This window comes from Spinacia oleracea, chromosome 2, assembly GCF_020520425.1.
Source record: "Spinacia oleracea cultivar Varoflay chromosome 2, BTI_SOV_V1, whole genome shotgun sequence".
NCBI lineage: Eukaryota > Viridiplantae > Streptophyta > Magnoliopsida > Caryophyllales > Amaranthaceae > Spinacia > Spinacia oleracea.
This window is the reverse complement of record NC_079488.1, coordinates 26,603,345-26,675,433: the sequence shown is the minus strand read 5'-3', so window position 1 is coordinate 26,675,433 and position 72,089 is coordinate 26,603,345. Positions and strand designations below refer to the sequence as shown.

At 38.7% G+C, this 72,089-nt stretch overlaps 3 protein-coding genes and 1 long non-coding RNA gene across 14 annotated transcripts in view; 1 reads left to right on the top strand and 3 right to left on the bottom strand.

Moving 5' to 3' along the window:
• Positions 1-1,471, bottom strand: part of LOC110790666 (uncharacterized) — a 1,788-nt gene extending 317 nt beyond the window's left edge. The window contains exons 1-2 of one of the 2 annotated variants that reach the window (XR_002533858.2): positions 934-1,471; positions 1-225 (exon numbers count right to left, since the gene is read on the bottom strand). The exon at positions 1-225 is cut by the window's left edge and continues 317 nt beyond it. This is a non-coding gene — a long non-coding RNA (uncharacterized lncRNA). The remainder of the gene's footprint in view (positions 226-933) is intronic. The other variant, XR_002533857.2, reaches the window with a different exon arrangement.
• A 28,877-nt stretch (positions 1,472-30,348) lies between these two features.
• Positions 30,349-35,746, bottom strand: LOC110790672 (uncharacterized). Of its 10 annotated transcripts, none has more exons than XR_008927606.1 (4): positions 35,552-35,738; positions 35,292-35,451; positions 33,253-33,319; positions 30,349-31,073 (listed from the first exon to the last, which is right to left on the bottom strand). XR_008927606.1 is itself a non-coding variant. In XM_021995444.2 (4 exons), the coding sequence occupies exons 1-4, from the start codon at positions 35,552-35,554 to the stop codon at positions 30,981-30,983; spliced, it is 324 nt and encodes a 107-aa protein (XP_021851136.1). In that variant the 5' UTR covers positions 35,555-35,746; the 3' UTR covers positions 30,349-30,980. The 10 variants fall into 10 exon arrangements, 2 of the variants coding, with proteins under 2 accessions (XP_021851136.1, XP_056692584.1); XR_008927607.1 differs by having other exon boundaries at positions 35,355-35,451; XM_021995444.2 differs by having other exon boundaries at positions 30,349-31,078; positions 35,292-35,447; positions 35,552-35,746.
• An 831-nt stretch (positions 35,747-36,577) lies between these two features.
• LOC110790671 (serine carboxypeptidase II-2) lies at positions 36,578-45,311 on the top strand. The gene is made up of 10 exons (XM_021995442.2): positions 36,578-37,071; positions 37,686-37,793; positions 38,783-38,878; positions 38,988-39,080; positions 40,699-40,784; positions 40,881-41,141; positions 41,839-41,972; positions 42,950-43,045; positions 43,728-43,833; positions 44,826-45,311. Exons 1-10 carry the CDS (start codon positions 36,786-36,788, stop codon positions 44,985-44,987), a joined length of 1,428 nt encoding a protein of 475 aa, XP_021851134.1. The 5' UTR covers positions 36,578-36,785; the 3' UTR covers positions 44,988-45,311.
• On the bottom strand, positions 45,246-48,857 carry LOC110790670 (subtilisin-like protease SBT3). The gene is made up of 3 exons (XM_056836605.1): positions 48,060-48,857; positions 46,713-47,457; positions 45,246-46,210 (listed from the first exon to the last, which is right to left on the bottom strand). The coding sequence occupies exons 1-3, from the start codon at positions 48,823-48,825 to the stop codon at positions 45,382-45,384; spliced, it is 2,340 nt and encodes a 779-aa protein (XP_056692583.1). The 5' UTR covers positions 48,826-48,857; the 3' UTR covers positions 45,246-45,381.
• Positions 48,858-72,089: the final 23,232 nt, after the last annotated feature.

The window sequence follows — 72,089 nt, the reverse complement described above, 5'->3', positions numbered from 1 at the left end:
GCTGTGAAAGGAACTCGTTTTCCTCTGCTGAATAAATTTCATCCTTCTTGTTGCAGACAATAACTAATTTGTCCAAGACGGCTGCACTATTGAGCACAAATTTTATCAGTTGAAGTAGAGCTTTACAAGGTTTCTCATATTCACGAATAGTGACACTTTGAGTCGCCGCATCACACTTGGAGAAAAAATCTCATCCAGAAGCATAATGCAGTCACAGAAAATATCCTGAGAGTATACACTACTCAGAACAACAAACCTCAAATAACAAACAAATTTACAACTTAATTCCATTAACTTTGCATTCAACCTATCATCAAAGTGCACATTGTAACATGAAACACACTAAAATGTACTACCCCCTCCATTCTCAGTTGAAAACGGTAAAATAAACATTATTTGCACAACTTTCTAAAAAACAACAGAACGATACATTTTAACCCTAGCCTTAGCTTATAGGTATGGAACCATTATTGATGTCGTTTTGGAACAGAAAAACACATGTTCATAATTTATTGTGGCATCTGGTATATAAGCTATTAATGGGGACTCATAACCACTACCAACTGGGGTAAAAAAAATCTTTCAATCAACCAATTTCATATTTATAGTCTTACAAGGAGTATCTAACAAAGAGTTTAATATATCTTCAGATCAACTAGTTTCAGAGTAGACTCTGAAAGTATTTGCTCATCCATAAATGAGAAAACAATTGAGGAGAGAAAATGATTATAACTGAGCAAACATTTAAGGAGCTTCCATTTAATCAATTAACCAATTTAATTAAACAACACTGTAATTATCCACATAAATCACAGGAAAAATCTATCAACAATCTACTCATTTGCAGCAAATTTCCCCAGGAACTACAATCAGACATAAGTGAAACTCATTATCTAACCCTAAAATTTTAATGAAACACTAAAAATAACTCACCAAAGAAGAGGGCGCATATATGGTGGCGGTCGGCAGAGTGGCAGTAGTCGAAGTGGTGGAGGTCGGCGGGGTGGTGGTGGAGTGGTGGCGGAGCGGTGGATTTTGCGAAAACCATTTCACAATTTCTTCAAATCCTCCCTAATCACATATAACAAGTGAATAATTGATTGTTGCAGTAATTTTCGCATGTAAACATCAAAATCGAAGCTAAAAATTACAAAGAGCATTAGGAATCACTCAACAATTGCCTAACCCTACAATTTACAGAAATCAACAAAAAATCATTCACAAATTGAAGCAGAAGAGACGACGCATAGATGATGGAAGTGTGGAGATGGTGGCGATGCAGTGGTTGCAGCAGGTGAGGAGCGGTAGCGCTGAGGAGAGAGAATCACGAAGGAGAGCAAAAATGGAGGAGAGTAAATAAGGAGTTCCTGAGGAGAGTGTAGCACGAGGAGAGAGAAAAGGGAATGTTTCTGGAAGTCGGGATGATAAATAATTTTTGCAATATTTACGACTTTGCCATTACTAACGCGCTATGGAGATGCTTACGTCCGTTAGATCCGATCACAACGAATGCACGAGATCGCTTCTCATTCTTCTCATTTTAAGCTCCTTTCTCATTTGAGTGTAAATCTATATATATATATAACGTATATATAATATATAAATATAAAGGAGGCATATTTGCTGAAATATTAGAGCACCATGTAGGAATACTAATGATTTCGACCAATGAAAAATAAGATTTTTAATTTTGAATTAAAAAAATGAAGTGCCACATAGATAATTAATTAGATGCCATGTGGATATATTTAAATGCAAACAAATTTTATATTTATAAAATATATATTTACAAAAAAGATAAATATATCATATATATAGTAACAAATACGTTTACAAATTTTGGCAAATATTAACAAATACGTTTAAAAGTTTTAGCAAACAAATTTTATATTTATAAAATATAATTTACAAAAAGATAAATATAAAATATATATTAACAAATATTTTTCTTAAAGATATATAAAAAGATAATCAACTACTATTTCTTAGAATAAATTTAAGTTTATTTACATGATGTCACATAAGTAAACATTAACTACTTATATTGTAGATTTTTTAAATAATATGAAATACAAAATAATATAATTCGTGCATCGCACGGGCTAAAATCTAGTAATAATATATACAAAAGGCTAAGCCGTTTTCTCCTAATCTACTATGAGTTTTAACATGGTATCACAGGCTCTCTAAGAGTAGAGATTTATTTTTCGATTCTTTGTCTAAACACAACCTGTGAGGGGGTCGAAAAAGCACGAGGCTAATGCGTGACCTCGTCCCTCGTGGGTGTGACGATTCTTTTATTCAATCAAGTGTAATTGGATTTCCTGTGAGTATACACCCAATTGACTAGTAATATAGGAGTCGCCATTCAGTTTTTAAAGGGAGTGCAATTATGTTTGACCACGACGGCCGTAGGTTCCCTTGTGATCCCTGGTGTGGGGATCTCTCAACATACACCCGCAAGGTAGAGATTGAGGGTTCGGGGGACTGTAACTACCGAGAGGAGTACTTCGCTCGTCGATAACTCCAGAGGCAGGATATCCTTACTAGCTCAGCATAAATAATTGAAGGGACATGCGTTAACTATTAAACTAATCTGAGTTGATTTTAGCAATATGCAACATATAATACTAGATCGATCGCGATTATCTGATTTAGATAGCATTAAGGGACCTAGCATGATAATCCAATTTCCCAAAAATATTATATTTGTTAGGCGTGATAGGACAATCAGATTTAGTTAGTTTAACAGTTCATAAAAAGGGCGAGGAAAGCAATTAAATCATCGAAAAGGGACACATTACGACGCACCCTTGAGAGGTGCGTCACGGTTCTCAGAAAACTAACCACTTTGACTTTGCTATTTCTCCTTTTTATTTAACGAATCTCAAATTATGGGACAGGATACGTTCTGTTCGATTTATGGATCGATTGCGACAGGACGCGTGGACAATTTCGCAGCGTGAGGCTTAGGCTAAGGGTTGGAGTCAATACTCAGAATATGAATTGTGTATGTGTTATTGTTGTGTGTTTCACGTCGAATTTAGGGCTGTATTTATAGGGAAGAGTTCGTGGAAAGATAGAATTGCAGAGTTCTAATCCACAAAGAATTAGGAAAAAATATGTACCCAGGTATTTTCAGCGCCCAGCTCTGGGCGTTGAAAATAGGATCCAGGCAATTTCAGCGCCCAGGGTTGGGCGTTGAAATTGCTGTTTGGGCCGTTTCTTTGTCAGATTCGGATTCCTAGAATCCGGAGTGTTTGAGATTTAATAGAGTCTTTCATTGCGTATCAATTTTATGACGGAATGCGTCTGGGCCCGTTACGAACTCTAGGCTCGTTAGGATTTTAATTAATACGTAACTCTTATTTCCGAATCATATTAGGAATAGGATTCTCGTAGTTTTCTATCTCATTTAGGATTTATGTTGGAGTGCAACACCTAATTCTGACAGGTTTCTATCTTTTATGACTTGCCACTTTTAGAAGCTACCCTTTACGGCAGTTACTATTTTTAGCAGGTTTCCATAAATAGCAGGTTTCGGGTGAAATGAAAAGGGGAATTGAGATTCGTTATCTTATAGGAGATGCGTTGTCAAGTGGAGATTTACGCTTTCATCATCGAACCTTCCCTTTCGGGAATGGGGACAAAAGTAGGTGTCTACAGTTAGCCCCCACTTTGACTGAGTCTTGGAATAAGACGATGGTCAAAGTACTAGACGGAGTGCGTCGCACAAGTCATGGTGACCTGCTTTTGCGAGGGTCTCACGAGCCCCCGAGTGATAACATTTGACTTAAGGGTCATCAACTGAAGTGTCGACATATCCCTCACGTGTCATTGGGATTTATCAACGGATAGTATAGAATACTCCCTCACTTTGTCATTCGAAGTATCTAAAGAGGCGTAGAAACTCCCTCACTTTGTCATTGGGAGTAGCTACAGATGTTTTCGAAATCAAAGCTATAAAGTGTAATTGGGCCTGGCCAAGCCCAACCACGTGGTAAAAATGTTTTTTAAAATTCTCATTTTCAGGGCTAGTTAAACGAGAAAACCCCCTTGTTTTTATGGGACGTAAAACGAAGGAAAATCCAGCACATCGCTCTTTTTTTGGAAAAACGGAAAACCAATCCTTTTAATTTTTGGAAAAGGGAAAACCAGAAAAAGTTATCGCTGCAGCGACTAAGGACCTACGCGACTTGTGACGTAGACCCCGCCGGCTAAAGATGGCGAGCCTGTCCGCTAAGGGTGGACGCCCCGTCCGAAAAAGTGGACGAATCTTGTTTTTGAAATTTGAAAATAAGGACCTACGCGACTTGTGACGTAGACCCCGCCGGCTAAAGATGGCGAGCCTGTCCGCTAAGGGTGCACGCCCCGTCCGAAAAAGTGGACGAATCTTGTTTTTTGAAATTTGAAGATAAGGACCTACGCGGCTTGTGACGTAGACCCCGCCGGCTAAAGACGGCGAGCCTGTCCGCTAAGGGTGGATGCCCCGTCCGAAAAAGTGGACGAATCTTGTTTTTGAAATTTCTTTTGCTTTTTTTTGAAAATAAGGACCTACGTGGTTTGTGACGTAGACCCCGCCGGCTAAAGATGGCGAGCCTGTTTCATTTTGCTTTTGAAGATTCTATTTTTCGAAAACTGAGGATCCGCGCGGCTAGTGACGCAGACCCCGCCCGCTGAAGGTGGGCGAGCCCTGTCCGCTAAGGGTGGACATCCCTGAATTCGTTTTTCTATTTGGAACTCGCGCGGTTCGTGGCGCAATCTTGCCCGATTGAGGTGGGCAAGTCGTGATTTCTTTTGAGAATTTCTTTTATTCATTCTTGCAAGAGCGAATTCTTTCGAGGGATGCTCGGATTTAGTTACAACCTGAATGTGGGTTGACAACGTGTTTAAACGGACCATTGTCTTGTGGTCATCTTCTTTCATGGTTTTGAACTAGTCTTTATGGCTCAATTTTGCCACTACATGGGTCCTTGATTGGGGACCATGTATAAGTATCAACGGCGACCTTTGTCTTGAGGTCGTAAACCAGTTCTTTTTCTTTTGAGATTATCCAAACACGGGACTTTGTACAGCGTAGTCTGGGAATATTGTTTTAACTTTGCATACCCCTTTTTTTGAGATATATTTTTTCCTTTCGAGCCACCAAGTACTCGTGCTTGGCGGTCAGTTCTTGTCAAAGAGGTTCTTTGGGGATACGCATTTTGTAATGTCCTTGATTGTGTTTGGGATCGTGCTCGTAAGTGCGAGCTATCTTCGTAGTGGTGTGCTACTCTTGACAAAGTCGTGAGGTGCAACTTTCAGTAAGGAAATTGGCAATTTTCGAGTCAAATGGATGCGGCAGGGCCCAATAGAAGTTAGGGCCTTTTTTGAGCCTGGATTCATTTTCGGCGCCCAGGCCTGGGTGTTGAAATAATTCACGCCCAGGTGGGGCGTTGAAAGTGTTGTTTGGGCTGGTCTTTTGATGACACAGTTGGCCTCTTGTTCGTTCGTTTATTTCACTTGGAAGTTTTATGTATTCTCTTTTCTTTTGTTTTTTCTTTGTTTTTAGAACGTGATGATTTTCTCGAGAAGCCGTAGCCGATTGGTGGACTACGGTGCCTGTCGCTTTGGGGCGATTATTTTAAGGAACTGTTGCTCTTAAGGCGTACAGTTATCTCGATAGTTGGGCGAGTCTATATGGCCCGAGGAACATACCTTGAGGCGTAAGGCTTTGATCGCTCTTGTATATATTTTTTTCTTTTGAATGCGTTCGTGAATGTTCGATATTTAGAATGATGATATGCATGTGCGAACGAGCGTTCATAGAATGGCCGTGGTGTACGGTCCATTAATCAGTTTGCTTGAATAATTTTTTTTTAACAATGACTGATTTTGAATAGTTTGCTTTAGAAGCTTGATAGGGGTCAGGCCCATTCATGAAGTGGGCTCAAACATCGTGCCCTTTCGTTTGTCCAAACATTTTCTTCGAGATTTTTTTATTTTTCTATGGTTGTTTCGTAGCTTGGAGCCCCCAAGTATGCACATTGGGATGCTTCCTTTTGGCGTACGATTTTCGTAGGTTCTTTTGAGAAAGATGCCTTGGGGTTCCGCTCGTGTAGGTGCGAGCTATCCCTTCCGTGGTAGGTAATGTTTTGCTACCTTTAATCCTTAACGTAGAAGTCGTGTGGCTTGCATTTTGAATTTGGGCGATAAGTAGTCTTTGCCTCTTTTACACATACTCTTTGGTCGTGCCCGCATTAGTGCAGTATGCCTTACTCTCTTTTTTTAGACTTGTACTGTGGGATGGTTAAACTTTATGGTGCGACGTAGGCTTGTGTGGCCTAACGGCGTGTCTTAAAACATTCCTCCAGGTGTTGGGATATAACATTATTATTTTTTGCATTGGAGTACTTCATCACGCCTCGTTCAGGTGTTCGAACAAGTGTAGCACCTTCTGCGTGGGTTTGTACGGCTTATTACTTCGTTCGATGCGAGGAGTAATAGGTGTTTCTTTCTTATTTTTATATCTGGGCAAAACTTGGCCAGCAGAAAGATTCAGCGCCCAGGCTGGGGCGTTAAAGATATTGGCGCCCAGCTTTGGGCGTTGAAAATGATTTCTGGGCAGAATTTTGACAGTTTTTTTTTATTTGATTTTTTTTCTTTCGCTTTTGCTTTGGAACGATGTAGACTGTGTAACGGGCGCTTTATAGGGCGAGCGTTATGTGCAGTGGTTTGATCGGAGTTTTGGTGACTCTCGATTTTCAGTTACCCTTGTTAGTGGGGCGACTTTATATACTCTAAGTAGTGCTTAGAATTTGGGAGGGGTTGTAGCCATTCTAAGGTTCGTTTTACACGATTAAAGCTTAGGATTGAGCCCCTATGACATATGTATAGCATTAACGTCGAGAATTTGCAATGAAATCGTCATTTCGCGCATTTTTAGAGTGTTTTTCTCAAGCCTCCAACTGTAGCTACGGGATTGGCTTGGTGCTATAATGCCTTGCATACGTTTTTGTGCATTCATGGTGACATGGATCATGAATAGTTTGAACGAGACCCGTTTAGTGCGAGGTACGTTCGAGTAGTGATCTGCTACTTCTCTTGTAAATGTCGTATTGTGCGACATTGCCATGGTCAAGGTAGTCACATGTTGAAGTGTGCCCTGACCGAAAGCTAGGTGCCTTTCTTTACCCAAAATCATATTTAGAAATCTTTTTGACTCACTTGCAACATTGAGATAAACGCATACTTAGCTTAAACCAACGACACTTTATTATGTTCGAAGAAGTCTTTGAAAACCATTTGAAAATTATTTAAAATCCGAGTCCTACTGTGTACAACCCCATGTGTCCTAGGTAAGTTGACTTATAGAAAGGTTCGTACAGGATTATATGAGTGAATCAAAATACTGTTACGATTTTTGGAATGCTGTCTAAGGATTTGCTGGAAGCCAGGGTGCAGGTGTCAAGATATTATTTGTGCCCGTTTGGCATATGTTTTTAGGTTTTTAGGGCCATCTTTTCCAGAATTGCGGGAATATAAACCGTTTTCAAATTGACTTAGATTTTCTTGGCGTATGTCTGTACAAAAGGTCAAGGTATACTTAGTTCTTTCCCTAGCTCTTCCATTTCAATTTTTTTAGCCCCCAATTGCTATTATGTCTTCCCATTAAATGATGCTTTCAGATTTCGATTTTAGATGCCTGTGTCATATGTCTGAGTACGGTGAGCCTTGGTTAAGTGCCAAGTCCTATTGACAATGTCTGTTTTTTTTTTTCAAAGGGGATTCGCAAGCATTTGAATTACCATGAACGGGTGCCCTGAGTTCGAAGGAACGATGGGGCAATGCCGTAGAACAATTCTCTTTTTTTGCAAGCTTACTGCCTTTACTACTTGTTGGTGATCATGACTGTGTCTAGTGGTAAAAGAACGTCTTTAAGCGAACGACTATGTCTAGTGGTGAAAGAAAGTCTTTAAGTGAGTTAGTTCGCTTTAGGGAGGGTCAAGTCGAGTACTTTAGAGGTCATGGACGCTTGCGCTAGCCCCCATTCAATTGAGGCAAAGCGGTCTTTTGAGTCTTGGCTAAGTGCCTAGGAGTGTGAGTGCTCCTTCTGGCAAGGGTACGTTCCCTTTATTATTTTTCGATGTGTGCTCATTTTGGCATTTTGACGACTTGGATTCTTTCTTTGACTTAAATTTTTCTTTCGACTTGGATTGCAAGTAATTTCAATAAGGGACTCTATTTCTTATTCTTGTTATTCTATAGGCTCTAACATTTTTGCAAACTGGTTGGACCGAATCATCGCCTACGTATCCGCCTTAAATAGATTTAATTTGGAATCAGGTCTTGCGTAGTTCTTAGCCTAGAAAATGGTTTTTTAGAATGCCAATTTTAAACAAATACGTTCTGAGGTGGAAACATATTATTTGAAACGGTAGAATAAGTGAAGTTCATTATTATTTTATTCTGCCGCTTTGCCGTAAGCCAAAAATTTTGTTTTATTTTTTTTAAGTACATGTATTTTCTTTTCATGTGTTTTTTGGTACGTATACCTGAATACGTGTTGTACCCCTCCAAGTGTTCGTTATTTTTCCGTGCATGTGCGGATAAAATGACGAGCACTTCTGGACAAAATTTGGCAAGCAGAGAGATTCAGCGCCCAGGCTGGGGCGCTAAAGATTTCGGCGCCCAGCTGTGGGCGCTGAAAATTATTTCTGGGCGGATCTTTTTTTGGTGCGCTAAATGTTTCCTTTTCTTTTTAGACTAACTTTTAAAGGCGCTTTGCAAAGTTTGCTTTTTTATTATTTATTATTTTTTTTGTACTTTTCATTTGTCTTCCCTTTTTACTCGTGACTCAAGACGGTTTGAAAGATGGGTTGAATGAGATAGGATAATTGGTCAAGCATGAGGATTATATCCGCTAGGACTCACAATTTGCAGCCTCAAGCTAGTGTCACGAGTTTGCATCAATCAAGGCCAATGAGTAGTATGGGGACGGCTCAAGGGTACATCAACATGATGTGTTTAAACAAGTTATATGGTCATTACGCTAATGGTGATGTAAGAGCAGGTTTTGGAAATAATGGGTATGACGCACGTGTCAATGGCCGTGCGTGGTTTGCGATTGACAACAAGTTCAAGAACAAGAGTCGAGGTAATGGTTTCTTGGGTTATGGCAACGAGAACATGGATGGGTTAAATGAGCTGAACAGGGGCCCCAGAGCGAAGGCGTCTAAGAACATAAGGATTGGAAAGGGTAGACATCGTAGAATTTTATGATTTGGATTGGTTGACTCGATTCTTTTCCTTCGTTTACTTGGGTAGATTTCGCACTTTGGGAGGTACGGGCTAAGTATTTCATGGCTCTTTTCGCTCTCCCTTTTCTCTTTCTCTTTTTTCCTTTTTGCTTGGGATTTCTCCCCAACATAAATCCTTCAATCAATTTTTTTGTTTGGGCTAAAAGGTAGATGGTTGTGGTCTTTGAGTCACGAGGCGAGACTGAGTGAGCCACGTTTGGTAGGCCTATAGTGGACCTTTAACTTTAAATTGTCTTACTTTGCAAGCGTATTTAGTTGTTTTCTTTTTTTTTAAATGTGCAAATAGCGTAGATTCAAAATGTTATTTTTACCTTATTGAAATTTAACGAAAGAATTACATCGAAAATAATTTTTTTTGTTTCTTTTCAGACTCCAGTTTCTGGGATTTAATTGGAAGTTGTGATTTAGACTCGAACTTTCATTAATCTTTCTGATTATAACCCGTGTATGAATATAAGGAGGTGGCCTAGACTCAAAATAATGACGTGGCGTAAGCCTATAATACTTGACCAAGAAACTCTCAGACTTAGGCTAATTGGACCATAACTTTCGTTGGTTGACACTTTAGATTTTAACCCTCGGGTGTTCATTTGTCATGCGCCATTTTGCTTAATGTTGGCAAGGTAGTTAGTTGGGGAGATCGAATTTTTTATTTTTGCAAGACTAGAATCATTAGTGAGGCTTCCCTCTTAGTGTGTATTGCTTTACCCCAATGGTAGCCTTATGGTATGCCGATTTGGGTATTTTCATGGTTGGTCATGTTGCATTCATGGAAAATCTTTTAGTCCGTACTTAGTAGTATTTCAAGGAGCGAGTGACTCGAGAGGACTATGATAGTCGTGACCCAATGTGATCATAAGCCTTGAGGCCATTAATTTTTTTTCTTGCCAATGGTATTGACACCTTAGGTTCACTTTGGGGGTTGTGCGACTATGGAGGAATGATTTTCAGAATGTGACTGTTTCCATTTTGCAAATACTATAATATGTTCTTTTATTGGTGAGAGAGAGTATTGAGGCCGTAGACTCTTAGCAAGGGATGACAATTACATATGGGTGCCTATTGATTTAAATGTCAGGAAGGGAGACTCAATATGGTTTAACCTTTTAACTTGCAGAACGACACCAAGCATTAGGACCGATTCTATGGATAAGACAACTAAGACTTAGGATTTGGATTGTACTTTGGCATAGCCTAGTCTAGACTCGGATTTATTTATTTTTTATTTGAACATTTATTTTTTCTTGAAGACTTTATTCGAACATTATTTTTTTGAATACTTCGCCCATGTGACATTCAAGGTCATTTAATTAGCATGCTCGGTTTTGGTGCCGAGCATTGTCGTCGTAGGAGGCCTAACAACGACACAAAGAGTTATTTATTTTTAATTTTTTAGTCGCTTTTTAGAATCGAGTGCCTTTTCATACGCCCTTGCAGCAATTTTCACGAAAAGTTTTTTTTTTGCTACGTATATTTTTTCATTCGCGGGCACCGAGGCTGCTGTGTCTGACCAAAAGGCCAGGCAACAACTTCAGCGCCCAGCAGTGGGCGTGAGAAATTTTGGCGCCCAGCCAGGGGCGTTGAAAATGCGTCCCTGGCTGGTTCTCGTTTTCTGTTTGCGTATATTTTTGTTTTTGCGACTTTAATTTTGCGTGCTTGCCTTATAACGTCCTTTACGCGTTGTGCATCGTTTGTGGGATTCGTTACAGGCCATCCCAAGCGTCGCTTATTTTTGTGGCGATCGTTCGGGTTTGTGGAACACGTATTTTGGTATAACTCTTTGGCCAATTGGTTCATGAATGTTTGGGCAATTTTTAAGGTCGTTGGTTTTCTAGCATTATTTGTCTAGCATTATTCGTACGCATAATCATAACATAGTCACATAGTTCGCTACACATAACTACATTACAAACATGGATTTGAAAATTAAATATGTCACGTAGTTTATGATAGGCTTCTATGGGTAGTATTTGCGCCTGGCTTGGTACCGCTTCTATCGTAGATCCAACACATGCCCCGGTCGAGGTAGTGTCTTCAACAGACGAATTTCGCCCAAGAGGCTAACCCGCAAGTGCAAGCCAAGGGGGCATGCAGGCGAGAGGGACCTAATGAGCGAGCGATTGGGTTCGGGATAGGTGTACTACCTGCACAAGTACTGAGTGGGCAATATGCGCGGCGTATGCACCCTCCTATTGGCGAAAAAAGGTATCCTTAGTCCCAACTCCCGAGGGAGCCGAGATTCGTTATGCGGTTCTGCCCGTTCACATTAATATGCTGATTTTCAGGTCGTCCCAACTTGATGGGGAAATAAACGCGGGGTAGGATCGTTTCACCCTTCGGCTATTTTGATTACCTACAAGCACGAGTATTTCCTTCACTATCCCCAGTGGAGTCGCCACTGTGAGGGGGTCGAAAAAGCACGAGGCTAATGCGTGACCTCGTCCCTCGTGGGTGTGACGATTCTTTTATTGAATCAAGTGTAATTGGATTTCCTGTGAGTATACACCCAATTGACTAGTAATATAGGAGTCGCCATTCAGTTTTTAACAACAATGAGAAAAACTGACAAAACCCGGTTATCGTGACATAAAGGGAGTGCAATTATGTTTGACCACGACGGCCGTAGGTTCCCTTGTGATCCCTGGTATGGGGATCTCTCAACATACACCCGCAAGGTAGAGATTGAGGGTTCGGGGGACTGTAACTACCGAGAGGAGTACTTCGCTCGTCGATAACTCCAGAGGCAGGATATCCTTACTAGCTCAGCATAAATAATTGAAGGGACATGCGTTAACTATTAAACTAATCTAAGTTGATTTTAGCAATATGCAACATATAATACTAGATCGATCGCGATTATCTGATTTAGATAGCATTAAGGGACCTAGCATGATAATCCAATTTCCCAAAAATATTATATTTGTTAGGCCTGATAGGACAATCAGATTTAGTTATTTTAACAGTTCATAAAAAGGGCGAGGAAAGCAATTAAATCATCGAAAAGGGACACATTACGACGCACCCTTGAGAGGTGCGTCACGGTTCTCAGAAAACTAACCACTTTGACTTTGCTATTTCTCCTTTTTATTTAACGAATCTCAAATTATGGGACAGGATACGTTCTGTTCGATTTATGGATCGATTGCGACAGAACGCGTGAACAATTTCGCAGCGTGAGGCTTAGGCTAAGGGTTGGAGTCAATACTCAGAATATGAATTGTGTATGTGTTATTGTTGTGTGTTTCACGTCGAATTTAGGGTTGTATTTATAGGGAAGAGTTCGTGGAAAGATAGAATTGCAGAGTTCTAATCCACAAAGAATTAGGAAAAAACACGTACCCAGGTATTTTCAGCGCCCAGGCCCGTTACGTTTGGGCCCGTTACGAACTCTAGGCTCGTTAGGATTTTAATTATTACGTAACTCTTTTTTTCGAATCATATTAGGAATAGGATTCTCGCAGTTTTCTATCTCATTTAGGATTTATGTTGGAGTGCAACACCTAATTCTGACAGGTTTTTATCTTTTATGACTTGCCACTTTTAGAAGCTACCCTTTACGGCAGTTACTATTTTTAGCAGGTTTCCATAAATAGCAAGTTTCGGGTGAAATGAAAAGGGGAATTGAGATTCGTTATCTTATAGGAGATGCGTTGTCAAGTGGAGATTTACGCTTTCATCATCGAACCTTCCCTTTCGGGAATGGGGACAAAAGTAGGTGTCTACACAACCCTAAAAAGAAAAAAATCTTTTTTTTCCTGCAAATTCGATTGAGAGAATTCAGAGCTTCATATTAATCGATCAAGATTTCGTTCTTGATCATCCGTATGCGCAAAGTTAGTGGTCAAGGAGTGTACATGTTCATCTGATTTTTGTGCAGAGTCTAGCAGGGGTGTACCTGCGACTCTAGGGTGCGAGTTGCGCCTACTCCAGCCGTCCACACAGGAGTATCCCTGTGTTTGTTTTTGTTACGGAGTGTACCGTAGCAATTAGCGACAGATATCACAATCCTATTTGTTTTTTCCTTGTGGAGTTTTGGGTGGTCGATTAGCTTGCTGCCACGGAGTTCCACACATTTGGTAATTTATTTGGTCATTTAAGCTTGATTTTAATTAATTGTCGTTGGTTTGTGGTATAGGCATCAAATCGTGATATTATATTATTGTATTTCAATGGGAGAAGTGACTGACGCTGATCGCGGGAGTGTACCAATGATTAATGATGCACAATGGAAAGAACTCATATTCCGTGAAAAGTTCGGAGTTTTCATCTAGTGCTACTACACCTAGTACATATAATTTCGTTGAGTGGATTATTGACTCAGGATGCTCGAATCACATGTCTGGTAATATTGATTTATTTACTGATTTCTATGATATATCGTCGCCCGTTGGTCTGCCTAATGGAAAAAATACTACTGCTACGAAGGAGGGAACAATTATTTTGTGCGACAATTTCATTTTGGATAATGTCCTCTTTGTTCCTGCTCTTACTTGCAATTTAATATCAGTATCTCCATTATTATAGCAACAAAAATTTATTGTTATGTTCACTAACAAGCTATGTACTATTCAGGACCACAATTTGAGGTACCTGATTGGCGCGGGGGAGCAGATTAAAGGGGTCTATATTTTCTGTCCTGTTCGTGCTATGAGTATTCAGGCGAACAAATTAGTAATTTCAGATGCAAGTTTGTTATGGCATAGACGTCTCCGACATCCGTCAATGCAATTAATCTCTTCTCTTCCTTGAGTTACTAGTGGTCGCAGTAGTAGTCATGGTACTGGTGCTTGCTCTTTTAATTGTGATATATGTTTTATGGGCAAACAACCCCGAAACTCATTCCCTTTAAGTAATAATAGAGCATCTTGTGTTTTTTATTTAATCCACTGTGATATTTGGGGTCCGAATAAAATTGTTGCAAGTTTCTATGCTATATTTTTCCTTACTATCGTTGATGACTATTCTCGTGCTACATGGGTGTTCCTTATGGTTGGAAAATATGAGGTTGGAAATTAACTCAAGAATTTTTTGCTATGACTAAAACTCAATTTCAACGCCAAGTGAAGGTAGTACAAAGTGATAATGGTCAGGAGTTTCTTAGCGTAAAAGATGTTTTTGCTAAGAAGGGAATTTTGCATCAAACATCGTGTGTTGACACAGCTCAAGAAAATGGTAGAGTAGAGCGTAAACATCGTTATATTCTTAATGTTGCTCGTGCTTTACGGTTTTAGGCAAAGTTGCCTAAGTACTTAAGGGGGGAGTATGTTATAACTGCGGTTTACTTAATTAATCGGACACCTACTCCGATTCTAGATGGTAAGACACCTTATGAGTGTTTGTTTGGTCAAGTACCCTCGTATGATAGTGTTCGTGTTTTTGGGTGCTTATGTTATGCTACTAATCGACCTCGAGTTAAAGATAAGTTTGATTCCCGATCTCACAAGTGTATCTTTGTTGGTTATCCATTTGGGAAGAAAGGATGGCGTCTGTATGATTTGGAGACTAATGAATTTTTTGTGGGTCGTGACGTACAATTTTTGAGGATCAATTTTCTTATCTTGAATCGCTTCCCGACAATAAACGTTTGCAATGGGAGAAATACTTTGCGTCACTACCACCATGGGATGATGAGTCATATGATGCAATGAATAACTTGGAATATATGAGTACAAGTGGGGGCTATTTGAATAATAAGGTTGTTGTCCCTAACATGATTAATCCTTCAAATTGTGAACTTGCTACACGTGGAATATTCTCAAGTCCACCCAAAAGTGCTGCAACTTCTGTTCAACCAATTAGCATTGTTTTTCCTTCTGTTATTAGCAGGCCCGGCTCTGAGGCAAGAGGCACTGATGCGCGAAGCAATGATGTGGGACAAAGCAATGGATCACTTCCTCGAGGCGACCAGGCGCTGAGGCGAGGCGTCCAGGAGTGTGGGACGCTGCTGCGTGCGACGTCCTGTAACAAAAATGCAGCGTCAAATTCACGTGTAGGGTCTGATTTACACAATAGTGGTTTACTTGTGGAGCAACACATTAATGATGAGACAATTAATGATGAGGAATTTAATGATCCAACAATTAATGATGAGACATTTAACGATGAAACAATTATTACTAACCCCATCAATTTGAGGGGGAGTTTGACTCGGGCCTCAAATACAAATGAAACTACTACTCTTGGTCGTGGGCATCGTACAAAAATACCATCGTCAAAATTGCGTGATTATGTTACTAGTACTGTTATTACTAAAAATATAAACCCTTCAACATCATCTTTCGCTCCTCCCCAATCGCGTAACTCAGATACTCTTTTCCTATAGCTTATTATGTTGAATATGATAAATTTTCTGTGAGACACAGGTGTTTTCTTATGGCTATTACGAAAGGGAAGGAACCAACTTCTTTTAAAGAAGCAGTCAAACACCCTGGGTGGAGAAAAGCAATGCAGGAGGAGATTGATGCTCTTGAACGTAATGGTACATGGACTGTGGAAGATCTTCCTCCAGATAAAAAGGCTATTGGTAGTGGTTGGGTGTATAAAATTAAATACACAGACAAGTCGAAAGTGGAATGTCTTAAAGGACGTTTAGTTGTATATGGTAATAGACAAGTTGAAGGTGTTGATTATAATGAGACTTTTGCGCCTATGGAAAAAATGGGCACTGTTCGTTTGTTTCTAGCTGTTGCGGTAACTATGAATTGGGAATTACACCAGATGGATGTTCATAATGCCTTTCTACATGGAGATTTGGAAGAGGAAGTATACATGCAATTTCCACCTGGTTATAGTACTCCTACTCCTGGAAAGGTGTGCAGATTACAAAAGTCATTATATGGCTTAAAATAGGCCCTGAGACAGTGGTTTGCAAAGTTGTCAAGTGCGTTGAGGGAATTTGGTTTTCAACCATCATATGCGAATTACTCATTGTTTAGTTATATCCAAGGAGGTGTTTCTTTGCATGTTCTTGTTTGTGTCGACGATCTGATTATTGCAAGCTATTCTCATGATGCGATTGAGCGCTTTAAAACTTATTTGAGCACCTGTTTTTTATATGAAGGATCTTGGTGTATTAAAATATTTTATGGGCATAGAGGTTTCACGTAGCCCTGGAGGTATTTTTTTATGTCAACGTAAGTACTCTCTGGATATTTTGACAGAAGCCGGAATGTTAGGTTGTAAGCCTATTGACACACCTATGGAGCAAAATCATCGTCTTGTGCATGCGTCTGGTGACCCTTTTGAGCATCCTGACAAGTATCGTCGGTTAGTTGGTCGACTGGTGTACCTATCGGTTACTCGTCCTGAGTTAAGTTATTTTGTACATGTTCTTGCCCAATTTTTAAGTTGTCCGCAAGTCCCGCATTGGGATGCAACTCTTCATGTCCTACGATACCTAAAGGGTACTACAGGGCAGGGAATCTTATTACGTCCTATGTCTGACATGAGTTTGACCGCACTTTGTGATAGTGATTAGGCGGCTTGTCCGTTGACTCGACGATCGTTGATAGGTTATTTGGTATTTTTGGGGTGTTCTCCTGTGTCCTGGAAAACAAAGAAACAACCTATTGTGTCTCGTTCGTCTGCTGAAGCCGAATATCGTTCTATGGTCGTCGCCACTTGTGAGTTAAAATAATTGAACTCGTTATTGTCCTCTCTTGGTGTCAAGCATTCCAAGCCTATGAGATTATTTTGTGACAGTCAATCTGCTCTACATATTTCTAAGAATCCGGTGTTTCATGATCGTACAAAGCATATTGAGGTAGACTACCATTTTGTTCGCGATGAAATATTGAAGGGTAATTTGTCTACGTCGTATGTTCCTACCGGTAATCAGTTAGCGGACATTTTGACTAAAGCACTTGGATGACAACAATTTGGGTTTCTTATGCGCAGGTTGGGCATACGTGATCTACATGCCTCAACTTGAGGGGGAGTATTAGGAATTATATTGTATATAGATTCCTAGTGTTATGTAAAGTTCCCTATTGTTAATAGGTTTATATTTTAGGAGTTTATAATGTGTTAGGGTTGTGTAACCAACTGTGTATTATATATACATCAATAATAATATACAAAAGGGTAAACCATTTTCTCCTAATCTACTCTGAGTTTAACAATAACACTTGGAATTTAGTCTCTCATCTAACAGGACTTCTGTTGCAACCCTTTATTGTAAAACATTCAAAGCATCACACAAAAGAAGAAGAGGTGAATAAGTCTAATTCACCTCGCCACACAAAATACATCCAAGTGTATTTGTCTCCTATTCACAATTAGGATATAGGGGAAATGTAATATAATAGTCGAGGTGAAGTTGTAACGGGAAAGATCCAATTATGTTGTTTTCCCCAAGTTAGCACTATTTTTACTATAACATATGCTGTATTTTATGCGGGTGTAGATAAAAAAAAAAAAAACCAGGCTTTTTGGCTGCTCTTCTTTGTTTTCTTTGTTGGAAAAATTGATAAGAATAATCCTAATTTCCACTCATTTTCTAAAAATAATCTCAACTTTGGATTATTTTAGAATAATCCAAACTTTTGGGGTTGCCTTCTAAAAATAATCCGAATTCTTTTTTCCTTGTCATTACTAAACCATTTTGGGTCAATTATACATAGGCAAATTGATAGTTTAGATTATTTTAAGAAGATGTAACCAAAAGTTGAGATTATTACAAAATAATCCAAAGTTAGGATTATTTTGAGAAGATGAATGAAAATTGGGATTATTTATGTCAATTTTCCTTCTTTGTCTGGTTGGTGTTTCTGTGTGCTAACAATCTTGGGCATTCTTTACGTTGGAAGGTAATTTCCTATCTTTCTTTACTTATTATTTGAATTTAATATTCTTTTTATCAACTTAATCTGTAGCTAACTTCCCTTTGAGGAAGTCAATGTTGAAACAGAATAGGAACACTGCTCATACATGTCCAACAATTAAATGTATATGTCTACTTGTTCAACTGCAACAAACAAAGAACACCATGTAGCCCTAACTAATACTCAAATAAGAATTATTTCAAAATTACCACCTTATAAAATCCACCTTTTCAAACTTACCACCTTATAAAATTTTATTAAAAGTTACCACCTTATAAAATCAAAAAACCTTCAAATTTACCACCACTTAACGAAAAATGTAAAAAATTTCGTTAGTGGGGATCACTTTTTCGTTTTCTTTTGTATGCCCTCCTTTTTTTCCACGATTCTTCCTCCTTTCTTCTCCATCTTGCTAACTCGCCCTGAACCATACAACAAATCTCTTTGAGCGAGTAATTATCTACATTGAGAGTCGACAAAAAAAAAAAAAAAAAACTGTAAGCAGCAGAAACATAAGACGTTCATCAGTAATGGGCTGGAGATTAGGTTCTTAGTATCTTACTGATTTTCAAAGTTTATTCAATAGCATAAGAGTTTGATCTGCCAAACAAACCATTAGATTAAACAACCAGAGGCTAAATGTACTAATATGTACTCTTGGCACAAATCGTCGATTCCATTAGTTGTAATTGCTTATCTGCAACTAGAAACTCTACTCATGTCTGTAATGAAGCTTGCTACCTTAACTATATAATTCGCTCCAAACTTTCAAAATAACCAAAAGTGGTTGCATAATGTATCAAGCCTAACAGTTTATGACACCGTACTGTGTAGGGGTCGGATAGTATTAGCCTAATCACCACACCGATCGGCTACTCCGACAATACAACTCTTTAATTCCTAGATATAGAAACACCACTAGGAAGTAATAGAGAAGGGAACCTTGAATACATTAACACCACTAAGGGGAGGGAGATTATACTCAACCTAAATAACACTCGAAGTGTTTGATATATTTCTCATGCAAAGGCTTATGTTCAGTCGATTACAACCATGGCTATTTATAGCCTTAATTCAGTTACTATCACAACTATATAATAAATGCATTCAAATGAACAATAAACATAAGTCAGTATTATTGTGCTGAGGATGGAGTTTTTCCACCGTTGCAAGCATAGGGTAGCTATAGGGGTGGCAGTATAGTGGTGTTTCTTGTCAAATATTGTGTTCTCATGTAGGACTTTGTCAAACTCCCCCTGTTGGAGAAGACTCGACCTTGAGTCTTTTCTATTCCTTATCCTCATAATATGGGGACAAATTAACAACATTGAAGGTAGCAGAGACATTGTATTTTCCTGGAAGCTCAATCTTGTATGCATTTTCTCCAATCCTCTGTAGAACTTTGAATGTTCCATCGGCCCTGGTCTTCAATTTAGCATGTGTTCCTCGTGGGAACCTCTCTTTCCTTAAGTGAATCCAAACCAAATTTCCTTCTTTAAATGTGGCTGGTTTGTGAAACTTATTCGCTTGGTCTTGATAACGTTGATTCTTCCTTGTGATTTGAGCTTCTTGATTTCTCTAGCTCGTTCATCAGCATCACCACTAAAGTTGTTAGGAAGGTAGAGGAGCAAGATCAACCGGTGTGGTCGGATTTTTACCATAAATGATCTTGAACGGGCTTTCACCAGTAGTTTGACTTGGAAAACAATTATAGGCAAATTCTGCTTGAGCTATCATTAAATCCCATTGTCGAAGGTTTTTGTCCACAAGACTTCTCAACATGTTTCCAAGAGTCTTGTTGACAACTTCGGTTTGCCCATCAATTTGAGGATGCGCCGCAGAGCTAAATTGCAACCATGTTCCCAATTTTCACCATAGAGTACGCCAAAAGTGACTCATAAATTTGACATCTCGATCAGAAGTGATCGTCTTTGGAATTCCATGTAGACGCACAATTTCTCGAAAATAAATATCGGAGATTTGTGTGGCATCATTAGTCTTGTTGCATGGAAGGAAGTGCGCCATCTTCGAGAATCGATCAACAACAACCATGATGGAATCTTTGTTGCGATGGGTACGAGGTAACCCAACAACAAAATCCATACTCACATCTTCCCAGGGAGCATCAGGAACAGGCAATGGAGTGTAAAGACCTGTGTTTTGACCACGAGCTTTTGCAATATGGCATGCTCGACATATTTTGACATATCGATCAACTTCACGAACCATGGGTGGCCAATAGAAGTTCTCTACAACGATGCTCAATGTCTTATCTCTACCAAAATGTTCAACAAGACCACCAACATGACACTCATGTAGTATTATATCACGCAAGGCACATCTTGGTATGCACAACTGATTTCCCTTGAATAAGTACCCATCTTGACGATGAAACTGACGGTGAGGACCTTCAAATAATTTCTTCCATGATTCTCCAAGGTCTTCATCATCTTCATACAAATCCTTGAGAACTTCAAAACCAATGACTTTGACTTGGAGAATGGAGATCAAAGCATGGCGTCTACTCAAAGCATCAACAACTTTATTTTGAGTTCCAGACTTGTGTTTAAGGACAAAGTGAAAAGGAGATAAAAACTCACTCCATTTTGCATGACGACGTTGGAGATTTTATTGGCTGTGAAGATACTTGAGCGACTCATGATCAAAATATAGCACAAATTCCTTAGCTAGCAAATAGTGACTCTGATGATCTAAGGCTCGTACAATGGCATAAAATTCCTTCTTGTACGTTGAGTACTTACGTCTTGAATCATTGAGTTTCTCACTAAAGAAGGCAATTGGTCGACTCTCTTGACTGAGAAGTGCACCTATGCCAACTCCTGAAGCGTCACAATCTACTTCAAAAAGCTTGTCAAAATCTGGCAAGGCTAGAGTTGGTGCTTTTGTATTCATTTCCTTGAATTCTTCAAATCTTTGTTTGGCAGCTCGGGTCCACTCAAACTTCTCTTTCTTCAATACTTATATGAGTGGGGCGGCAATAGTGCTGAAATTTTTGATGAAGCGGCGATAGAAAGATGCTAGGCCATGAAAACTGTGAACATCATGTATTGATTGAGGAACTTGCCAGCTAGTAATTTCCTCAATTTTTCTATGATCCATCTCCATCTCATTGCTTGATACAACGTACCCAAGAAATATCACTTTGTCGGTCAAGAAGTGACATTTCTTCAGATTGGCATACAACTTTTGTTCACGAAGAACGTGGAAAATTTATCGCAAATGCTTCAAGTGTTCTTCACAATTTTGACTATACACAAGGATGTCATCAAAATAAACAACCACGGATTTTCCAATGAAAGGGCGAAATACCTAATTCATCAATCGCATAAAAGTGCTCGGTGCATTTGAAAGACCAAATGGCATGACCATCCACTCGTATAATCAATCTCTGGTTTTGAATGCAGTCTTCCACTCATCTTCAGGTTGCATTCAAAATCTGGTGATACCCACTTCTTAGATCAATTTTGGAAAACACAAAAGCATTATGCAATTGATCTAGTAGGTCATCAAGGCGAGGAATAGGAAATCTGTATTTGATTGTGATCCGATTGACAACACGACTATCAATGCACATACGCCATGATCTTTCTTTTGCACAAGGAGTTCTTTCACGAACCAAACCTTTCTGCATAAGCTCGGTGACTTGTCTCTGAAGTTCTTCATGCTCTTTTGGACTGATTCGATATGCAGCTTTGTTAGGAATCACTGCACTAGGAACAAAATCAATACAATGTTGAATGTCACACATTGGAGGTAGACCAGCTGGGATTTGTTCAGGCACAATGTCATTGAATTCACAAAGTAGAGGCTTGATCTCGTCAGGAATACCTTGATCTTCTTTGTTCTCTTCGAGCATGACAAGGACACAAGCAACTCTGGTTCTTCTAACGCCAAAGTAAACATTGATTCAGACACGGTGAGACTCTTCTCTTGGCTTGGCTTGTTAGGTTATGAACAATCTAATGTCATGCGGATAAACCATAAATGCCAGAATCTAAATTAAATGCACATAATCATTTAGCATAATTTAGTGAACACACTTTGTGATGCGTGCCTTCCCTTTCTGCTCCCGACCCGAACAAGAACAAGTTGGAACGCCAAACGTCGTCCCTCCGTAGAAAGTCCACAATACTTTTCTGATCCGCCTTAGATCATACCAACTAGGATATAAAATAAGGTTTTATGATTTCGGGAATTTCACTTTTAGGTGATAGGAAAAGTGTATTGAATTGTGTTTCAAATGATGTGTTTATTCATGACCATAGGCCATGTATTTATAGGAAATAGGAAAAACCCTAGGAGCCAAAACCCTAGAACGTTTTAGGAAAGTTTTAGAAATTTACCAAAACCCAAAGCCCTAAAGTACTAGGGTTGGCCGGCTGCTTGCAAGGCAAGTAAACCGACCATCCGTTTTCCTTGTGCACACGGCCCAGCTGCGCTGGCAAAGCACAAGCCAGCAGCGCTGACCTGCGAGCAAGGCGCGACAATGCTGTCCCATGCGCGTTAGTCAGCAGCGCTGTCCTTGTGGCTGGTGCGCTGTGCTACAGCCCATGAGCGATGGGCCATTGCTTCGTGCAATGGTTTGTTGCATGTTTCGTGCTTTTGATTCGTTTTTCCGATTCCGAAATTCATTTCCAATTCGAACAATATTTACGTTTCCGATAATATTTTCGATTTCGACAATGTTTCCGATTCTGGTAATATTTTCGATTCCGACAATATTTCCGATTCCGACAATATTTCCGATTTCGAAAATATTTCCGATTTCGGTAATATTTCCGTTTCCGACAATATCTTCGACTTCGATAATATTTATATTTCCGTTTCCCGGTAATATCTTCATTTCCGGCAAATATTTTTTCTTTGCCTTTTGACAGTTTGTTTAGCTCCCACTGAAACCAACATCCGTCATTTTCGAATATCCATAATTAGAGTATTTACTGAATATAATATTCACCTAAATATTTGATCCATCCACGTACTATTTGTGTGACCCTACGGGTTCAATCAAGAGTAAGTTGTGGCGTTAATGATATTAATTCCACTTGAACTGAAGCGGCCTCTAGCTAGACATTCAGATCACTTGATCTCATTGAATAATTAACTTGCTTAATTAATACTGAACCGCATTTAATAGACTTAGCATTAAATGCATTAAATGCAAACTTGGACCAATGGCATTATTTCCTTCATGGATTTGCTAACATATCCCTTTTAAATGGAGCTAAAACAATTTTAACACCATCTTTTTCAAAAGAATAAGTGTTTTTAAAGGCATCATAAATTGCACGAGGATCATGTTGCCAAGGAAGACCCAAGTAAGTGACAATAATCCATAGGAATGACACCACACCATACCTTATCTTGATATTTCTTACCAATGGAGAAATCAATTAGGCATCGTTTAGTGACCTTGACATCATTCCCCTTCTTCAACCTTGTGATCTTGTAAGGATAAGGGTGATCCTTTGTAGGCAACTTCAATTTCTCGACCATTGTCGCGGCATATCGATGATAACATTGCATATCTTCCTATGAGATGTACACCGGGTGTGGAAGATGCTGTGGCACAACCATTCATCTTCTTCAATAAGAGCCGCATTAAGGATACGTCTAATGACTACAGATTCACCTTTTTCTGCATGTAGGACCTCTTGATCAGCTTCATCTTCTTGGCTTACGTCGGCATGATCTTCTTCCAATATTTCTTCTTCGACAAAAGAGATTATTCTAGAATTTGGACATTCTGAAGCAATGTGTCCAAATCCTTGACACTTAAAACATCTCCCTGAAGAAGGATTACTTACTTTCCTGAAAGGCTCTTTGGTTGCGGCTAGATTCTCAACCTTTTTCATTGTGGTGCTGGAGTTAGCTTTTGGTGGAAACCTTGCTGAAGGGTTACCATGATAAGGTGTCTCCTTCGTGACAGTTTGGAATCTGGTCTTCTCTTTTGCTTGTTGGCCTTCAACTTTTAAGGCTAGCTTGGTGACGTCGTTGAATGACCAATATTGCTGGAGTTGTACAACTTAGATATCTTCGGGTCCAGGCCTGTCAAGAATCTTGCAATGGTCTGTTCTTCAGGCTCGGCATTGTCGCACTTCATTGACAAATCTTCAAAGTCGGCAATATACTCCGCCACGGATTTGTTTCCTTCTTTCAGGTGATGGAACTTAATAAATATATCTTGGCGATAATGACTTAGCAAAAATTTGCGCTTGAGTTCACGCTTCATTTTGTCCCATGTGCGAATTTTTCTATGACCTTCTCGCTCTCGTTGTCTCTTATGATTCTCCCACCAAATGGATGCATGCTTCTTGAACTTTATTGTAACTATCTTGACCTTGCGATCATTTGGAATATCCTTGAAATCAAAGACACGTTCAACGGTGTGAAGCCATTCAATAAACTCGTCGGGATGAACACCTCCTTCAAAATCAGGATTATCAACTTTTATTCCCAATTCCTTTTCTCGGTGTTGGGGATGAAGGGTTCGCCTGGTATTGGATGTTTCTCCACTTGATGATTCACCATCGGGTTGGTGAAATGGATTGACTTCTTCATCTTCACCTTGTGATTGTTCGTCATCTGACTGACGGGGTGGACCAGCGGCAACTTCATAATGTGTAAGACGTTGTTGGAGTCTTTGGATTTCTCGTTGCATATCAGCTATTATTGTATCATAAACGGGTCGTGGTTGATGATTTCCACCACAGCGTGTTCTTGGAGGCATCATAACAGAGTATTTCGGTTGTAACAACTCTGGCCACAAGTCACTCGTCCAAAGTAATCTGGGTGAAATTTTGGGTGAACTGTGGTGGCGATGGGCGAATCGGCGGGGTGCGTTGTGGTTCACGGTGGAGGTGAGTGTTTTTTTTATTATTTAATTTTTTTGTGTTAGTTTTGGGGGATTACGGTGAAAGGCGGTGGTGGTGGTGTATGGGTGTTTGTTTGGTGGAGGTTGAACTGAAGTAATTGGGTATTTGAAGCGATAATCGATTTTGGCTTCAATGGAGGGTGTCCGGAAGGTAAGGGAAACCTTATCTCTGATACCAACTTGACACTGTATTGGGTAGGGGGTCGGATAAAATTAGCATAATCACCACGCCCACCGGCTACTCCGGCGATACAAATCTCTAATTCCTAGATATAGAAACACCACTAGGAAGTAGTAGAGAAGGGAACCTTGGATACAGTAACACCGCCAAGGAGAGGGAGATTATACTCAACCTAAATAACACTCAAATTGTTTTATATATTTCTTATAAAAAGGCTTATGTTCAACAGATTACAACCATGTCTATTTATAGCCTTAATTCAGTTACTATTACAACTACATAATTAATGCATTCAAATGAACAATAAACATAAGTCAATATTATTGTGCTGAGGATGGAGTTTTTCCACCTTTGCAGGCATAGGGTGGCTATAGGGGGTGGCAGTAGAGTGGTGTTTCTTGTCAAATATTGTGTTCTCATGTAGGACTTTGTCAGTTCAATGACCTTGTATACTTGTTTGGAACTTCTTTTTCTAACATTTGGAATTTAGCCTCCCATCTAACAGGACTTTTGTTGCAACCCTTTATTGTAAAACATTCAAAGCATCACACGAGAAGAAGAGGTGAATAAGTCGCATTCACCTTGCCACACAAAATACACCCAAGTGTATTTGTCGCATATTCGCATTGAGGATATAAGAGCAACGTAGTATAATAGTCGAGGTGAAGTTGTAACGAGAAATATCGAATAATGTTGTTTTTCCCTAATTTAGCACTATATTTTTACTATAATATATGTCGTGTTTTATATGGGTGTAGATAAAAATAACCAGGCTTTTAGGCTGCTCTAGCTTTTTTTTTTTTGACAAGTAAGAAAGAAATATATTATAACCTGAAACTGGTTACAACCTAGACAATGCAGCGAAGCAAGGAGCAAGGACAACACTGCCACACACAGCAAGTCTCAAGAACCTCAGACTGAACAGCCCTAGAACTAGCTATAATGCACAAAACCAGTTCCTATCTGACTCATTAAGTCTATCTTGACAAAGCTGAATAGCTCTATGCTTTACACTATACTACAAAGATTGAATGACAGCAGCTGCAGTTGGCACTGCCCCCTCCCAAACTGAAGTATTTCTAGCTCTCCAAATTGCATACACCAAACCTGCAACAGCAGCAAAGATAATATTCCTTTTGAAAGTATTCCTGCAGTATCTTCTAGTCCAGTTGAGAATCTGAAGGACATTCTTCCTGGTGCAAGAAAGACCTAACCAGTCTGTAATTTCAATCAAACATCCATGACTGTAGGAGCAGTCAAAGAAAAGATGGGTGCTTGTCTCTTGGGCAGAACCACAAATGGCACATAGGTTATCAGTGCCTATGCCATATTGGTGAAGTCTACTCTTGGTTTTGTGCCTATCCAGCAGAGCTAACCATAGGGAGAACCTATGTTTAGGAACAGACAATCTGTTCCAAATGTACCCGGCCCACTGAGTTCTTTCTGATGGAGTACATAGCTTGGTATACATACTCTTGATAGAGTAGTTAGCAGTGGTAAGCCAATTGGAGCCATTAAGCTTTTCATTACACATCCCCTTGACCTTGAAAATGTGTTTCACAGGCTAACTAGCAGCTAGAGAGGGAAGGAACATCTGCCAATTCTTGTTCTTTACATACAGAGCATGTATCCACGTACTTTACCCATAAATTATCTTGTTTTTGCTCAATTGCCCAAGCCAACTTTCCCATAGCTGCTTGGTTCCACAGGGCTAGATTCCTGAATCCCAAACCTCCTTGCTCCTTAGAATCACAAAGTTTGTCCCAGTTTACACTACCAGGTCTGCCACCTTGCTCTGTTTTCTTGGTTTGGTTGGTGCTTCTGTGTGCTAATAATCTTGGGCATTCTTTACGTTGGAAGGTAATTTCCTATCTATCTTTATTTATTATTTGTATTTAATATTCTTTTTTTTCAACTTCATCTTTAGCTAACTTCCATTTGAGGAAGTCATTGTGGAACAGAATAGGAAACACTGCTCATACATGTCCAACATTTGAATGTATATGTCTACTTGTTCAACTGAAGCAAACAAAGAACACCATGTAGCCCTAACTAATACTCAAATAAGGATTTTTTCAAAATTACCACCTTATAAGATCCACTTTTTCAAACGTACCACCTTATAAAATTTTTATTAAAATTTACCACCTTATAAAATCACAAACCTTCAAATTTACCACCACTTAACGGAAAATGTTAAGTTTTCCGTTAGTGGGGCTCACTTTTTCGTTTTCTTTTGTATGCCCTCTATTTTTTCCACGATTCTTCCTCCTTCCTTCTCCATCTTGCTAACTCGCCCTGAACCATACAACAAAGCTCTTTGAGTAATTATCTACACTGAGAGTTGACACAAATAAAAACTGTAAGCAGCAGAAACAGAAGACATTCATTAGTATAATAGGCTGGAGATTAGGTTCTTAGTATCTTACTGCTTTTCAAAGTTTATTAAATACCATAAGAGTTTGAGCTTCCAAACAAACCATTAGATTAAGAAACCAGAGGATAAATGTACTAATATGTACTACAAACAAATCTTGTGTAAAACCCCATGGTGCAAATATGGAACGGATGAAGTATTACAATACAAGTTGTTTGTTTACAGAAAAATGAGGCGGGGAATAGGAAATTAATTCCCAGGTAATTTAATTCCCTTTGTTAAATTTGTTTAAAGCTAGGGAATGAGAAATACGAAGTAAGAGTGAGTTAAGGAATGTGAAATCATTTCCCCAATTTTATTCTTAAGGAGGGAGTTTGGAATTGGTGATGGGAATTGGTCTAGTAATTTTTGACGCAATAATAATAAGCACCAAGTTTTTCTAAGACTTTTACATTTCAATTCAAGCTTCAACTATGGTGTCGACTTCTGTTGCTTGAGCTTCTACCATGGTGGAAGCTCAAATATTAAAATATCTACTCATAGTGCGAGATCAAAAGAAGCAAGTCTAATTAAATTTTGCAGGAATCATATATTAAGAGTCAACATTAAATTAAACAAAATTAATTTTCTTTTCTAATATGGAGACTTCTATGTTTTAACCTTCACCATGTTAGAGCTTCTCCATTTTAAAATTTCACCATAGTAGAAGCTTAAACATCAGAAGTACAGACAATGGTACGTGATAGCTCAAAAGGTGGAAGTCCGACCAACAAATTTCTGACGCAATAATAATAAACACCAAGTTTTCCTAAGACTTTTTGTATTTTAAGCTTCCACCATAGTGTCGACTTCGTCTATTTAAGCTTCTACCATAGTGGGAGCTCAAACCATGAAAGTCTATAACATATTGGGAGCTCAAAAGAAGAAAGTCTAACTAAATTTTGCCGGAATAATAAATCAAATTCAACATTAAATTACACAAAACTAATTAATATTACTAATGAATTTTCTTTTTTGACATGAAGATTTCTACATATTTCACAGATTGACCAGCTTCCACCACGGAATAGACTTCTTCTGTTTGGTAGGAGTTTGAACATTAGAAGTTTCCATCCTAGTGGAAGCTCAAACTGTTGAAGTCTCTACAAGTTTTGTTGTATAATGTTTTTTTTACCTCTTGTAGTGATGTCGAGGTTCCGCCAAATGACTCGTGCATGTGAATTACGACACATATTTTTCGTCGGCAGCCCGTTTAGTCCTGAAAATTGCTCACCACCGTCGATTTTTGGTCGCCATAAACTTGTGCCGGAGTGATGGTCGGACTGGTGGTCGAAGTGTCAGCTGGAGTAGGTGGGAAGGTTGAAGGTGGGTGGAAAGGTTGAAGAGTGGGTGAAAGTCAAAAGGTAAATATATAAAAAGAGGTAATAAATATAGGGAGAGTTACTTAAGTCATTTAATATGACGAGTGAAGTAATGAGGGAGGATTTAATATTCCCCAAGTATAAATCGACAATTCCCCACATATTCCCACAACCATGCCAAACAATGGATATGGAAGTGTTTAATGAATTCTCATCAACTAATTCCCAATCAGTATCTCATCCCTTCTCATTCAATTCCCATTCCCACATTCCAAATTCCCCATAAGGTCTAAAAGCTTCTTCTATCAAGTTTACGCTCTTGTTTAGACTAGGTGTAAGGCCGCGCGCTATTGCGCGCAGATGCTCGCCGAAAAAAACGATAATTACATTCTGCACCACATAGTATAAATAGATGCTCGTTGAAAAGCGATATTTGAAAATTTTCAGTTTTTACAACCCAATTCAAATACACTGCCCCTGACTGTCAACGGTGTAGTGGAATTTCAGACATATGCTATGTTACCAATGAGTTTTTATTCCTGAATTAACAAAGTACAAGGCTGACATTAAGAATCTTGTTAACATTTAACTTGTATACACTTAATAATTTCTACATGATATACTTCTCAAAAGAAGGTCAAGAGAAAAGTTTCTATATTTGGACATAATCGCATGAAAATGGGATTAGCTTTGATCCTCTCGTCAACTCCACATGACGCTATTATAACTGTCTCCACGATAACTACTAAAGTCTACACTTTTAGATGATTTTCCCGCTTATTCAGCCTCCATCAACTCACTACCATGAGTAGGCATTTATGCACATGTACGTTTCCTTTTCATCTTTTTTCGCCACATATCTTCCTTCTTATTACCAAATGACTAGAATGTCTTCAGGCGTGCAGACCGAGAGCAGCCCTGGACTAAAGGCTCCGAGTGTTGAGCCAATTATGCTGGTGGAACTTATAGAGCATTAAGGAGAAGTATATGATAAGAGACAGGATACAAACACCACATATAAGGAATAGGCCGACAAAGTTGTCCAACTTAAGCTGTTTAGAGTCGCTTACAACCTGTGATTGACAAGTATTCTTTTTCTTAAGCCAAAGCTCATTAATATTTTGTACACTACCATTCTCTGATAGATGGAGGAGGGACATTGACATGTCGTGGGCTAACGGAGAATCTCTCTTACACTACTACAAAAATGGCCAAAGAGACTCGTCCAAAATGGCATAAGAAACCTTCTTTAAAAGGGTCTTTATCTCAGAGGTCTCTTTGAAAAAGAGACCCCCTCAACATGAGGGGGTTTATTTGTAAACATTAGAGACCCCTTACGTAAGAAAGGGGGTATGTTATGTAAGTCATATAAAAAATATGTTGGAAGGGACCCATTATGAGAGATAGGAGGTCTTTTTGTTAAGCAAATGCAAAGTTCCATAATCATCAACAAAATAGGTAAAGCCTCAACAATGAACTGTTTATAAACCTATGTAAGCAAACATAAGTATTTCTTAAAACACTGCCATCAAAACTTTTTAAGTGTTGATATTTACATCCTTACACTATACCGCTGGGCAATATTTCCAGTTGAAAAGGTATTCATGGAATCAGAAATCTCCAACTTCAATCTCCAAATTGCTGACAAGATAATACATACAAGTCTGCATTGGGCTACTACGACGTCCCACAACGTTGAATTATAAACCCCCTTACGGTAGACCGACAATTGACTGGAGTTAATTTTCCAGGTACTTTGGCATCCTTCATTCAACAGGCAAGATAAAAGAATCAAGGGGTTGAGGGAGCACATTCTTACCAAAAGGAAGAGTCCAAAGGTTGCATATGAGACTATGTTTGGCAATGGGATAGGCGCCATAATATATGATGATCATGAGGTTGAACAACAACGTAGGCAACCTTGGAATGGTTTGTTGGTTATTTACACCATTATTCGCATCCCGTTTTCTATCTTTTCCAGCTTCTCTAAACGGCAAGGGAACGTTGCTTATAGGACGTGGGTTACTGGACATACGATGAGAACTTCAGAAGTAGATCATCTTATGGTAAGTGACAGCATGCATTATGCAATTTGTATGTAGTTTCCTCCTTCCTATAGTAGTAAGCTTGCTAGACTTCTTTCCTAGACCAAGGTAAAGTATTATCAACATATGTATTAACAACCCACCAGTGTGTATATAAAACTCTGTATATTACAGCAGATATAGTCATGAGAAATAAGAAAATTTTCTGAAGCCTCTGTTGGCTTTTTGATGCAGAATTTGATGCCTGCAAACTGCAGTTATAAAGATTACAGAACTAACAAGACATCTTATTATGCAAGTTTCTCTAATAATAATATAGTAAGTATTCCATTCTATATTTTCCGATCAACTTATCTCATTCCGTATCCTATATCACTACAAGAATTTGTATCTTTAACGACAACCTAATTACGACGGGTTAAAAATCCCGTCGCAAAAGCCTTTTTACGACGGGGATAACTACCAAACAAAGACGGGAACAACCGTCGCAAATGTCTTTTACGACGGGTTAACGACGGGATTTTTCATTAACGAAGGCCACCTTTTATGCAGGTTCGCGACAGAAAAACCTGTCATTAATCAACGGTTATTGGCCTTTAACGACGACATTTTTCGTCGTTAATGGTACAATATCTTGTCATGTATGCACTGTTATTTGATCGTTAATAATACCAATACAGTATGAGTTGCCAGTTTGAAATGCCCAATAAGTAAGACCTCTTAAAAACTTGTTCATAAACTTAAACGACAATGAATTCATAAGACTTGCATCCTAGAAAAATGAGGATTAAAGACCAAGATTTCGTGTTTCTACACTATAATCAGGTACTCAAAACATGAAATAAATGTATGACCCTGATAGAAAAGTGTGACACATATCTGATAGCACACTATCCCAACCAAACTCTTTGATTAATGTAAATTAATCATGTCATATAGAAATAAATTAGTTATGTCTCAAAACAACCAAAGGCTATCGTCATTCCATATAAAAGTCATACGTATTGTCTCAGCTAATATTTTGGGAATCACTAATTACTGTAACTGGTCTTTCAGATATGACTATGAGTAATTATGGAACGTGATAATTAGTTTAGAACAGAGGTTGTTGCATACGATGTAGGGTAATATGATGTTTGAACCAGCTTGAAATATAAATGAGGTTAATTTAGTTTATCTCCAAGCACTATAAACATCAACATCCAATTAGAATTTCCTTCCTATCTCCAAATATTTGTACGTCTATCTTAAACCACTCAAATAATGTTTGTCTCACTACATATAGAACATGAAGAAACAGTATAAATCTTTCATATAAATTCTCATGTACTAATTAATCCTCAAAAACCTAAATTACATTACTTAATCATCAAATTTTACTAATAGTTATCTTTTGGAAAAATTATTTTAAAAAATAATTTATTTGAATTCCTAAATAACTACAGAGTTGGCAATTGGAAGTTAAGAAAAGATGGATTTGGACCAAAAACAAATTAGGTACAAATTTCCCAATTTTTTATAACATCACTACATTTCTCCTTTAAATCAACTGATTAAACTTATAATCTAACGTCAATGCAAAGACCTACATCATCATTCAATTAGGATACCAAACACAAGCAAGTGAGTTTCTAAATTATCTGCGCATAAAATATATAGAAACTATCAAGTTCAACTTTTTTTTTAATCAAGAATCTACAAACTGTAGAGTACAAGACCGGATTTAAACACATAATGACACATTTCACATAAATGAGGCTAAGAATTAGACAATGTAAGCAATTTTTAAATTACTTATATGAAGTTTAGCAACAAGAGAATCAACTTAAAATATACAAAACCACAACAAGGTTAGAGATACCCTGATGATATAATAGTGGTTCAAGTTGACATGCTTAGATAGACGGTCTACCACAATAGTATTTGTGTCCCTTCTAAGCCTCAACACCCTGGATGCTTGCATTATACGAAAAATAAAGATCGGTTATAGAAATATGCCGAGTAATACTAATCTGCAACCGACATTCACACAAAGGAAACCCACATGAAAACATAAGGACCGGTGATTAGGACAACAAGAAAAACATCCAACCCACTTAAGAGCATCAGGAGGAGAAACACCTTCATACACCTTCCAATTCCAGTGTAGATCCATTACAACATATACTGGTAAACTTTAGGTGACATAAATTATCTACTCCCTTTTCTTTTTGAGGCTTGTTAACATAAATTCGATAGTTCGTTTAATTTATAACTAAGTGATGCAACATACTTGGAAAATTAATACCATGCCACCCCTGAACATAGTGGAGAAGTGAATCCAAGATGATGGGAAGAACCTGAATGAAAAATATAAGGAAATCTCAATTCTTGGACCATTGCAGACCCAATATACCATTTCTATGAAATATGTGAAACACCATTAGGGAACCAATGAAATCAAAGGTCATACTGTAATAGTTAGAAATTTGGTCATTCATCCAATGATAAACTGAACTATAATTCTCACAAAGATAACAAGAAGGATTCCTTTTCCTAGTTGGTGGTCATTTACACTATCTACAAATTATAGAATTGAAAATGTTCAGAACTTCTCATAACCGATTAGAAATTCAGAACAACTCTTTAGCTGAAAAATAAAACCCACAACCCCAAATCTTACTTCAATTTTACTCCCTCCTTACCCTCTTGTTGTAAATCTCTCTACCGTGCCTATCACTGTCGCCTCTATTACTTCCCCCCCCCCCCCCCCCCGAATATCCGTTTAATTTGATTATTAGTGGGTCGGCGTGGCGGAGACAGAACCCGCTTTACAATCATTCATTTCGGAATGGCATGGTAATAATGGCATGGTACTAATTGAATATCATCAAAGTGATTTAATTAATAAATAATTGGGGGTTTCACCATAATTTCAGAATGTGGTAGATTTCTGAACTTGTATATACCCTATAGCTTCTGATAAGTGATACTCGTAACAGGGAATAACCGAAAATTTCAAAGCATTTGAGACAGATAACAGAGGAATATATAATTATCACGAGATTCTATCAAGAAAAGAGGCGCAAGAGTATCATGATAAACATATATGAACATTTCATACTACATTTTAAACTACTCCTGCATCATTATACCAACTGTCAATGTAATCAACAGGCTATTACACTTGAATCTTAACAAGGATGGCAACAAAACCTGGTTAGGAAGTGACTTGCTAAAGTTAACTTATAATGTATTGATTAACCCATGTTTAATTTGATTATTAGTGGGCGGCGTGACGAAGACAGAGGCCGCTTTACAATCATTCGTTTCGGAATGGCATGATAATAATGGCATGGTACTAATTGAATATCATCAAAGTGCTTTAAAGTATTGGGTTATTGTTTAGCTTCATGAAAACTGTATCCTACCGGTTAATGGTTCTAAACTTCTACCTAGTCATATTCTAACAGCAACTGTAGGCATTTGGTATTTTGGTTCTATCTAATAATATATAAGTATATTTTTTCTCTTGCATCTGATATGAAGAATAATGGAGAAACGATCAAACACTAAAGAGATCCTATTGTGTACCATTCTCAGCTAACACAAGAACAAACTCTTGTTTTTTTGCCTGGTTCTGAAAATGGTCCACCTACGAGGCTTGAGTATCTTGTGAAGCTTGCCCTTCTGTGAAAACTATGAATACCAGATAATAGTTTTAACAGTAAGTTCATTTGTAAACACTTGTGAGACACAATCTTGTCAATAATTCGAAAAAAGAGTCTGACCGAAATTATACAAATATATAGCTCAAATAATCAGATTGGTTAAACACTTGTGAGACATTATCCTGTCAACATTTTGACAACAAAGTCCAACAAATATATAGCTCACGTAATAACATCATGTTGCATTCTAAAACATGTTGATTCCCAACAGAAAATAGGTATAAAAACCATAAAATTTCCCACAACATAAAACCAAAAATCCAGGAACTCACACATATCTAGGAAACTTAACAATATAATATACCAACTCTTGTTAATCAGAAAGTGATTAATGAAATCATGTTTAGTGAAATTGCTGACAACATATAAAAAAAAAAAAAGGCAGACGAACTAAAATCTGCAACCTAATTTCAGTTGCCTGCAAATTGAATTTCTATTCAAATTATACTCACAACGATATAGCACCAAAATACTCCTACAATTTACTACGCACCTAAATGGAATTTTGAAAGGAAAGGTTAAATAAGAACAACCCCAATCTAAACCCTAAACCAAAAACCAAAAACCATTGGAATCTAAGGTGCAACTACAATTTACATACCAGGTTAGCGAAATTAAGTTGAAATTCAACCACAACATGCCATTCGCACCCAGATTCGCTTACCCAAATGGAATACACGTCTCCTTCTACATGTCTGGCGGATCTCCATCGGCTTGTTTTCAGAAATCTGAATGGAGACAAATCTTCCAAGGTACCCTAGCTTCAAATAAAAAACGCAATTAAATTGATTGGAATAAGAAAGATCAGAGAGGATTGAAGATGGAATAGAAGAAGCCTTGAGAGGAGAGAGAAAGATGTACCATGGTGAAGGAGAACTCCTCTGGTTAGAGAAGATCGAATAAAGATGAAGAAGGGTGGAGGAAGGTCACTGTGAAGAAGAAGGGTGAAGGAAGAAAAAGGGGAGGATGGAGGCAGAAAGTCACCGATATTATTTTGATTAATTTTGTAGGAAGAAGAAGTTGAATTGTCATAAATTTGCCAAAACAATAACAGCAGCTGAGTCACCTATTATTAAGGGTGTTTTCGTCGGCACACTATTCTTAAGAGAAATGTAATATTTTTGAAGAAGGATTTCAAGGGTGTTGTGGGTATTAATTAAAGTATTATTTGCCAACTTTTGGCTTTTTAAATGGTAGAGATATATTCAATTCAAATAAGTTCTGGTATCAGGCAGAAAAAAAATGTATCCATATTGTTACAAATACACTCATAAACTCTGAAAATTATTAGATGCAACCACGTGCACCGTGCACCCAAGGTTATTTTTATGCCCATTGATGAACCCTACCACATTTTCTCCTCAAATGTAAGGACAAAATATGAGAGGGTGCACCGTGCACCCGGATGCATATAATATGCTCTAAATAAACTCTACCTACTTTATTTTTGTGTGTGTTTTTCCCTTATATTTTTTGTTTTATCTTTATTTTATGTACTTTCTCTATGTAATTTTTTTTAATTTGGAGGAGGTGTATAGCGCAATTTGGATTATACACCCGGGTGCACAGTGCTCATGGTGCACCCTGTTGAATATTTATTGAAAATCTAATGAACATTGAAAATAATTTCAATGTACATGTACTAGTGAAATATTTAAACTATATGTTCTATGCATTTGAACTATATGTTCATTGGGTATATGTTCTTTTGATATGAACAATATCTTCTTCGTATTTGAAATATATGTTCATTTAAAAACAGGGTGCACAATGAACATTGTACACCCGGGTACATAAACCATATTTTAGGCGTATAGTGCACATTATGGACCCCAACTAGAATACTAGATAAACCGGGATAAACTAAAAATAGATGATAATAACGTTGTTGTATATACAATAATGGAAAGAATCCAATAGTCCCCATCATTTTCAGTTGTCCCCAGTCCCACCAGTCCACCACCCACGCACCAACCATCGATCTCTAAGCAATCGCCCAATGCGGCACTGCCCGTCCGCCGTCCCATCTATTTAGCCCAAGCATCTCGGAAAGAATGGAATCAAGAACGAACTACCCAAAAAAATCACCCAAAACATGGGTCATTTCAGTCAACTCTTCCTAATTCTTCTTCACATACTCATTTTCGCTCTAAATTCTCAACTGGGTAGTTGCAGTTTTTCAACTTCATCCTCAAACCCACTTACCCAACAAAATTTAGACAGAATTAGCTACCTTCCTGGCCAGAATTTTGATGCTGAGTTTGCACAATATTCTGGGTATGTTACTGTTAATCAAGAATTTGGAAGAGCACTCTTTTATTGGTTAATTGAAGCTGTTGAAGGTCCCTCTTCAAAGCCTCTCCTTTTGTGGCTTAATGGAGGTTCAATATCTTTTTACCCTTTTTTCACCTTTTTTTTTCAAATTTGATTTCAGTTTTTGGTTTACTGGTAGGGGGAGCCGTATAGGGTAATGATGTAGACGAGATTTGAGTCGAGGTCTTGAGTACCAACGGCAAGACTTTAACCAACTAAGATAGTTGACCTCGAACTTCAATTTAATGTTGTCACAGTTCTGTTGTTCAGTCTGATATAGACTGACAATGGGGGGTTTTTGGACTGTTAGTTCCTCTGGGACTGAAATTCACTTTAATAACTTCTTCCGAATTGCACTGTACTATTGAAATGTGATTTTTCAAGGGCTTGAGTTGACTGTTGTTTGTTGTTGCTGATATAGTTTGAAAAGGGTGGATCTTTGATTTGTTGATGAAGTATTTATTTGTGTTTTGATTCAAATGATCAGCATTGACTTTATTAGCAGTGTTTTGGGTTGCATTTTACTTTTAAAATGGGGGGTTTTCAAATTAGTTGTTGATGTTTATAGATTGGGGGGTTTTCAAGTTAGTTGTTGATGTTTATAGATTGGGGGGTTTTCAAGTTAGTTGTTGATGTTTATAGACTGGGGAATTTGATTTGAATTGATGGTTGTGTTGCGTAGGGCCTGGATGTTCATCCATCGCCTATGGAGAGGCAGAAGAACTCGGACCATTTCATATCGAGAAGGATGGGAAAACTCTTTATTTGAATCCTCACTCTTGGAACAAAGGTATACCATACTTCTTCTACGGATTTGCCAATGAGTTTGATACTACTCTAGATCTCTGAGTTATTGTATGTTTGGTCTCTACTTTTCTCAATTGACTTGATATCTTGAGTTTCTTCATTTGATCTAAGATTGGACCATGAAGCGGGAATGGGTAAAGTGGAGATAATTTAGGAAAGTAAACTTAGATTTTTATTTATCAGGCAGTAATATGAATCTTTAATAGAGGAAAAGCTGATAGAGGATTTTCATTAAACTATATAGCTTTGGAATGTTGAAACTACTTTCTTTTGCATAATGTTATAAAATCAGTACAGAAAGTATTGTCTATTTCTTTAAGGATAATATGTAAATCTTGCTAGAGCTTCAAGAATAAAATGAACAACATAAATGGTGTCTATTACCTCTTGGAAGCCCATATTACGTGAGCATCAGATAATGATGGAACGACTAAATTCAGTCCAAAGTATTATTATTCATGTAGATTTTTCTTAATAAAAAGATGAAACAAATTTAGTTTTTCCACTACATTGAGGTACGGAGGTCTAACTAATCGATAGTAACAACTAAGGGGATACCTTTAATTTCCAGATATGATCTATACATCTTGTCCTATAATGTCTGGTATTGTCATTGGTTCTTCTAAAGTGCTAAGGGCCATGTACATTTCGCAACACTAATGACAAGATCAGGATTGATAAAGATGGTGCTAATGGACACCTATTGTATCTGTAAATTTATATAGGTGAAGCTGTAAACAAGTTCAATTTGTATGTGTTCTGTGTAAGACCATAACAGTCAGATCCATTACTATGCGTTCTGTTTAAAAACATATAGCAGGTTCAATTTGTAAGTGTCATGTGTAAGATCATAATGACCAGTTAAAATTTTGTGTGTTCCGTGTTAGAACATATAGCAGACTAGCAGTTACAGCCTTGGCTATAGTTTGATCTTGAAACGGGTTCTCTTTTGATCACTTCTTTTACATGCAGTTGCAAATATTTTATTTCTGGATTCTCCTGCTGGAGTTGGTTTTTCATATTCCAACACTACGTCTGATTTGCTATCTCATGGAGATAAAAGTACAGGTATTACTCAACTCTTAAGACTCTTAACTTATACAACGTGGACTGCCAACTATTTTCTTTTTTAATAAAATAATTTATGCCCATAGACTGTTCTTTCTTTGGCTTGTAGCTCAGGACTCCTTGAAGTTTCTGCTGGAATGGTTCGAGCGGTTCCCACATTATAAGGGGAGAGAATTTTATATTTCAGGGGAGAGCTATGGAGGTATACCTTAACATGTTGGTCTGTTATTGGCTTCCTTATTTCAAAATATCTTGTGTTTCCTTTTCATCCAAATTGTAGAAATATGTTTGATAAGTGATGATACAGAAGTCCCTCTTTCTCACCCAGAGGAGAAACTCTTCTTTTCTACATGGTTGTGTTAAGGCTATCTAGAATCTGGATGTTGTGAATTTTTGACGTGTAGTTGGATAATTTTCAGACTTGAATAAGTGGGAACTGTATGACCTATATCAACGTGTTTATTTAAATGCATTTATAAACGCATACTCCGTACTATTTTCTAACCCATGTAACTAATGCATAATATATACATACGAAGTATGTTTTTTATTACATATGAAATTTAAAAATTCAAATTTGTATTTTGTAGTTTCATATGGAATTCAGAATACATGTATTGTTTGGGAACTTTCTTTTTGAGTTTGTGATACATAAATATTTTGTATATAACAATGCCGTTAAAGAAGAAATTGGAGGGATGATGACCGATTATTGAATTACTGGTAATTTTGAGGGATGTTATGGGTATGCTAGGATTCCTAATGATAATAAAAGAGGTTACTGGTGTTTAAAGGTCTTCCATGCTTTTATGAAAAAGAATAACTTAAGAGGGGGAGAAGGAGTCAAGTTACTCTATGTGTTATATAGCACATCTGTTGGACATTAGAGGGGGGATATGGGTTGGACATGGTATACTGAGCAAGGAAAGGATTGGCCTTATGACACCTCAATAGTCGGAGGGTATAGCATATGCTTTTGCATAATTTTAAAGAGGCATACTAAGGATTTTGTAATATTTCTGTTTCCCACTGAGATTATTGTAAAAATATCACCCTGGTCCTGCTGCTTAACCTTCCTAAATATTTGTTGCGTTAGTGATGAATTTTTTAAGTTTCTCTTTGATAATGGCGCTTGACTCATTTACTTACAGAAAAGGTGAAAAATAAATCAAGTAAAAATGAGTACATTACTTCATTGTATGTCTGTTAGGCATTAGAGGGGAGATCCAGAGATATGGATTGGACATGATGATGATTGGGCTTCTAATGGTACATTGTACATGTCAAGAGTTGGTTTACACAATACTTGTTGCATGTGCAAAGAATAAATCTTGGTGTTTGGATTCTTTTGTAGCCTACGATTTTGGTTTGTTTCTATGCTTCCAAGAAAAAACTAGCCTAAGTACCTAGATTAGACCTTCTGAACTTTTTTGATAACCATTTCCTATTAAGGGGCTTCAAAGGATGAGCATCAGATATATAGTTATTAGACATGAATGATATAATGATCACTCTATCTATTATTGGTTTGTTATTTCTCAATTCGAATTTTCACTGAGAAGGAACCTTTTGATGCTCTTTTCATGGAGAGGGGCAGAGAGAAAAACTCAGTTGTATATGTAATATAGAGTATCTAATCAAGAGCAATTTTTGTACAGTGGTGCTCCTTAACAATTATACTTTCATACTGTTAGGAATGGCAAGAGTTCAAATGGTATTTTAGGTAGAAGTGTAGAACTAAGCTTTTCTATTATACAAATAAAGAAAATTGGTGCATGCAGGTTTCTCTTTACTTATTATTGCAGATGTGTGTTTTACAGGACATTATGTACCACAGCTCAGCCAAGCAATTGTAAGGCACAACTTGGAAAGCAACAAGAAAACAATTAATCTGAAGGGTTATATGGTATGCAGCCTTCCTTTCTTGCATAGAAAAACACAAGCTTTCTCTTGTCCGTCTGTAGAATTTGTAACTATCTCTTTATGTGTTAATGCGTTTCAGGTTGGAAATGCCTTGACTGATGATTTCTATGACCACGTTGGTGTTTTCCAGTTTATGTGGTCATCTGGATTGATTTCTGATGAAACATACAAGATGCTTAACGTATTTTGTGACTTTGAGTCCTTTATAAATGAATCAGACAAGTGTGGCAAAATAATAGATATTGCTAACAATGAACTTGGAAACATTGATCCATATAGCATCTATACTCCCTCTTGTACCGCGAACTCTTCTTCGCCTAACAAGTTACTGAAAAGATTGGTAAGTGCCAAATGGTATTTCAGTAAGTAATGGCCAGGGTTCTTTTTGTGCATGCCTTTTTGATGAGCAAAATTGTTGTTAGCTTCCACTAAAATAGCATACTCCATATTACACTTGATTGTCCAACTTGCCATTTTGGGGTGCTGAATTTGACTGTCCTATACATCCAGTCTTTCCACTACAAAATTATGCATCAATTAGAGATGGATTTTGAGACGGATACAATAAACGTCTCAAACTTGAGACGAGTTACTAAAACTTGGTCTCTAAATTAAAATTGAGATGAAATTGTACATAGTGTTTCAAACATTCCGTCTCAAGTTTGTAATGGATTCGCAAAAATTCCGTCTCAATTTTTTTTGAGACGCCCTCTATAGAGGCGCCCTATTTATGTCTCAAATCCGTCTCTAAGCATCATTTTGAGACGGATTTAGACTATATGGAGACGAAATTCCTCGTCTCTATAAAATGATTATTTTGTAGTGTTCTCTGTGAATTTGATGTACTACTTAATCAAAAAACACTCCTACTAGTCGATCTCATTTTTACCCCACTTTTGTCGATCTTCATGAAATATGGTCAAACTAAAATAAATACTCTAAAATGGAGGGAGTAATTGCAAGTTTTATAGATCTAAAATGTTACACTTGTTGGATATCTTTGTTAATGATTTATGATTGGGTATGTTACTTGCTAGATGATTGGTCACATCAATGAAGCATATGATCCATGTAGTGAGAAGCATTCAGTTGTATACTTCAACAACCCTGAAGTTCAGCAAGCACTACATGTTAATCCCAAGTTTGCTCCTGAGAAATGGGAAACATGCAGGTAATTCTCCTGGAAAAGGCAGGCCACCTTTTGTCAGACTAAATATTAGTAGCATGATTAAACTGGAATTTTCTGTGGCCGTCTATGTGCATGATTCTGTGCGACGATTTTCATTGCTTAAACTGTTGCTCATAAAAAGCTACTCGTGATACTTCATATTTTATTTTATTTAGTTACAGGGGAATTATGAAAATAGGAACTACAAATGGGGGGTCGATATGAGAATAAAGATACGCCATTTTTTATGTTGCTTTTAGCTCATGTGTGTCTGCTTCTCTAAAAATAAAGCTCATATTTATTTTTGTACGCCTTATTTCATAACATGTTAGTTTTTATTCTATATTCAGTTTGATGTGGAAATTGTATGTTATGGATGCTCTATGCATTCTTCAGTTGTGTTTCATGTCCATTATTCTTTTATGAAAATGTGGCAGTTTTTAGACAGTTCCCTGATACCTTGATGTACTTCAGCTGGTAACTCTGACGTGCAGCTATAACGCTGATATCCAGAACAACTTAACAATCAAATTTCAATCACTTTGTTTTGATTATCTTTGTGTTCTCCAACGATTCCATCCCATTATATAGTTTCTAGTTGACTTCGGTAGTTTGGCGTGATATTCAAGAGTGATTGTTGAATGTAGATAAGATAAGTGATAGTAGATGGTATAATAAAAAGGTAAGTGTAAGTGTAAGCCTGTAAGTATAGAGAGGGAACTAGATGGAAAGGATAGCCACGAAAAAGGAAAGTGCTTATCTATTGTTTTTTGTGGGGTGAAGGGAGTATATGTCTATTGTTTTATAGTCATGCTCCTACCCTGCATTCCTATACATCTATAATCTACAGTTCTACACAAAATGGAGATAAAGTTACTGATTGTGTTGAATTGCCATCCAATTTCATCTTTTTGATGTCTTAAGTATTAGAAATTAATATTAATGCTCAGTTTACATTTGTCTTTCTTTATATCTTGCAGTGAAGTAATATTTTCTAACTGGAAGGATTCATCGAGGTCTGTCCTTGACATATATCACGAGCTTATTGCTGCAGGACTTCGAATTTGGATTTTCAGGTTTTGATCAGCACTCTCTATCATATCCTTTATATCAATATGGTCATGTGTTTTTCTAAGGGGCAGTGGGGGCTGGAAGAACGTGAAAGTTACTTTCCGATGGTTTAGTGTAAACCTTAAAGTAGCTAAAGAATACACAATATAATTCTGTATGTATGAGCTTTTGGTCTATTGTTGAGCATCAGCTCCATGTTAATGACAAGTGAAGGCAGTTCCCACTAAATCTAATGTTTAGAGTCTCCATAAAGTATATGGCTCAGAGTCTTTTCTGCGTTCTTCCTTTTGTTTCATCATAATTGAGTTTTCAATTTGTTAAAAAATTAATGATTATTTGTTTGTTAACTACTTTAACTGTTTTAACTTCAGAAAAAAAAAACTGACATATACTTTGTTCATTTGTTGCATATAACACTTGTGACTGGATTTTGAGTCTGGATTATATGTCATTGACTCATTGCTGTTATAATTAGGATTTGGGTGCATATTTTTTATGATTTGTGCACAATAACCTCTTCAGAAGCCAAATGACTATCAGGCTCAGTGCATGGGCATGTTTGTGGATGGCATTTATATGTCAGTTTAGCTCTATTTGAACTTTTTTTTAACTGTTTAGGCCTGTTAAATGTGTTTTTGTTAACCTCCAATGAAAAGCATTAACATGGCTCTATTTTACTCACTGTAGTGGCGACACTGATTCTGTAATTCCCGTCACATCAACAAGATACAGTATAGATGCTCTCAGACTTCCAACCGTTAAACCTTGGCGTGCCTGGTACGACGATGGACAGGTAATTTACTGTAGTTTATTTTGTAGAAGACTAGTTTCCTAGATCATCCTCGTTGTTTACTGTCTGTTTTGTCTTATTACTTTAACCAAAACTGGTAATGAATTGCATAACTGTACTCAATGTTAATATGTTATGATGCTTTAGCTATACTGGAGTTTGCATCTGTGTTCTGTGTTCTGTGTTCTGTGTCATAATCTTATTCGAATACTGATGCATTGGTTGATGCTTTAGTTTTTTTCATTTCCAAAATTCAAAGTGCTACTAACTTTTAGGAGATAAAAAGGGGTGAGTGCGAGTGACCCTAATTTTACTTTCACTTTTTACAACTTGCTTAACTCCGAAAATTTCATCACCTGCTGTTCTGTATTCTGATACATGATAGATGGAAGTTCAGTTGTTTGAAGCTCAAACTACTAAATATAGGCTTTCGGCGGCCAATTTGGCATATACTATATGCTAAGTTACTAGTTTCCAACTGATTAAGGAATTAAGATTGAGAAATAGAATGTAAGTCAGCTAGTAGAATTATTAGCTTCTTCTCATGATATTTGGTAAAATCAGCTCTCTACTTGGCCATTTATTAAATCACCAATGGCAATAACCGTCTTCATGGTTTTGCTTAAAATTCATCTTTTCAACTAATTACATGCCTTTTGGCTGTATGACCATATTAACAAGCCCAAAAGCTAGCTGAAAGCCATTTGCCAAACAAAGTCCGTTTGATAGGCAGCAAAAGGACTTTTCAGTTGATGCTACCTGAACTTTGATTGAAGTAATGTCTATTATCTCTTGTATGTTACACCAAAAACCTAGAAATAATTGTAAAATTGTTTTTCTTTTACATAAATAAAGCAGTGGTTTAGTGTCTTTTTCAAAATCATCCAAGTTTAAGTTTTGACTGATCGTTTTCACAGAATCAGTGTTCCAACTTATATCCATTTGGGGCCATTTCAGATTTGTCTAATGTGGTTTTGGGGTCATGACTGAAACAGGTAGGGGGATGGACAGAAGAATACAAAGGCCTTACATTTGTAGTGATAAGAGGAGCAGGACATGAAGTCCCTCTACATCGATCTAAGCTTTCCCTTACGCTAATCAAGTCCTTCTTAGCTGGTGAATCGATGCCAGCATTGCAGCAACTCAGTGATTCTTAAAACATAACATACCATTTTTCAGGAGTAAAAATACCAGAAGAAAGGGTCTTATACCCTCAAACGTACGGGGGAAGAAAATCCCGAAGAATCTGGGTAGAATTGACAAACTAACCAACCACCTAGGTAATAATTGACAAAATTTCTTACCAAGTAGTTGGTTTTCACCAGAAATATGGAATTACATGGTTATAGTTTCTGACACTTTCACGCGATTTCTTCTGGAGCTAGGAATAAGAAAAATCTGAGTGTCAACGTTCATTGACAATAATTGCTTGCTTTAGCTTATTTCACAGTTGAATATAATCTCATAAATTACAATTTAAAGGGTATATAATCTGCCTGTATTTAGCTTAAGTACTAGTTTTATTTCAAAGCTATTGATCAAACAGGGGGATTAAAGTATACTGTAGTCTGTAGGTGATATAACAATGGGACTCCTTACTCTATAATGTCCCTTATTTTCTGTCCAAACCAGTGAACCAAATGCAGCTTCCAACCCATCAAAACTCTTGTACTTAATCGTCAGTCTATAGCTCTGCTTCTCGTGCCTTCTCTTAAACACCAATGTCCTTGGATACACCCTCACTCGAGAACCTTTAGGGGTGGTGATCACTGCCTTGTATGTCGTCATACCGTCTCTTCCTACATTCGTTACAGTCCTATGAAAACTCACTGTATCAGTTTTCGTGTTGTCGTAATAAGCAATGAAAGACGGGTAATTGAGGTCGTTTGAAGGAGTTGAGCAATCGTGTTTATTCGATCTTACAATGCTCAACATTTGGTTTCTTGTAAAGTTCATCGAACAAAGGAGGTTTATATAGTCTTGTGGTGTTAAGTCATAGATTAAACCCGGGTCAAGTGCACTGTTAGGAACAATCTGTCCTGAACCCATGGTTAATGGGGAAGCTGGACCGAGGCTGAAACCGTTGTCCTTGATAGCGTTGTTGGTGTTATCAAGTGGGTTCGCGGTGGTCATCATGGCGGACTTGATAGCCGCCGGGGTCCACTCAGGGTGGACCGCCTTGAGGAGGGCGGCTACACCTGAAGCGTGTGGACACGACATTGAAGTTCCTGAGAGAAGGGCATAATCATTTGACAGTACTATGTCGTTGCCAATCCTGGCTACCTCGATATCAGGAACATAGGCTGCTAATATCTGAGTACCGGGAGCCATTACGTCCGGCTTCAATACACCGCGGCAGCTCCTAGACGGCCCCCTGGAGGTAGAGATGGAAATATTCAGTGGATGATCTAATAACATGGTCACCCGATATAATTAAACGGATTAAAAATCGAATTAAATGGATGAAAAGCGGGTGATGTTTTTTTATCCATCACCCGATCAATCACTCATTTATTTTTATACGAAGTATACATATATTATTTTTATGTTTATTTTAAACAAAAAAGCTATTGGTAAATTCATTATTTATTAAAGTTAGTGTTTGTTTAATTTCTTTCGGTTATATATAAGTTATGACTAATGAGAATTAATTATTTTTTTGGAAGTATATGCAGGTACATAAGATTTTTTTTAGGGGGTTAATTATTATGCATACTATTAGGTGGTGAATTTTTAGTGGTTACTAGTTTTCACTCGCGGGTGATAGATGAACGAAATACAGGTGATGAATAAAGTGGGTGACTGATGGACTGGGTAGAGCGGATGGATGCGGGCGATGCTCCACTCGATCCAAATCCCACCCATTTAATCCGTACCTGGAGGTGTAGGACGCGGCAACTGGTGCAGGCTGCAACCCTACAAGCGTCTGTTGAAACTGCATGCTCACCCAAGAGTTGTTCTTGTTCTTATTCGCTTTCGCGTATTTTACAATGGATAGGCCATCCTCGGGCCTGACGACGATTCCGGGCCACGAGACCTCCCCTGCCTCGTATATTAACGGGTCTTTAGAGATAAATATAGCACCAGCAACAGAGGAGTTCGAAACTTGTGCTATTTGGTTAAACGTTACGCCAATATCATCACAAATGACGATTTCGTTAGAAGCTTCTTTTGTTAACAAATCAGAAGAGTTACAAGCTGCTATACGTTCGTCGTATATTAACGACACCTCTTGAACGACGGCACTTGCCGGGAATAACGTCCACCCTACTATTTTCCGGCCGTCTCCGAGCAACAACGTTCCGGCGAACTGGCGGTCGACGTTGCTTGCACCGACTGTCAAACACCAAGGGATGTCGTTGTGGACCGAACCATACGTCGGACCGTTATTTCCTGCTGAAGTTGACACCAGAACTCCATGCTCCATCGCAGCAAACGCGCCAATTGCTACTGGATTTTTGTACAAGGGGAGATCCTGGAATCCTAACGATATGGAGATGACGTCAACGCCGTCGGATATGGCTTCGTCCATGGCGGCGAGGACGTCTGAGGTGTAGCATATCCCAACCTCCCATACTACCTTGTAGATAGCCACCCTAGCACTTGGAGCCACCCCTTTAGCTGTACCTGTTATGAATTAACTATGCTTTAAAATTACAGTAATGAAAAATACAGAACGAGTTAATCTCAATCCTTACGGATAATATTAACCTCCACTAGATTGATGATGAGATTCAATGGTAATCGATCCACCCCCAAGATTCCTTAATCATAACGGAATACAATAAATTCATCCATTCTCGTTGTCATACGAACGGAATACAATAAATTTATTCATTCTCATGAATGTGGAGTATGTCTTTTGGAGATTGTTTGTTTTTAGGAGAAATGTGAAAAACGTATGAGTTATTGGTTTTTTTTAATTGAAAGAAAGAAGGTGTGGGAACAAAACTTTTTATTTTTTGTGGGAAAATATTAATAATCGTAAAAGATTAAAGCTAATTATATTCGTAATTAATTAAACCGTGTGTGCATAGTGCTAGTCTTGATTAATAATATTATAACCATATTATCAACCTAATAGTAGCACACCAAACTCAATATCCTATTTGACCCGATAACTTAAGCTCATACCATATTTATAAATAAAACGTATCATATTTCTTCCATGCAGGAGAATACTCCCACTGTCCCACATACCTCAAATGAAGACTATATTCTAACAATACCTTTGGCGTAGCCGAAGAAGGACACGTCTTCGACGTAGTTTCCGGCGACGGTAGACGCCGTGTGTGTCCCATGACCGTCCGTGTCCCTAGCGGAGTTCACCTTAGACTTAAGCTTAGGCTCCGCGGCTATAACACCTTTGTTAAAGTACTTAGCCCCTATCAACTTGTTGTTACACAAGGAAGTATTAAAACTTACTCCTCCTTTACACCCACCCTTCCACCTCGACGGCATCGGGGTCATCCCGGCATCACCGAAGCTCCGACTCTCGGGCCAAACCCCGGTGTCAACGACACCAACGATAACATCATGGCCGTAGTCCGAGGCCGGCCAAAGACCGGTATGAGTGTTGAGTGATAGAAAGTCAATAGTCCTAGTAGTGTCAAGTGTAGCTCTAGCTTCTTTACAAGATGATACAAATGCTGGATGGTTTTCAAGCATTTGAAGCTCATTTTGGGATAAGTGTGCACTAAACCCATGCAAGACATTATCATAACTGTAAAGGACACTAGGTGAAGTAGAAGAAGAAGAAGAGGTGGTGGTGGTGGTGGTCACGGCGGCCGAATTGAGGGATTCAACGGTGGAGGTGTACCAATGATGGTGGCTAGTGAAAACATTAGGCATTAAGGACTTATTCATGTGGATGATGTAGGTTGACCTTTGGAGAGTTTCTCCATTATTGGATGAGTGGACAAAGTAATTTATTGGCATCCATATTGGTATGAATATAATGCTAATATAAAATATTAGTCTTTTGAAAATATTCATGTTTTTGTGCTTTACAATATGGGAATTGAAGGGATATAATGCAAATGCTAGTTTTTGGTTGGTTTATATAGATTTTCTTTGGAGATGAAGAGTTTCAAAAGGTCTTGCGCGCACAAGGTGTACAATAAATTTATTGTACACCAAGATAACTTTTATGCAGTTTTTCATAACTTTAACCTAATTTTCTGTAACTTTTATATTATAAAATAAAAAAGTTAATAGATAAATATTTTAAAGGGTTAAATGATTAATTTATACATTATTAGTGATTTTGAAGAAGTAATATTTATTCAAATGAAAAAATTTATCATTAATAAATAGATAACTTTTACATATATAAATGTAACTTTTAAGCATTTTGAGTCAACTTTTACTCCGGTGTACAATATTTATTGTACACCCATTATAAACAAGAATTTGTGGAAGAGTTTAGTCAAATAAGGTAACTTCTTTATATTTTATTAAGTAATCATACTTCCTTCATCCTATTTTGTCCGAGATGTTTTCTTTTCCTCATTTAACAATTCACATAGTCTAGTTTAACTGTATTATCAGATCTACATTTAAGAAAAAAAATCTTGTCATATGAAATTTTGTAAGATTCGTATCATTGTATAATTACAAAATAACAACTTTTATAATTTTTGTTATTGATAATTAAAGTTATTAATGGATAAAGAAACGTGTCAGCTAAAAGAATGAGAAAAAATATATTATAAAGAAAAAGGTCATACTTTTGGAAATTTGGTGTAAGATGCAACAAATTAAAGGTCATATATGGACTAATAAGTTTTCCACCTACATGAAAGTGGGCACTTTGTTTGGCTAGTTAATTATTAGTACTTTTTCAAAATTCCCCATAACATTGATTTTTCAGGTGATTTCAATGAGATCATTGAGGAAAGTACTACTACTAAATTACGAACAATAGGTCTTGCGCGCACAAGGTGTACAATAAATTTATTGTACACCAAGATAACTTTAACCTTTTTTTTTATAACTTTAACCTAATTTTGATTAACTTTTATATTAGTAAAAAAAATTAATAGATAAATATTTTGAAAGGTTAAATGATTGATTTTATACATTATTGAAGAAATAAGTTTTACTAAAATGAAAAAATTTATTACTTAAAAATAGATAACTTTTACATATATAAGCTTAACTTTTAAGCATTTTGTGTTAACTTTTACTTCGGTGTACAATATTTATTGTACACCCATTGTAAATAAGAATTTGTGAATTACGAATTATAGAGACTGGATTTGGACTCAACTTTTAAAATGTCAATTTTGGTTAATATTACTGATAATATATCGTGTGAGAAAATTCAAAGTTTTAGTGTTTTAACCAAATTTTTTGGACTTCCTATTTTAGTACATTTTTGTCGAATATTGTGTAATCTCATATCATTCTCATTAATCACAAACGTATATATAGTACAACTCAGTTACCTAAACCCTAGGTCACATATTAGGTAACATACCATAGTTAGGACTCTACAGAATATTCACAGAATAATATCTAATATATTAACATCCCCCTCAAGGTGGAGCATGAACATCTCGAATGCCCATCTTGTTCAAAAAAAACTCAAATTGCGCCTTCCCCAACGCTTTGGTGAAGATATCTGCTAACTGAACCTTCGTCGGCACATACGACAGACTGATGATCCCTTCCTTGATTGCATCTCGAATGAAATGACAATCTGACTCGATGTGTTTTGTCCTTTCATGAAACACCGGATTCTGTGCGATATGCAACGCAGACTGACTGTCGCAGTACATCCTCATACCTAGGTCGTGTGTCACCCCCAAGTCGCGCAGTAGTTGTTTCAACCACTTCAATTCACACGTCAGAGCTGCCATCGAACGATATTCTGCCTCCACAGACGACCGAGAAACAGTATGTTGTTTCTTGGTCTTCCAAGAAACTGGCGACATACCAAGTAACACAAACCATCCAGTCACCGACCGACGCGTCAGCGGACGACCCGCCCAATCCGAATCGCACCACCCCTCCAACTGCAACGCACTATCCGACCAGAGTAATATACCTTGACCCGGACACTTCTTCAAGTATCTCACTACTCGCAAAGCTGCTTCCCAATGTGCCTCCTTTGGTGCTTGCATGAATTGGGATAGGACATGTACGGAGTAATCGACGTCTGGTCGTGTGACAGCCAAATAAACCAGACGTCCGATCAGACGCCTATACTGCTCACCATCCGGCAGGTCTGGCCTGTCTGCCAATGCCAACTTATGATTCTGTTCCATAGGAAAGTCCACAGGCTTTGCTCCCAACAATCCGGCCTCTGAGATGATGTCGAGAGCATATTTTCTCTGACACACATAGAACTCTTGACTACTACGTGCCACCTCTAACCCAAGAAAGTACTTCAGAGCCCCAAGGTCTTTCATTTTAAAGCACTCCCTCAAGTATGCCTTAAAACTCTCAAGCGCAAACTTATTATTGCCTGCGATAATCATGTCGTCCACATAAATGAGCACACTCAGCTGCAACATACCTTTAGACGGAGTAAAGAGCGAATAATCCGACAGCGACTGTCGAAAGCCATAGTGCGTCAGTGCAGTCGACAACTTCTGGAACCAACATCTAGGTGCTTGTTTCAACCCATACACCGACTTTCTCATTCGACACACCTTGTCAAAGTTATTCTTCTGGAAACCAGGTGGAATCTTCATATAGATCTCTTCCTCCAAGTCACCGTGCAAGAAAGCGTTGTGTACGTCCATTTGATGCACGTCCCACTGTTTGACAGCTGCGACAGCTAGGAAAGTCCGAACTGTCGCCATCTTCGCGACGGGAGCAAATATCTCATTATAGTCCAACCCTTCCTCCTGATGATTCCCTAGACATACCAATCGTGCCTTCAGTCTCCACAAATTCCCATCCTCATCACGCTTCTCAGTATACACCCATTTACTCCCCAGTGCTTTCTTCCCTTCCGGCAAATTTTCCAACGTCCATGTCCTCTGTTCCTCCAATGCGTCGATTTCAGCAGCCATTGCTTGACGCCAGACGCCACCCCTCATGTTTCATCGCCTGTTTAAAACTCTTAGGAACTTGCCCTTCTTGCAATGCTTCTATATAATGCCTGTGTTTTGACGAGAAAAGCTCATAATTAACAAAATATGTGATAGGATAAGGAGTACCTGAGGGTGATGACGCCGTAGATGTATTGTCGGAAGTACTATATTTTTCCCGTATTGTATGTATCACGCAATCTTTCAGCTTTGTCGACGGAAACTTCGCACGCTTCCCCCTTCCTAACTCCGTATCCTCCGCACACTGCCTTGTCTCACTCTCATCATTACCCGTCGTCTCAACGACACCTGTCGTCGATGAGACGACGTCTGATTCCACTCGACTAGGTGTATCATGTTGTTGTTCCTCCCTCACAGGCGACGACACTCCCCTGTCGTCGCCACTGGTCAACGACACCTCCTCATTATCACCCGTATGCGACGACACTACCTCAGCCTGTAGGTGACGACACTCCCTCAGTATCACCTGTAGGCGACGACACGTTCTTAGGACACATAGTCCTATTCTCATCCAAACTCCAATGGTCAAACTCCCCATCACCATCATGCACCAGTGGCAACACATTCGATGCATCTGCGAAAGGAAACGTCCCTTCATGAAACCTGACATCCCGTGAGACGAAGAACTTGTGTGTCTCTAGATCATAAAGTTGCCATCCCTTCCTGCCAAACGGAAAACCCAGAAAAACACATCTGCGACTCCGAGACTCAAACTTATCCCCTTTACACCGTAGATTATATGCATAACACAGACACCCAAACACTCGGATAGGCACATACGATGGTGGTTTACCAAATAACATCTCATAAGGTGTTTTATTGTCAAGGACCGGGGTAGGTGTACGGTTTATCAAGTAACAGGCAGCCAAAACACATTCTCCCCAAAATTTTATCGGAAGATTTCCTTGAAAACGCAACGCCCTCCCAACAATCAAAATGTGTTGATGCTTTCTCTCGACTCTCCCATTTTGTTAAGGTGTCCCAACACACGACGACTCAAACAGAATCCCATGTTGATGAAAATAATTTTGCAAGCAATTGAATTCAGTACCATTATCACTGCGTACTACTCTACGGGATCGGTTAAACTGACACTTAATCATGGCAACAAAATTAAGAAATGTCGATTCAACTTCCATTTTATTACTCAGTAAATAAATCCAAACACCTCTAGAATAATCGTCAACAATGGTAAAAAAATACTTTGCCCCTCAAGACGAGGGGGTCTTGTAGGGTCCCCATAAATCAAGATGGACCAATTCAAATGTGCGACTAGCACGGCTATTACTAACGGGAAAACTCTCTCTACATTGTTTTGCCCTCGGACATACATCACAAATTGTTTTATTCTTCCTAATCTTATGACTCACATGAGGAAGTAACTGCAATACTCTTTCCGACGGATGCCCCATCCGTTGATGCCACAAGTCGACCACACACTCCACTGCTAGCACACGAACCCTCGGGGCCCCACGGAAAAAATATAGTCCTTGTCGATCACCCACGCCAATCACCATCCTCGTCGAGCGGTCCTGAAGAACACACATTTTGTTAGTAAATTGAGCAGCACAATGTAATTCGTCACTTAATTGAGTTACAGAAATTAAATTGCAGTTCAATTTAGGCACAAATAGAACGTTATCGAGCACGAAACCATCCTCCAAGACCACCGAACCATATTGATTTGAATTTGCAGGTTGACCGTCTGGTAACACAACCTGTTGATTGCTTGATGTTTTGATATTTCTTAGAATTGAAATATCACCTGTCACATGATGTGAGGCCCCACTGTCAACAATCCATCGTAAATCAAGATAACCTTGTAACTTGTTTGGTGGTCGTGACAAGATGTCAACAATTTGCTGGACCTGCTCCTTCGTCAGACCAACAAGCTCATGATTGGTTGTCGTCACTGCTCCCTGCGATCCGCCTCCACTCGTCACAATGGATGTCGCCCCTCCTGTGGTATTACTCACGGCATTGGCACGAGCGACACCATTGGTCGACGATGCTGCCCCACGAGCTCCTCTGCCTCCTCTAATCGACGTCCTGCCTCCTTGACCATGCCCTCTTCCACCTCGTTTCTTCTCATCCCACCATTTGGGAAATCCAATCAGCCGATAACAAGTTTCTTCCTCATGACCCTCACGATTGCAATGACCACAAAATCTGTCACTCGCATCTCCCGTCCTCGACCGACCCTTAGTCTCGACCTTGAATGCCATGGCACTCTCCGTCCCTCTCATTGCCTTGGCGCGCATGGTCTAGGTATTCATAACCGTCTGGTATGCCTCGTCGAAACGAATAAACCGGAGTTCCAAGAAATTATATCTTCTACCAAGACATTTACTGAGGAAGCAGAAGCCCAGGCCTGGCAACGGCGATCTTGCTAACAGTTGTGCACGAATGGCTTCATAGTGATCGTCTAGGCCAATTAAGAAATAGTGCAGACGATCTTCATCATGAATGTCCCCCACCTTCTTCGCTATGTTGCACGTGCAACCCGCACATATACACCTTGGAACTCGTGCATACTGTACGTACTCCTTTCATACCTTCGACAAGCGGCCATAGTACTCCATGACGCCCTCAGACGTGCCCTGCTTGCAGCCACTCAGAGCCATCTTAATATGGCAGGCCCTAGTGCCCGACACGACGCAATACCGCGTCCTCAAATGACTCCACAACTCGTGAGCAATATCAAAGTCTTCCATATTCGAACGCAAACTCTCGTCTATGGTGTTTGTGATCCAAGACACCACCATCGAATTGACCGCAATCCAATGTTTCATATTCGTCGCTTCCGTAATGGGTTCCTTCACAGAACCATCAAGAAAACCAATTTTGAATTTTGAAATCATCGAGCGACGAACGGCTTTGGCCCATTCATCGTAGTTCGACGCTCCTCTCAGTTTCACAGGGGTGATAACAATACCAGGGCCGTCGCCTGACCTGAGATAGTAGTCTAGGTCGACGGCGGCGACGATGACCTTTGGTGGTGCCTCCTCATCGGAACTCATGGTGATACTTAAGGAATTGTTAACTCCTAATCTCAATACTCAACGAGCGAAGAAATTCGTTGTTCTCAATACTCGGCTACACTCTCTCGAATTCTTGCGGAAAAAAAATCTAGGGTTTTTAACCTAGGCTCATGATACCATGTCAAATATTGTGTAATCTCGTATCATTCTCATTAATCACAAACGTATATATAGTACAACTCAGTTACCTAAACCCTAGGTCACATATTAGGTAACATACCATAGTTAGGACTCTACAGAATATTCACAGAATAATATCTAATATATTAACAACATTTTTTATTTCATATACGACTTGTTTATATAATGATTTTTAAAGTTTATGTTTTACTACATTCTACATTCTTTATCTTTGAACATGAAGTTTTACTATCTTACGCTCTTAAGTCTTAGGAGTGTCTCACACCATTTACACATTTCTACGCACTTTATCTTAATTTATCCATTTTTTCATACACTCAACTACATTTATACATACATTTTCTTCATTGTCTGCCTGTTTGTGCTAATGGTAATTGTAAAAATCATTATGAAACATGAGTAGTAATATGCTAAAGAGTACATACATGATACATGCTCGTCCTACGCATTACAATGTACGCGAGAGGGTGAAAAATAGAGCGTAGCTATATACTTATATTATACTCCATCTGTTTCTAAAAACTTGCAAGGGTTTGATTTTCACATTATTTTCACATTAACTTTGGTCACATTTTTTTAATCTCATTTAATATATATATATATATATATATATATATATATATATATATATATATATATATATATTTATCAATATATTTATATATATTGATAAATGTGTCAATCAAATTGTTACAAGTATTGAAGAACGAAGATATTAGTTATAAGCTCTATTTTAAAGATGGATATAGAAAATGAGTACCTATCATGTTTTTAGACTATAAGTAATTAATTAAGTTCATCACTTCATCGCATGAATATATTGGTGCAAGAGAAGGGTTCCACGTGACACATAAATATTCTTATGCTATATCTGTATATCAAATGCAAGACTCGTGCATGCTTTTCTCTTAAAAAAAAGAAAGTTATACAAAGTTCTTATCAAGCTTTTACACTATAAGTTAAGTTTAACACATGAGTTTGGTGTAAGAGAAGGATTCCACATGACACATAAACGTTATTCATTAGGCAATATCAAATGCAAGACTCATGCATGCCTTTTAAAAAGAAAGAAAGGTGTACATGAGAATTACTTATCATGCTTTTACACTATAATTAAGTTAACTCTTAATCACCAACCCACTTAGTTATGGTATGATCACAGTAATATAGGACCACTAAACAACTGATCAGTACGGTGTTTTTGGACCTTCACATTTAAGGGCTGTCAAATTGGGTCAAGTAATGGGTCATATCGATTCGGATATGATGGGATAATGTTTTATTTGGGATCATTGTGTTTATGCGGAATGAATGTGTGAATTTTTTTCCGGCCACTTCGATTTTTGTCGGAATATCGGTTGGACCGAGTTAGTTTTTGACAGTCTAGCTAGTGATTTCACCGTAATTACAATGACTAAAAGTAAGGATTTTGTAATTGTATATATACGCTTCAGAGACGACGTATATGTATATATATTCCATAGTTAAGAAAGAACATACACTATAACATATAAGATCAAAGAGGGCGAAAAAAGTCGCCCTCTTAGATCAAATTATCGCCCTGCTAAGCTATAAGGGCGACCTTAGAATCGCCCTCAAGGTCGCCCTGTTATTGTCGTTGTCTTAGCTTTTCAGGGCAAACATTAAAAGTCGCCCTCTTTGGGTGAGATCTAACAGGGCAACTTTCTTCGCCCTCTTTGGTTTATTCAAAAAAGGCATCCATAATCGCTCTCTTTGGTAAGAATCAAGGACGGCAGAGTAATTTGGTCGCCCTATTAAATCATATCAAGAAGGGCAAGTGTTTTGCCCTCTTTGTTCAATATCAAATACAACAACTAAAGTCGCCCTCTTTGATAATTATTTTATTTTTAAAAAAATAATCTGATAGGTAGGCAGGAACCTGATATAGGACAATGACATAATTCATACCACAAACAATAACAAATCTTTGCACATTCGAAAGAACTTTTACAGCCTCCAAAAAATCATCTATATATATTTCCTGAGTGCAGCAAGCCAACAACTTAACAAAATAGTTCATACAACTTCATAAAGCTCCTAAGCATAACTAAGTATGTGAAGCTAGCAGGAAAACCAACTTCTCATGCAACAAAAGATATCCGATCAGCAGACTCGTCAAGGCCAAAAAAACATATTTCCTGTAAACAAATATAGAACAATTAGTTTCATGTATTTTCTCTCTGGTAAACACAAAAAAGAAAGCATACTTAGAACAACTATTAGTCCACTAGTAGACAATGTTTGCTCTTCCAAGACACAAATGAATCAGATGCATCCATTATGTTATAGAGACAGAAAATACGGAGATGAGCAATTCCTACGTTGACTTGCTTTGAATATGCAGCACCATGTCATTCGTGTTGGGGATTAATGGTAACAAAAATTTGTAGAATAGCAGCCTGATGGGAAGCACTAAACCAGTTAAACCAAACCAAAAAAGCAAGAACACCACTTGCTAAACCAAAATAATAACAGTAGCTAGCCATAAAAAATCCTAATAGCAGCATGTCTTCAGCACAATCTAACAACCATGAGTGCAGCATGATGCACACACAACCATGACTGCAGCATGATGCAAAGATGGAATTATATAAATAACAAGTGCCCAGATTTGTCGTAATACTTCAAACCGTTGACTCCAGCATTGTTCAAAAACACCAAATCTCAAACAAATCTCAGCATAAATCGGGCTTTTTCGAACAAATTCCCGAGGTTACGAACTAAGCATAAACAAAGTTGAGAAATTCAATCAATTTTCGACTAAATCAGGATAATCTAGGAAGGAATTCGGGAGAGAATCAGGAAGAGAGAGGGCAACGAAAAATCTGAGCATCGATTGATTTTTTTCTAGGGAAAACGATTTTGGGATTTTAGGGGTTTCTTGAAGAACTCTGGCAGAAGAATAGGAGAGTCATAATAGCGGATAACGAATTTGGGATTTTCGAGGTTTATGTTTTATTATTTTAATAAAGGTATTTGATCAAAGAGGGCAGTTCTTAATACGCGTTGTCGTATTATATCAAATAGGGCGACAACACCAAATTCGCCCTTATTGTTCAAGGGTACGACAACGAAAACTTGTCGCCCTAGTTGGTTTATTATTTAAAGGCGCTCATTCACTCGCCCTTTTTGTTTAAATAGTAACGCCCTCTTTGCTCTTCGTTTTTGTAGTGATATGAAGTATATTTTTGTACAATATCAATCCGCATTGCATATGTATGTCAAGTTTCTCATATTAATATATTGATTAATCCTTTTATTAGTCTTAGTAACCTTGTAAAACTATTTAAGATCCGTTATATTGGTTGACACGATGATAATATTATATCGGAGACAATAGGATATAAGATGAAACACAAATTGGGACAAGAGAGAGTTCAATTTGCTTCCGACTGCATGTACATAACACCCTAGCTTGTGTAGAAATAATAATGACAACCCTAGCTAGGCTTTTTAAGTTTTTCATTAGATATGTAGGGTTAAACCCTTTAAATCGCACTAGCGTAGTGCACCAAGGAGATTTAAGTGAAGGGGATATACATGAATTAATTTGAGGCTTAAAATTTAAGTTTTAGTGCTCCGAAGTTAATGATATCACTATATCTATATATCATGGTTCCAAATGCAAGCTCATCAATGAGTAATGGATGTTGTTTTCACTTGGCAATTATAATCACATGTTTTCTTTTAAACAACATAAAAAAAAGTTGATATATTCAACTTATAGGACCGTAAATAAGCATGGGTACGCATGTTTCCTATGAGATCGTAATACGTATAACACTGCTAATGTCAACATTTAAAAAAATAATTATACGATGACAAATTGTAACTATTTGATTAGAAAAACTAATTAATTGATTAAAAGATGTTACTACTCTGTATTTGATTAGAGAATAACTGATTATAAATTAACTGATCATAATACTAGATAACAATTTGATTAGAAAATACAACTATTTGGTAAGAAAATGGTCTTATACATAATACTAAGACCGCAATATATAAATACATTTTTTCTTTTGTAATTTAATGCATTCTTTATATTGGATATAATTTAGTATTATTATTGTATGTCAAAATAAACGTCGATATGTGAAGGTTCAGTAAAAATTGATATTTTCATATTTAACTTCTTATAAGACTAAAATATTTTCCTTATAAAAAAACAATATCCAAAGAGTACAATATAAAGCTTTTATCACTAAAAAGAATGATACCCTTTGAGAAGTCCAAGTCATGATTATTACCTAAATATTCTATGGTAAGTAATAATTTGTTTATTGTTAGTACTAGTGTACTACTACTACACTAGGAGTCAAATATTATTTGGAGTTCATGAGGAGGTACGATCAATATTACTAAAAATGTAAAATTCATATCATGTTCATCGACTAATCGGGTGAGAGATTAATTAGTAGTCACTTGAATAATTAAAATAACTTAAGAACTAGATTTGGAGGGAGATATGTAGATTTTGTTTGGCAATTAGAGGTTACATAATTATTTGCATCAACGTACTGTTAGTCTTTAGTTATTTTGACTGATCGATTGCATGCATTATAATTAGTTATTTGTGTAAAAGTGTCTAATAAGTAATTGTTATCGGATTGGTATCATAAGCTAGCCTTGACTGATCAAAATTAGAATGCCACGATACAAGATGAGTACAATTCTTTAATGAATGCAGGGACATAAGATTTAGTGCCTAAACCTACGTGGGTGAATATTGTGAATTGTGTGTGGCTTTTTTCTCATAAAGAAAATGACAATGGTGACCTTCTATCACTACAAGAATTTGTATCTTTAACGACAACCTAATTACGACGGGTCAAAAATCCTGTCGCAAAAGGCTTTTGCGACGGGGCTAACAACCAAATAATGACGGGAATAAACGTCGTAAATGTCTTTTACGACGGGTTTACGACGGATTTACGACGGGATTTCTATTAACGACGGCCCCCTTTCATGACGAGCTCGCGACAGGAAATCCCGTCGTTAATCAACGATTATTGGCCTTTCGCGACGGGATTTCCCGTCGTTAATAGTACAATTTCTTGTAGTGTATGACACAAGTTAGACGTGTTTGTAATGACAGGTAGCAGGAAAAGAGCGTTTTGTGATGAGACTTTTAGCACGTCCGGTTGCTAAGCCAACTAAAATTCGCACAGTTCTAGGTTTGGTTATGACTCGAAAGTGTTCATTCATCAACTAAATGTAAAAAAATGCTTTCCTTTATGCACCAAGCTCCAGGATTCGTTGAAAGACGGTTTCCAAATACGCATGCTTACTGCGTAAGGCACTTTATGGTCTTAAATAGACTCCTCGTGTGTGTTATCAAAGTTTTACTAAATTTTTCTTTACTGCAAATGAGTTTTAGCATTGCTAAGAATGATACAGTACATCATTATTTACCTTCAGACAGGATAATGACGTGGTATATCTACTTCTTTATATTGTTGATATTATTTTGTGCACTTTCTCGGACGATCTACAAGACAAGTTAGTCTCACATTTGAAGACATAATTTCCTACAAGAGTCGTCAAATTACTTTTGGGGGATTTAAGTCACTCATACTCCTTCCCTTATGCTTCTAATTCTAGAGCGTACGGACATGGAGATCTGTAAGCCTGCAACTACTATTATCAGCGATCAACCAAACAATCTCACCGATCATAATGCACACACATGTATTTGTTTCATATCCTATCTCAACCAAACAACTTAGTGTACTATTTACTCTTTAATAAAAAGATCAGTTGGTTTAAAAGAAACAACCAATTAAGGTCATTCAATCATGAGGTGAAGAAAGTGTCAGGAAGATTTGAAAGGTCAAGTGTTATGAGACAAATCTTCTTAATAATTAAGACACATCTCTTCAATATCATCGAGTTGCAGGATTTTTGGCTCTTGCCACTTCTTGGCGTCGAGTTGCTAGTGTCCGCAGAACTTTTGCCACGCAACAATTAGGTGCATATTGGTTGGTCCCATTATAATTACCTAACCTTTCATTTATTATGACTTAGAACATTAAGAAACGGTGGGAGTATTATAATTACCTCACGTTTTGTATCAAACGGGGTTAAAATTTATCATGGGGTGTTTGGTCATGAGAGGGTAATTTGGAGAATGAAGAGTTTATTGAGAAGAATTAGATGTATGGCCATTTCAAACAACGTTCAGTCATTCAGAAGAGCTAGAGCTTTTGGATGAAAACCTGATTTGGAAAATGACAAGTTCGTGTCCTACATATTCCTTCCCGTTATCAAATCACTGACATTTTTACAAAAGGACTTCCGCTGGTACTCTTTAATAATTTTTCGGGACAGTATCAGTGTATGCAAACCTCCGACTTCAACTGCAGGGGTGTGTTAGAATATATAATAATGTCTTTATTATGTGCTTAATCTTTGTGATTGATTGCATAATCTTTGTAATTGATTGTAATTAAAATTGATTCATGTAAATATTCGTTAGTCATAGTTATTAAATTAGCACTACCTTGTACCTTATATAAATACATAATCAAGGAATAATAATGACTCGGGGAACATCTAATTCCTTTAGAAAAAGCTCCATAGGACTTTGTCCTAATATTGTCGAAAAATGCATCTCTTACAGTCTTACCCACCTACCTCAGTTTATGTCAATGTGTTTAAAGGTTATTGTAGGCAAATGAGAAATCCAGGGAAGAATTTTACTATATTCCAAGAAAATCAACTTTAAAAAATACGAATTTTCTTGGAAGAAGTAAAAATTTCTTTGGATTTGACACCTCCCGTCATTGTACATATTAAACGACAAACATCTAACTTACCCAACACTTTACACAACAAGTAATTCAATAAACTAGCAAAATCAACTAATACAAATAACTAACATCTAACTAACAACTAATCAAATCAGTTAACGTCTAACAATTACTATGATAGCATGTATTCATCCATGATGTGTGACCAAGTCATGTTAGTATATTTTTTTTTCTCAAGATAAATGATTAATTGCTTTTGAATTGATTTTTGCTAAAACTTCCCCCTCCCCGCTCTTTCTCCTTTGATGTGAGTTTTAACTTTCAACCAACAACTCAACTGATGTGAGCGCATTTGCTAGATCGGTAACAGGTTGGGCATGGATCAATTGGGATTTGGGATGGCCCGCACACAAGAGCACAAGACACTAATGTTGGCCTTGCACGACATAAGAGACATGTTTACTGATCATGGATTGACATGAGCACGAAGGGATCGGACGGCCTGTTTATTTATAAAAAATATAAAATAAAACAAAAAGAACGGAGTAGAAAATTCTCAAGGGATCAGACATGTCACAAAAGTACATGGTTGGGTTGCATGTACACACATTCTTTTAAAGGAAGATATGCGGGTCTAACAAGACACGACTTTTCCTTGAGTTGTCACTAAGCCACGAGGCTTGCTAGCTAGTTAGCTAAACATGTGTGATCCTTGTCTAGCTCTAAATTATGCATGAGGATTAATGTTCCAAAGTAAAAGCATGTTAGCTCTATCAGCATGACAACATGTAATATATCGTCGTAAAACATAAAAAGGCCAAATAACTCATAATCTTAATATATTTCGAACCAAATTAATCTGAACTAACGTAATCCAACCAGCTCAATTGCTAGCTCTATTAAGTATCCCAAGTCACCATAAAAGTCAACTCCACTCTCTTAAATCCATTTATCAAGGCTAAGGAGGAAGGGGGTTATAAACAAATTAGTGGAAACCATTTGTAAAACGAAAAAAAAGGAAAAAGTAATGTGTGTTTTTAATGAAAATGATGTAAAGATAATAGTGCAACCATCGTGGGAAACAATAGTAGATCAATAGAGGTAGCACTCTATAAAGCTAAAACCCAAGTTGGTTCTTACATCACCTAATTATCTCTTTTATTTTACCTACTTTTCTCCTTTCAAAGTCAGCGACTTAATTTAGTGGAATACTCCCTCTATCCTGAATACTCGAAACGGTTTAACCGACATAAAGTTTAATGCATTGTAATTGACTTATTATTTAATTAGATGATAGGTTATAGTGGAGTATTTTTTAATGGGTGATGATAAAGGTCGCAAGTTGCGACAATATTTAGTTGTCGCAATCTTACGTGTCGGAGTTTAATTGGTGCATATATGCGCCACGTAGGCTATAAGTCATCATAATATTTTTACTATCAATGCAAAAAATTTACTATGAAAGTATGTAAATAAGGTAATCGGTATAAAGAAAGAAACAAATTAGAATATTAAGATTTTCCTACCTTTATTTTTAACATGTATAATAAGATATATAAATTAAATATTTTAGATTCCAATTTAAATCATGACACATAAGCATGCCATGTCATCATTGTGACACGGCTTAAAGGTCGCATGTTGCGACCTTTATCATTTTCGTTTTTTAATATAGGTAGTGGGATGTGTGTCAAACTTTTAACAGGATAAGTGTACGGGATACTCCCGTTGGCCCATTTCTATACCAGAACATCATATTCTAGTATTATGGGCCCAAAGAGTAATAAGGGCCAAGGCCCAATCCATGACCTAATAATCTAAAACCCCTATAAATACTCATTTATGGGGGAAGGTAAAGAGGACTTCTCTACACTCTCTACTCCCTCCTCTCTGTACTCCATCTCTTTATGATATATTACTAATGTTGGGCGTCGGAGGCTCCGATCCGGGGAACCTCCCTCGGGTTCGGAGTTCACTTTGCAGGAAATCACCTCCACATTCAAGATACGAAGATCCGACCACACCACCCGATTTCAATACCGGAACAACTAGCGCTAGAAGGAGGGGCACAATAACATACCATTGTGCCCAGAATCTCTGAACAAAAAAACCCATTTTCATTCCTTCAGATCTACAAAGAAACTTACCTGAATACTCACCCATTCCCATCCTTATCGAAAACTAAGCAAAAATAAAATAAAATAACAAAAAGACCCTTCCATATCTCTCTTCTCGAGCATAGCAAACTGCTCACAAAAACCATTGCAAAATCAAATTCATATCTTAATTTTAAAGCAACTTATGTTACCCCCTTTGAACCATCGCAAATTCTATTACCCAAAAATCAATAAATTCAATCTCAAATTTGGAAGGTGGGAATTTCATATATCATGAATAACTAGAAAAAATCCCCATTTTTATGGAGTAAACCTGTTCCGAGTATGGAACTGGGGGAGCCCTGCCAGGAGATGTCGCCCTGTCAGACAGAACGAACGTAAGCTAACCTCGGGGGTTTAACCGAGGAAACCCCCTCCGATGCCTAAGTCAGCAAATGAGATAATACTCTAGAGAGAGAAAGTAGAGAGGGTTAAGAATTGTACTTGTCTTTAACGTGTCCGCAAATGAATGGGGACGGCAGTATTTATAGGCGTACTATTCAGTACTTTGGCCTATTCAGATGTTGCCGCGTGTACGCTAGTGATGTACTTGTTGTTTGTCCTTTTGCTTAACGACGTATCTATGTTGTCGTCTAGCAGGTCGTTTCCCCGCAGACCTGAGGGTCTGTGAGGTTCTTGAGGACTTGTGGTACTTTCAATAGGTACTTCCTGCGGTTGTTTTGCTTGATCTGTCTTATCAGATGTCCGATGGTCTGCTGTGACATGGATGATCTGCTAGGTTACTTCTACTCCGTACAACTAGTCCCCAAGAGTAGGGCTGACTGCTTGGAGTTAGACCTGCTCTTTCAGTGTTTTTTGGCTGCATCCTGTACAACTAGTCCCCAAGAGTAGGGCTGACTATTTGGAGTTAGACCTGCTCTTTCAGGTCATAACCTGTGCGAGTGGCTGTACGTATCTTTTTTTTTTTTTTTTTTTTTTTTTTTTTTTTTTTTTTTTTTTTTTTTAAACCGTCGTGGTTTTACTGTAGTTAGCATTTTGAAAGGAAAATAAACCGTCATGGTTTATTGCGCCCCACGTGTCCTCCATCCAGGTAGGTGACTCGAAGGGTCTTCCAATCTTGGCCGTTTATTTCTTCTTTTAAATACGGGTCTCCGTCATTTTCTTCTTCTCTCTCTTCTTTCTTACCTTCTTCATTTTCTTACTCTCCTCTAACTTCACTTTGCTGCGAACTCAATCTCGCCATTTTTCGAGCGCTCTAACTCCAAGCTCTTTGCTTTCTTGTGTTTTCTTGTTATTCCGGTGATTGCGCATCCGTTGGTGGTGGTGTTTTCTTCTGAAATTGTCGAGGTTCTTTGGGTTCGCGTTTTTCTTCGAGGGTTTCTAGTCCGCCATTGTTGAACCTTTCTCTTCGCCTTTCTCTTTTCCAGGTAATTCTTTTGCTTTTTCCTTGTTGTCTTCTTTGGTTTTGCATGTACCTTCAACTGTTTTAGTAGTTTTTGTGAGTTTTTTGTGGTATGTGTTCTTTGAATGAAATGTGGGAGTGTTTGTGTTTTCTTGGCTTCGCCATTTCTGCGCTTCTTGGAGCTTTTCGTCTTCTTCTTCCTTTTCTCTTTTTTTTTTATATTACATGTATGTTTCTATGTCGTTTTGCTCTTTTTTCGCTGTCGTTTTGTCTTGAATTTTCTCTTTCTACCCTTTGTTTATTCTTCTTTCTTTCTTCTTTTTTCTTTCAGTCAACATGTCTGATACCTCTGATAGTGCCAACCCTAGTAGCCCTGGGTATATGAGTGATTCTTCCGAGCCATACTCTCCTTCTTCCCCTTCCTCTGTCTCTTTACCCTCTGATGAAGAGGCTAGGACAATAGCAGAGAATAGGACTAAGTCTATGCATGATACCATTTCTCGTTCTGAGCCTGCGGTGATATCTATCTCCAGTGGTTCTTCCTCTGGGGGTGTGTCCCCCGTTGCTGGCAGGGCTACGCCTGTTGTGTCAGGGCCTACTCCTGCCCTTCGTCAACGTCTTAGAGAACTGCGCCATGAGCATTTGGCCAGTGCGGTTCGATTGAACCCTCCCCCTAATGCCCCTATTGGGCTAGACATCCAACCCTTGGCAGAAGTAGCTTGGTTGGACAGTTTTGATCAACTAGACGGGCCTTTTATTGGGAGTACTGATGGGTCGTTGCATGTTTACCGCAGACGTTCTTCGATGGCAACTGGTTCCGGCAGTGCTTCTGGTGACGCAGAGCGTTATGTAGAAAACCCCATCCTCGAGGAGGTGGAGAACCTGCGTCCCTTTCCCCTGTATGTTGAGGAGGATGTGCCCGTTGGTCCGACCGATGAGTATCTGAGCCCTGAGGTTTCTTTTGGTCCTTTAAACGCTGCGCCAGATACGGACTGGCTCAAGGCAGCTCGCCAGCATGACTATCCCGGCGTTGGAAGGGAGCTTTATGCCTTTCCTTCTGGGTATGAGTTGGTTGTTCCCGCAGATGATGCTCGTATTACTGCTCCTCCTCCTGGTCATATTGGGCTGTACTCATACCATCTGGACTTCGGTCTGCGTTTTCCCCTTGATCCAACCTTAACCAAGTTTCTGAAGGCATTCAATGTCTGCTTGGCGCAGCTGCATCCTTTCGCTGTGAGGACCCTAATTTGCTATCTCTGGGTGGTGCGCTTCAAGGGTTTCCCTGAGACCCTTTCTTTGTGCAAACGGCTGCATTGTGTCCGAAGCAGCGATAACAAGGAGGGAAGCATTGGTTGGTTTACCACCTACACTGCTCGGGGCAAAATGACCTGCTTAGGCAATCCCACTGGGCAGAGGGATTGGAAGGGTCGATTCTTCTGGCTTCGAGTTCCCGCTGACTTTCCTCTGCCTCGTACCTTTGTTTCTCCAAATGGCAAGATGGAGGGTGTGGAGGTTTTGGTTGGTCATAACTTGGAGGACGCTGCTTATGAGTGGTTTGACTCAGTAATTAAGCGCGACGCGAACGGAAAGGACGTCGGCCGTGCCCCCAAGAACTGGCTGCCTCAGTCGATGTATATTCTGCGGAATGATGTTCTTTCCGCTATGCACTTGTGCAACACTCATCCTCATGGTACATTTTTCTTTCTTTTTTGTTCTTTTTTGTACTTAGCTTTTTTTTATGGAACCCCTTGATATGAGCTCCCTGGGTTTAAATAACATTTTCTTATGCTTCCTTGTCCTGCTAGGTCGTCAACACCTTGATATGAGCTCCCTGGGTTTAACTGCTGAAGGAACCCCCCAGACTAACGAGCCAGCTGAAGACCCCGCCAATGCTTATCGTACTATAGCTGATGTTGTTGGCGGACGCAGAGCAAGCTCTCGACGGACTGTTCGAGGGGGGAGTTCTGCTGCTAGTCGTACTGCTAGAGGTGGGGGTTCTGTGGCTAGCCGCACTAGCAGAGGGGGAGGCTCTGCAGGAATAACTGCTGGGGCGAGCACCTCGACGCCACGTTCTGCCCCTGTTTCTCGGGCTACCCCTTCTATATCTGCCTCTGCTCGGCGTGGTCAGACCACTCGTGGAGGGGGTAATATTGCGGGCCAACGTCGGCCTCGCCCTGAGACGGAAAGCGTTTCTGTTGACGCTACGCGAACTGCTGCAGATCAATTGCGGTCTGCTCAACCTGACAAAGTCGTGAATTCCTCTATCTCCGAGCAGGTGGAGATCGTGACCGAAGAGCAGGACGTCCCTTTTGTGCAGCGCCCAGGTAAGCGCATTTGCACTGGGGAGGGTTCTCGCTCGCAGGAGCAGGCCCAAGCTTCTGCCCCTGCTAACCAAAGCACCGCTTCTCTTCCTACTTCATCTGCTGCTCTTGCTGCTTACTTGGAGGAGCAACTGAGGTTGCCTGAGTCTTCTGTTCCTGCTTTTGTGAACATTAGGAACAGGGAATTTCTGGAGAAGGAGACCATTGATGTTCGCCCTGCGGTGAACCCTGAGTTGGCTGCCTGTTTCTCCCCTGCGCCGATTAGCGATGACATCTTCGTTCCTCACTGGGATGTTAGAGCTAACGAGTCTTTGTATGCCAGCTTCCCAGAGAAAGGCGGAACGTTGGCATACCGGATGTTGAAGGGGTTAACACTGCCAGCTGACCGCCCTCTTGAGCGTGTTTATACCCCTGGGGCTAACGCCTGCCAGAAGGTGCTAGAGGTAAGAAGCTTTTGAATCTATGCTGTTTTTATGCTTAGCCATTTTTTGCGTGTTTTTGTACTTAGCCATATATATATATTTTTTTTTTTATATTTGCAGGCTGGGGTTGCTGTGAAGGAGCTCTGTGACTTCTTTTTCTTCTATCAGAGGAAGCATGATGAACATCTTGCTCTTCTTGAAGAAAAGGACAGGAAAATCCGAGACCTGACCCTGGAAAACGAAAGAGCATCCTCCTCCCTCACTATTGCCAATGCCAATGTTCAAGCGATATCCGTCGAGAGAGACAACTTGGCTAGTGAGGTTGTAGCTCTGCGCCTAACTGGGGAGAATTTAGCTAAGGCTCAGGCGGAGGTGGAGGCGGAGAGGAAACGTACTGAGGATTTGGCGGAGCAGCTAAGCTTTGTTGAGCAGAGGCATGCTGATGAGCTGGCAGACCTTCGCCTTTCTGTGCAGAAGGAGGTGGCTGCTGCTGTGCGAGAATTTTGTCGCTCTGACGCTCAATATGCCCTTTTGATGCAGAGGTATGATGGTGGGTGGAAAGCGGCCTCTCTCATAATCAAGCGCAAATATCCGCAGTTTGATTGGAGCTTGATCGAAGAGGATTGGCTCGCTGGCCTGCACCTTACCATTCTTAAGGAACTGCGGGAGGCTGAAGCTGCTGAGGGTCATGCCATAGAGCCTAGTGATGTGCCTGACTTTTGCGTCGAGAACATTCACCCAGGAGATTTGCCTTTCTCAGATGAAGATGATGTTGCAGGCAATGACGAATAATGGGTGTGGCGGCTATCCCCCTGTTCTCCTTCTTGTGTGACTGGGCCTGTTATGTAATAGTTTAGTTTTTAGACAATATTATTTAGAGTTTGCCCTGTTGGGTGGTGGCGTTTGTGCCATTCTGTTTTTGGAACAATTTACAGTTAATTTATTTCTGCCTTTCTTCTTAGATATTTTTGAGCTGGGCTGGTGTGTTTACTGCCCAGAGCCATTTTGTAGGGCTGTACTTTATCTATTTTCCTTGGTTTTTAATGAAGGTATAGCCGCCGGCATTTGATATGCATATTTTGCTAGGTACTTAGCCAATTTTTGATATCTTGTTTGCCTTTGGAAAGTTCTAGCCTTGATCAGAGTCAAGCTTTATAGCATGTCTTATTACTACCTCCCCTTTTGGACTGTCTTGGCTTTTGCCAAGGCAAACTTAGGGACTGCTCCGTGGCATTTTTGCGGTATTCTAGCTAGCCTTTTGAGCTACCTTCAACCTTGAATTGCCTTGGCTTTGGTCAAGGCAAAACTCGGAAATTGTTTTGCGATATTTTAAATAGCTTTTTGGGCTGCTTCCAATTTTGAATTGCCTTGGTTTTAGCCAAGGCAAAACTCAGAAATTGCTCTGCGATAGTCTAACTAGCCTTTTGGGCTGTTTCCAATTTTGAATTGCCTTGGTTTTAGCCAAGGCAAAACTCAGAAATTGCTCTGCGATGGCTTAACTAGCCTTTTGGGCTGTTTCCAATTTTGAATTGCCTTGGTTTTAGCCAAGGCAAAACTCAGAAATTGCTCTGCGATGGCTTAACTAGCCTTTTGGGCTGCTTCCAATTTTGAACTGCCCTGGTTTTAGCCAAGGCAAAACTCAGAAATTGCTCTGCGATATTCTAACTTAGAAATTCATCATGACACTGTTCTTCAGCTAACTTGAGTGATCAAGTCAAGTCATCTGTTGAATGTGTGTGTCATGGCGTATTTCTAAGTTACATCGTGCTTTGCTTATCACTTTATCTTTTCTTGGAACCGCCAAGCTCATTTTATTATATGTATTCTGTAAGAAGGAGTACAAAAAGGGATAATTTTGGCTTATCTTGCCTTATCATTGTATAGGTCACTTGTACTAAACATAGTATTTTTTGAGCATGTTGGCGTTCCAACTATTCTTTAACTCTTTTCCATCCATTGTCATGAGATGATATGAGCCAGGGGCTATCTCCCTTGTGATCTGGTATGGTCCTTCCCAATTTGCAGTGAATTTCCCCTCTGCCTTGCCCTTTCCTGTGGCTGCTGTTCGTCTAAGCACCAGGTCTCCCACATGCATAGGCCTGTGCTTGACTCTTTTGTTGTAAGCTCTGCTCATTCTCTCTTTGTTTGCTGTGAGTCTCAGCTCTGCTAGCAACCTTACCTCTGGCAGAAGGTCTAATGATTCCCTCATGAGTTGTTCATTGGTGCTTTCATCATAGTACTGCACTCTGAAACTGGGCAGGCCAACCTCCACCGGTAATACTGCTTCTGCTCCAAAGGCTAACTTGTAGGGACTTTCTCCTGTCGCCTCTTTCTCAGTTGTTCTATTGGACCACAAAATTTCTGGTATGAGGTCTGCCCATACACCCATAAAATCCTCGATTTTCTTTCGCAGAGCTCCAAGGATCTGCTTGTTCGCCGCCTCGGCCTGTCCATTGCTCTGTGGGTGGCATACTGATGCGTAAGCAAACTTGATTCTTAGCTCTGCGCAATAATCTTTTACCGGTGTGCAATCGAATTGTGTCCCGTGATCAAAGACTAGACTTTCTGGGATGCCAAATCTTGTGATGATGTTTCTCCAGATGAAGTCTTTCATTCGTTTTGCTGTTATGCTTTTTGTGGGCTCTGCTTCTATCCACTTGGTGAAATAATCCACTGCCACGATCAAGTATCTTCTTCCTCCACTCGCGGCTGTAAACGGACCCAGGATGTCCATTCCCCACTGAGCGAATGGTATGGGATTGATGATTGGTTGCAGATCATTTGAGGGCTGATTAATTACTGGAGCGAACTTTTGGCATTTGTCGCATTTCTTCACGTATGACTGCGAGTCACTCACCATAGTTGGCCAATAGTACCCTGCTCTGAGAGCTTTCAAGGCTAGTGTTCTACCCCCAATATGATTACCGCATATTCCCTCATGAATTTCTTCAATGATTCTCTGTGATTCCTCTGTTGAGACGCATCTCAGCAGGGGTAGGGAGAAGGATTTTTTGTACAATCTGCCCTGGTAGATCACAAACCAGTGTTCGTTTCGCTTTATCTTCTTCTGTTCTGGCTCTGCTGTAGGGAGACCCCTGCCAAGCTTGTATGATACTATACTGTCGTACCACTGAGGCTCTGTGCTGATGGCATTTACTAGACCTGTCAAACGGGTCGGTCGGGTCGGGTTGTAAAAAATTATTTTCGGGTTCGGGTTGAATCGGGTCGGTCACTTTCGGGTTCGGGTTTATAAATGCTTGTTCAAGACCCAGAACTTTCGGGTTCGGGTCGACCCAACGGGTTGAGAGATTTTAAAACGCGCATTATATTTTCATTAATTTAGGTAATAAATATACAAAATATGAGCAAAAATTAACAAAAAGTTTATATTTAGTCAAATTCAACCATATAATGGCGTATAATTCAAATTAAAATTATATTACACACAACAATAGTAAAAACAACCTGTTTATTATGCTTTAATTTTCTCATAATCTCATTTTTTAGTATAAATACAATGATTTTCAATCGGTCGGGTCCTAAACGGGTTCGGTCGGGTTTTGACACATTACATTTCGGGTTGCTCGGGTTCGGATAAAATCGGGTTACGGGTCACAAAATCTTGTTCAGGACCCATTATTTTCGGGTCGGGTTCGGGTCGGTTTTCGGGTCGGGTCGATTTTTGACAGGTCTAGCATTTACCATAGGTCTTTTATCGATACTCTTCTCTTCCTGTACTTCCACCATCACTGTTCTTTCCAGGTCTTGCAGCGAAGAGCTTGCTAATTTTGAGAGAGCATCTGCTTGGCTATTCTCTGCCCTGGGGACCAACTGGATCTCGAAGCTTTCCAACTGGGCTACTGCTTCTTTCATCAGTGCCAGATACCTATGCATGGACGGTTCTCGAGCTTCATATTCGCCTTTATACTGACTGGCCACTAACTGGGAATATGTTTTCAACACGATTTTCTTAGCATCC

What these genes read in the sequence shown, in the direction of transcription:
- LOC110790671 (XM_021995442.2), top strand. Translation starts at nt 36,786, where the DNA reads ATGGGTCATTTCAGTCAACTCTTCCTAATTCTTCTTCACATACTCATT. An exon ending in TTAATCTGAAGGGTTATATG is followed by an intron (nt 40,785 to 40,880) that starts GTATGCAGCCTT and finishes AATGCGTTTCAG; the next exon opens with GTTGGAAATGCCTTGACTGA. An exon ending in CTTCGAATTTGGATTTTCAG is followed by an intron (nt 43,046 to 43,727) that starts GTTTTGATCAGC and finishes TACTCACTGTAG; the next exon opens with TGGCGACACTGATTCTGTAA.
- LOC110790672 (XM_021995444.2), bottom strand. An exon ending in AACTTAATTTCGCTAACCTG is followed by an intron (nt 33,320 to 35,291) that starts GTATGTAAATTG and finishes TTTTTCATTCAG; the next exon opens with GTTCTTCCCATCATCTTGGA. An exon ending in GCATGGTATTAATTTTCCAA is followed by an intron (nt 31,079 to 33,252) that starts GTATGTTGCATC and finishes ACCTTGGTCTAG; the next exon opens with GAAAGAAGTCTAGCAAGCTT.
- LOC110790670 (XM_056836605.1), bottom strand. Translation starts at nt 48,825, where the DNA reads ATGAATATTTTCAAAAGACTAATATTTTATATTAGCATTATATTCATA. An exon ending in CTTCTTCGGCTACGCCAAAG is followed by an intron (nt 47,458 to 48,059) that starts GTATTGTTAGAA and finishes AATTCATAACAG; the next exon opens with GTACAGCTAAAGGGGTGGCT. An exon ending in CCAGTTGCCGCGTCCTACAC is followed by an intron (nt 46,211 to 46,712) that starts CTCCAGGTACGG and finishes TTCCATCTCTAC; the next exon opens with CTCCAGGGGGCCGTCTAGGA.